We start from the raw sequence: 72,089 nt of genomic DNA on the forward strand, positions 1-72,089 counted from the left end.
TTGGCAGCCTCCTGGTGTTGTAAGTGCAGTACTCTTAAAATTAGATAGATCTGGACATCATTAAAAAGTGAAACCTGCAAGCAGGAGGTTGATGGGATCTTGTCTTGCTCCTTGGCCTTGACAGTGACTTTTGCTACTGATCTCCTTTTGAGATGACCCACAGCCTTCAACACTCAGTATCTGGCTCTTTAAAGGGTCAGCCTTTTAGATATATTGGATTGCTTTTATTGGTCTTAAAATTAGAATAATTTACCACAGGAAGCTGACCAGATGTACTCATTTAATCAGAACAGATCCCTGTTTTTTTTTGTTTTGTTTTGTTTTTCTGTGTAACATCCAGCTGTCCTATCACCTTTCAGAGCAGACTCAATTATCTCCCTTGACCTGTATCTGAGATCCTGGAAAGCTGTCAAGAATTGCTCACTCATAATTGCATCTCTGATCCTTCCATTAGGAGTAAAACACAACTCAAAACTCAAGGAAATATTGGTTAGAGATCAGAACTTCTTTAATAAGGAAAGGAGTTGATACTCTTATCGCAAGGGAATTCTTCAGTCCAGTCACCAGTGTAAAAGATTTTTAAGAGTTCATTATGAAAGTATTTTTGGGTCATCTTTGATTGAGCTTGTGCACTGTTTTCTCAGACTGTAGGAATGCAGTCAGACACAAAGTGTATGGGAGAATAAATACAGATTTTTACATACTGGAGTGCTGGAAGGCTGGTTTGACTTCAGCTTGGCAGTACAAGAAAGAAAGATTTCCTTAAGAATGATAGCCACTGTTGAAAATGAGGCTGATCCACAGACCCTGAGTAGCATGGAAACTAAACCCTTATCTCTGCTAACAACATAAACAACACAATTCAGTTGGAAGGATGCTTGAAGATATTTTTATTCCAGTCATAACACCCTTGTGCATTGTATAATATTTTTATATTAAGTATTTTTTTTTAATATTTGATTTATCTGTTTTCACCAGAATGGAATAAATGACTTTAGGATAAGCAGTGCTTTTGCTTTTGGTGCAGTTTTAATCCAAACAGGGTATTTAATTTATAGAAATTCTTGGTGCACATAAGAGCTCAGGCTGAAAAGGGGAAGAATAGGGTACATAATCATGGGCAGCTCCCAATGAGGTCGCTCCCTATTCCACAGAAATCTGCCACCCTGCTCAGATATTTATTGTCCACCATAATTATGGCAAATCTTTAAATCCTTTTCAGTTGTTACTAATGCCCTGAGGGCTCATGTCCCAGGGTGTCTAATTTCCATTTGGCCAGATAGTCCCAGTGGGCAGAATATGGATTAGGTTTAAGGCTTTGGGTGACTTCCCATAGCAGCACCTTATTTACACTGGAATAGAAAAGTGCGTTCTTCTATACTAGAAGAGATTTTTGGATAAAGTTTGTTGTCTGTGTTGTTTGCAGTACAAAACAAATTCCCAGAAGAGTTAATGAAAAGAAAACAGGCCCTCATTTGTTAGGAGTGCAAGTGACCTGCTGGGTTTGATCCAGCCCAGAAATCCAAGGAGATTCCTGTCAGTGACAGCAATCTGAGCAAGGCAGCAATTTTTTTTTAGACATTGTGGTTTGCAGAGTGCATTGCAGCTGCTGTACACTGTGATTAAGGTTGGACTTGATCATCTTGGAGGTCTTTTCCAGCCTTGAAGATTCCGTGTTTCTGTGATAGTCTGACACTCCGAAATGTGGCCAGAGGATGGGGTAAAGGCTCAGCTGCTCAGCCACACAAGGGAGGGCTCTCTGAAGGGACACTGAAGCCTTTTTCCTCAGAGAAGGGGAAGAAATGTTGTTCCAGAAAACCTCTCTAAACAAAGTATTTAGTATGTGGTGGGAAAAACAAGAGTTTTCTGGAAAAAAAAACTTTAAAAGAACCTTTGATTGTCAAAGAGCAGCAAAGGCAAGGGAGGAGCCTTGTCCCATGGATGAGGAGTCAGTCGTGGTGTATTTTAAGCAGCCAGCAATAGATCCTTTCATGCCTAAAAATAAAGATCTGTGGATCTTCTCCAAAATCCGTGAAAACAAATGGGATTATTTTCATTGACCTTTTCAGTTGGAAGCCATAAATAGATGGCTTTTCTGGTTTTCCCCCTTCTGCTGGAGAAGAACAGGACGTTTTGGGTTTTATAGCTCTTTTCTAGCTGACAGACTGTGGCTGCTGAGAGTTATGCACAGATAGATCCCTCTCCACTTACAATCTCAGGAAAAACAGTACTGCTGTAGCTAGGATGAGCTGAGAACAGGTGAATCATGCAAATGGCAGCCTCCAACATGGCTGAGGAAAAGAAAATGAAAATATTTTTATACAGAAAGGTGGGCAGTTGGGATAACTGTGGTGTCATCATGAGGGGTCAGATCCAGTTTTATGAACTTTTTTGTTTGTGTGCTTTTTATTTTTCTTCAGAGTGATCTTTTAAAATCCTTTTGATTAGCAGGAGTTAAGAGCACTGTACCCAAGAAAACATTCTTCTTTGATCCAGGGAGCATCAGGAAGGGGTGAATGCCCAGGGTCTTGCACCAGAGCAGCTTTGGCTGAGTGATGAGGGTTGGACATCAGGGAATTGAATTTGGTGCATGTCATACTCTCCCAATGAGTTAGCAGGACTTGTTTGTCCAAAAGCATTTTTGAAAATCAAAGGTTATATTAGTCTAGATAAAGTCTTGGGCATTAGAGTTGAGTGGAAGATGTCTTTTTTAGTCTCTGGTTATGGCTTCATACTCTGAAAGTTTTTGTGACTCCAGGGACAAGAGTTACATATATATTCCTGGAATCCACCACTGGTTGCTTTTGCTGGAGGTGAATTCAATGTCCTTTCTAGTCTCTCACTTTTTAAAGTTTCCTACAGTCCGAGAATGAAAAGAATATTTGAAGGTTTATTTAGTTATTTCTCCTGAGAAAGAGTTGCTTTGAATTTTCAGCCAGCTCTTGTCTCAAGCATTTCTTTTAAGTTGTGGAGGTCTCCTATGGCAAGTTACTGCTTTTTCAGGAGAAGCTGAATTTGTGACATGGCATTTTTATATTAGTGCCCAGTATTTTAGGAGAAACACACTGTGCTGAGAAGCTTATTCTAAAAGTGTTAGTAATGCAAGAATTTGCTATTAAGAAGGAATGGGGATCCAGGCCTTGGGAAGGGTATTCTAGCACTTTTAGGATGGATTATGGAGAGCTAGCCTTACATATTGACTTACTTGTTCCCTTGTCTTATCAGATACCATGCCACCTGTTTGCTGTTGAGCTGTCCCCAGGAACTTGTTTTGCCTCTCATTTAGGTAATGTTTTAATCACTCTACTTTTCAAATAGGGGCTGTGATTTGCTGTGGTCCTGATGCTGCCGGGACCACTTTCCTGGTTCAGTTGATTTACTTCAACTAGTTTGTGAAGGCTCCCCAGTGACAGCATTCAGGTAACAGGAAAGAAAGAGCAACTCTCCTTGCTGTACAACAGCGAGGGAACTCTGAGTTAGTAGTTAAAGAGTCACTCTGTGAACCTGTAGGGTCCAGCACTGATTTGTAGCACCACCTTCAGCAAGCAGCTTTTGCTTTTGTCTGTCAAGCTTCACAAGGCGATCGTGGATGCAGAGCTCTTGTGACCTTGGTAGGTACTAGGGGAGGTCACCTCTTCAGGATTAAAGGAGTGGATGGGAATCATGGAATTCTAATGAACACTTGTGAGACAACACTTGGAGGCTTTTTGTGATGCTTTTTGAACTCCAGCCAGCCCTGCTGGTCATGCTCCTGACATGCCTCCGAGCTGATTCCATGGAGATTTCCTTGCATTTGGTATAGAATGCCTGCTCTCAGATGGTGTTTCACATTCTCATGACTTCAGTCTCCCTGTTCTGAAATGCCAGCATGCCTGCTGCTTGCTCCTGTGCACTCCAGTGGGTCAGCAATGCTGCTCCCTGCCTGGCGTGGGATTCCCCTCTGGTTCTCAGGGGTGCGGTGTCAGCTTAGTTGTCCCGAGTCTCTGTGTCCTGAAAGCCTCTTTCCCCATCACTTGTCAAGCCACACCTGCCTTTTCTCCTCCTCCTCTTACCCCAGACTTTTTCTCTCTTTTTTTATGATGTTGTTACACTAAATCTTCACTAGGACTCGATGCTGAAGCAAAGGTGGTCAAAGGAGGGAGGGAAAGGATATATTCATTCAATTATAGGGGCTCCCTAAACAAACAAACAAACAAACAAAAAGGAATATTTATCACTGTAGTTCTCCTGCAATTTTGGCAAAGGTGGTTCTCTTCTCTCAGTCAGAGACAGATTTTTCAGAGCTTTAACATCAAATTTAATATGTCATTTAGGATATGTGATTGCACAAAATGTGCTGGTGTTTTTCTGCTGGAAAGACTGTGCTCTTTGCAACAGTTTTTGCTCTGACTCAAGTTCACAGGAAGCTCTAACGGTGGAAGGAAGGCAAATTTCCACATGAAGGAAAAGGAAATAAGCATAACAGAGAACTGAGAGAACCCAGCTCTTCCTTCAGGACAGTGCTTAAGTACTTCGATGTGGTAGCAGAATTTCTTCTTGATGAGGGAGGACATATCAGCCAAGTCCCTTAGTAACTCACCAAGTGTCCTTCCTTATCAAGTTTTCCACCACACATATATTTATTTACCAAGTATCCTTTGTATTCAGGTTTTCCACCACACATATTTATTTACTGTACCTCTCTTTTACAACCCCTGTTCTGTGAGCAAGATATTCTGTTGCAGAACTTTCTATTTAGTGCTGGACTGCCCCAGTTCATGAGTGGACCTTCTCTCCTTACCTCTGAAATGCCTCTGTTGTGTTTGTTGCACATTTTCTTGTCCCACTGATTTCTTTGGACGGTCAAGCTGAGGCACCAAGGGGAATATGTGACTTAAGACCCTGCAAGGAGACAGTGGCAGGTGAAGAAGTGAAGATTACACAGGTCTTGTCTCCAACACTAAATCAATGAGAATATACACTGTGTCTCATGCCACAAAAAAGTAATGGTGAGAGACATGAGCTGCTACCATAAAAAGAACAATTTAGGGGGGTGTATATATATATATATATATATGCCCTGACATTTGGAATTTTCTCCTTCCATATGTAAGAGATGTAAGTGGGATTCTAGTTCGTATATCCAGGCTGTGATGTGTCAATGTAAGAGGAAATTGCAAAGGTCTGATGCTGAAATGACAATGAATGTGTGGGAAAATTGTGGGAACTCAGACCTCACTGCTGAGATCCCATTTACTCAGTGTACATACCATGCCCTTCATTATACCCATTTTTATATAAATTTTATCTCTTTTTTTTTTTCAGCCTGTGATGCAGGTTGTTGACCTTCAGCATTTGTACAGGCTGATAACAAAGGACAAGTAAAGTACAGATACAGATAATTAATCAGTACCACCTATGCCCATTGCCCAATTGTTAATTTTGCAAAACATCTTATTCTCTAACATGACAGGTGTGGTTTGTTTTGCTTTGAAAGTAAAGTGCTTTAGTGTTCAGTGCTCTGCAGCTTTAAATTCTCATTTTAATGCTCGTTTTGTCTCCTGAAGGCCACAGTCTTTACCCCTTGAGGCAGAGACTTTGTTCTCTTTCAACAGCTGCTTAATTTTTTCTCTTTTCTTTTGATCCTTTTAGCTGGAACTTTCAATTTTCAGTCTATGGAAGAACAAAATTCTAGCATTAAACATGAAGTCATATTCCACTTTCATTTCTGAGTAGTGCTTATTTGATTCAAATAGATAAATTTATCTGAAACAAAGAATAGAAACAATATGATACTTCAGATAAATATTACTGGGATCAGTGGAACAAAATAAAATAAACCTGTATTTGTGACACACCCTGAATTCTACTTTTTAAAAAAATTCACTAAAACAGTTTCTTATTTGTAATCTCAGGCCAATCATCTCATTTCTGCTGTGATAGGACAGGATGCCTTTCTTTCTCCTGGTATCTTCTTCTATTCTTACGATGATTTTGGACAAAAATAGGCAGAGATAAATTAGAGAGAAGTTAGAGATAAAGGGAAAGGATGATGTCATCTGTTGTGCTGTAACTTTGTTAGCTTAATTGACTTAGGAAATCCAGTGTAAAGATTATTCTGGCTCATCCTGGACACACAAGTAACTCCTTGCAGAAGTGTAAAAGTTCAATCTACCCTACTAGTGTTAGAAAGTTAGAACATACTGCATTCTCAGTAAACCCTTGGATGAAAATTTTAAATGGAATTTAGGTAATTTGTTATCCAAAGTCCTGGTGAAAAATATTTAACCACTCCCAGCCTTAATTTCCCTAAAATATTCACAGGATTTAGAAAGCCTAGCCTGTGAAAGAGGTTCTGTGGTGCACCTGAAGAGGTACCTGGGTATCTTCAAGAAACTGGGACCACATCTCTCTTTGGTAAATAATTCCTGAACATGTGGCCTGTGACTCTTCCCCTCATCAGGGACGCAACTTCTGGGTGCAACAGGTCCTGGATGCTCTCCCACAAAACTGGGAAATGGTAATGGAAAACTGTGTAATGGAAATTACCCAAAACTGGCTAATGGGAAAGTAATTAGCCTTAAAGACACTGCAACAATAAATACGACACTCTGAGGCAAATCAGTCCCTATTTACAGTGTGCCATGTTTGTTGTAATTCACTATGAAATGTAAATATTATCACACAGAATATTAATGGCATATCAAGCCTTGCTTCCCGGTGTTGTCTTGTTGATTCACATCTCATTAGTTCCTTGCCTTCTCTTCCTTGTCTTCCTCCTCTGGTGGAAAGTTTGGATTTCTGCTTCCCAAATGGGCTGGGTGCATTGGAGCCTGACTCTGGCTGTGCAGGGTACTCTGCTATGCAGAGTCATCCAGCCAGCTTTCCCAAACTCTGCATTCCTTCTCTTCTGGTTTCCCACTGCCCTTCTCCCTCCTTCTGCCAGATGCTGCCTCATTCTGGGCCTGACTTGAGGATATTCTGTCTGATTTGCATCCCACAGCTGTTATTTGATCTCAGTTCTGCTCTTTTCTCCCTCCTCCCCCTCCTAGTTTTGATCTAGTTTCAGAGTTTCATTATCTAATTCATTTGTTCTGGTAGACCTTTAATTTCTTCGTCTTTTATTAGGCCTAATGGGAATTGTTTTCTCGCTTTGGAGCTTAGTGATGGCTTCTTTTCCCATTTAATATGTCCAGGCTGCCAGGCACTTGTACCAGACTGCACCTCAGCCTCCAGCAGGCCATGGTTGTTATCTGGCTTTTCCCAGCAGTTGTTTGGCTCAGAACCAAGAACGCAGGAGTGCACGAAATGCCTGTGTGATGTCTGCCCCTGAAAATGGGACACAATTACCAGCTCACTTCAGAGATTGTCACCCTCAAAACGCTGCCTTTCTCTACATATGGCTGGACAGGGTTCATTTGTGAGGTTTGCTTGGGAGACAGGAATGAGATGTTACACCTCCTGCAGCAACAAAAACCCCCTCAGCTGCCTTTTTGCCAGGTTCCAATCTCAGGAATCCAAAGAGCCATCCTGGATGTGACTTAAAGATGGCAAACCCTGAGAGCAGCATGCTGAGGGGTTTCAGTTTTCTGTACCGGCACAGGGGCTCGGTTTCCAACCCTCTTGTGTCCCAGTTAAATGCTTGTGTGTTTTTTCTTTTAATAAGCCTCACCGAGGGCTCCTAGGTACTGCATAACACAGGTGTAATATACAAGGAGTTGTAATGAGCAACTTCAGCTTGAATGAAAAGGATGGTGACTGCACACTTGAAGAAGTTGCATTTTGAGTTGCATCTTACCCAAAGGAGATGTAATTATTTAGGTGTCTTGGAGTTCTTCAGAAATACTGTGATCTACTAAGAATAGTAGCCCAATACTAATTAAGAGTAAGTATTGCTTGGACACACAACAGGAGAAAGCAGGAGTGAGACAAGGCAAGAAGAAGGACACACTGATCACATGAATGATGTGATTTTTATTTTTCCCCCATATAAATGCTATGGATTTCTCTAAGGGTTGATTATGAATGTTTAGAGCTTTTGGAAAAAACAGGACCTTTGTGGCTTTTTTTTTTTTTTTTTTTTTTTTTCTCTCCTGGAGAAATGTAGGGAATATGCAGATTTCCAAGCTTCTTTACAAATCAGTCTTGCATTGATGTCTTGCAGGTGTTGAGTGCTGCCCACACTTGGGTAGCAAGGCCACTGTGTGGAGACCTCAGAGCAGCCTTCTGGTATCTGAAGGGGCCTCCAAGGAAGCTGGAGAGGGACTTTTCATCAGGAACTATAATGACAGGACTAGGAGGAATGGCTTCACACTGGCAGAGAGCAGGTTTAGGTTAGATATTGGGAACAAATTGTTCCCTGTGAGGGTGCTGATGCCCTGGCAGAGGTCTCCCAGAGGAGCTGTGGCTGCCCCATCCCTGGAAGGGTTCCAAGCCAGGTTGGATGAGGCTCTGAGCAACCTGGTCTGGTGGAAGAATTTCTTCCTCATGTCCAATCTAACTCTTTTCTCTGTCAGTGTGAAGCCATTCTCCCTTGTCTTGTCACCCCAGGCCCTTGTCCAGAGTCTCTCTCCATCTTTCCTGTGGGCTCCCTTCAGGCACTGCAAGGCCACAGTGAGGTCACCCCAAAGCCTTCTCTTCTCCAGGCTGAATAATCCCAATTCTTTCAGCCTTTCCTCACAGGAGAGGTGTGTCATCCCTCCAGTAAACTTTGTTTTATTCTGTGATTTTGGAAAGCAACACTGCTGATTTTAGCTAGGGTAGCATGAATCGTATTCCCAGTGGCTGGAGTGGGGCTGTGGTTTGGATTTGTGCTGAACACAGGGGTGATAATACAGAAATGTTTTTGTTATTGCTGAGCAGGGATTGCATATTGCCTTTTCTGCTTTTCTTACTGTCAGGCTGGTGAAGGAATTGGGTGATGCTTGGGGAGTTGGTAGGAGGCACAGCCAGGACAGGTGACTCCAGTTGACCAAAGGGACATTTCAGACCATCTGACATCATGCTCAGTATATAAAAGAGAGGGAAGAAGGAGGAAGGTGGAAATGTGTTTTGTCTTCCCAAATATGTGTGATGGAGCCCTGCCCTCCTGGAGGTGGCTGAATATCTGCCTGCCCATGGGGAGTGGTGAAAGAATTCCTTGTTTTACTTTATTTGTGCACACAGCTTTTGCTTTTCCTGTCAAACTGTCTTTGTCTCAACCTATGAATTTTCTCACTTCTACCGTTCTGATCCTCTCCCTGATTCCTGTGGTGAGGGGGTGAGTGAGCAGCTTCTGAGTGGGGTTAAACCAGGATGGGAAAAAGAACAAGGGACCTCAACACACCAAAGGCAGATCTGAAATCAGTCTTTGGATTAAGTGGAAAGAAACAACTTTTCCTCATTCAAGCAGTTGCATTCTGTTACTGGTTTGTTGGAGTGGTTAAACAAAACCCATAATTTTTGTGTTTGGAAATCTTTGTTGTTCCCTCATTTTTTATTTTAAGGGGAGGAAGAAGGACTTCAGTCCCCAGGTTGTGGCTGTGTAGAGGAGCAGGTTGTGGGGACACTCAGTTCAGCCAGGTATCCTCATTCTTATATAAGGATATAGGCACATGGAACAACTAAGATATCCATCAGGCCCCACAAGTCCTGCGTGTTGTCAGTAACAGTATTTTAAACCAGAACATTTTGCATTCTTAGCAAAGAAAAAGTTCTTTAAATCAGAGTTCCAGTGAAAACCTTTCCCCGTGTTATCACAATTTAGTTGTGTTTACTTGGTGCAACCTAACCTTTCCAAGGAAAATGTATGTGCCTGGAGCAAAACAATTCATTCTCACAGAGCATTGATACAAGGAAATCAATTAATTTTGAACAATCAGTAGCAGTGAGTTCTCTGGGCAGAACCTGTGCAGTGCTAATCCTTACTCACAGGATTAATTGTTTTGTTACAGTGAAGTGTCAATGTTGTGGAATGAGAGGAGCTGTCTGTGCTTGGTTTGGTAACTGTGGGGTTTCCTATTGTTTTTCTCAGTGTGATTTGAAATATCAGACTTCTAGCTCCTCAAACTGATCTCCCTCCCTAGAGATCTCTTGGCATCAGCACCCTATGGAGAATTGTCACTTTTAGGAGGTGTCTGTCTCTAGCCATTAAATTAATTTAGACCCTCAGGATATCCCCAGCTTTTCTTCATGCCTTCCCAAGCGCTCTTCCATTCTTTGGCTCCAGTCTTGCAGGTCCTCCTGAGTATTTCCCAGTTTCATATTCAGCTTCAGTACTTGGCTTCAAATTTGGTAGTGGATTGGCACACAAAACTGAGAAAGGTGGCTCAGCTTTATCTGGTACAAAAAGGGTTATTAGTTTGTAGCTTTGTTACATCTGGAATGATTTAAAAGGATAATTAATTCAGCCAAAGGTCTCAAACACAGTTACAGCCACATTTGCATTAAACAAAGAAACCCCCTTTACAAATAATGAATTTTTTGTGTTTTGTAGTCCTATTTATTTCTCAAATGAACTTTCCCCTTCCCATAATCTTATTAAGAGGGTGAAATAAGCCTACTTAATATATTCTAAACTTCACTTGTTCTGGCAAAACAAGCAGGATTTGTGCTGAAGTTCCCTGGAAGTTTTCAGAAAAGCTGCTTTGAGCTCTGATGGTGACAAGGCTCAGCAAGGCTGATGGGTGATGGTAGCTCAGAACAGCTCTGCAGGTACTTGAGGCTGTTCTTGGGAGGTGAAAAAGCTTTGGACCCAGCCTCTCTTGTTCTGCTGATCTTTCCCTGGAAGCTTAAGACAATTGAAAATGGTGAAAAACATCTCTGAAAGTAACTATTATTTTTTAAATTATGTCCTAATTGATAAAATCATTGAAAATCAGACAAATGTATCACAAAGTTTAGATATTCTAATCATTAATTTGAGCAAGTAACAGTCACAATTGCAATTGCCTGAAAATCAATGAATTAAGTGGGAAATTGGGGAGATCTGTCCCTTAGCTAAGACATCAAATGAATTTAATCAGTCAATAATCATGTAATGAAAGCAACAGAGAATGAAGACAGCTCTGTCAAACACTAATCTCTAGGGAAGACACTTTTCCATTTAATGCTAAGCCTTTGACAGGAACATTTTCAGCAAAATGATTGATTGAATTAATTAAACATTCTTAACATCAAACCCAAACTTGTTTACCCAAAATTGAAGCAAATTTAGACTCCTCGATCTCTATGCATCGAATATGATACAGTTGATGTGACCTCTCTCAATTTACTTGCTTTTTGATCCTGTAGTATTTAGGTGATTCCACTTCCTCCTGTAGAGTACAGCGTGGCCTTTGCCAGATCTTTTCCCTGCCAGATGCCTGGCAATTTTGAAGGCAGGAATTGCACAGTTTATAAGTTCAGGAAATGGTGACAGATGTCTTTTTTGTAAGAGCTCATTTGTGTGTGTGTCACTGTTGAGGCAGGACGGGAACAGAAGAACTCTAAGAGTAGAAGGTGAGAAGAAAACTCTATTTTATTTCAAATGCACTGCTCTATTTATAGGGAACATTGTGTAGATTAATTTCATGGGCCTTAAAGTAAAAACATCTCACACCATTGGTGCGCTCTAAATGACGCACAGTGGCAGAACGTATCTGTAAACAATGTGAACAACAAGAGAGAAAGAGAATTATTTACATTCCTTTCCAACTGTCTCCTGGAAAAAAGAAAAAAAAGAAACCTCTCTCTTTCTCTCTGACTGAACTGAGAATACCCATATGTGTGCTCAGACAGATGCTTAGAACTTAAAAAATGTCAGAGATAATAACAAGGGGATAGTCCAACCTGTAGGAAAACAGGAAAAAAAGATACAAATTATTCCTTAAAATCAGAGGAAAGATTTAATTCCTCGATTTGCAGTCTTTGGATGTTTTGGGGGCAGGCAGTGTCAGACATCACCTGTTCATGACTCACCTTGATGGCATTATCTGGAGTGCCCAGGCTGATTGAGTCACTGCTTCATCTTCTCTTCCCAAGCTCAAAAAGCAGCAAACACTCTTTGCTGCTGGCACAGTGTCCTGGAAATAAAGAGCACCATCTTCTGCCTTCAGCTGAGCCTTCAAGGCAGTGATTGCAGCCCCTCAGCCCAAGGTGTGCCCAGTGAACCAGGAGGTGCAGATCCCTACAGCTCTCCCCTTTGCCCTTGTTATCCAGCTTATCCTCCTCATGGGTCAGCAGGGAAAACCTCACTGAGCCTGGCAGCTCCTTTTTAACATCCCCTCTCACAGCCACAAGCCAAGCAGGCTCCGAAAATAAACAAGGAGTGGGATAAACAGGAGGTGAATTTACGGAAGCCGCCTCAGCCCCCAGCTCTGGGCACCACTTGACACCAGCACGGTCATTTTCCTTCACCCACATTCTCAGTTTTAAGGGTCTTGACACGTTCTGGATTGTGGCTGATGGTCCAGTCAATGGTTGCTGCTCCTTATCCATGCTTCTGCATCTCCATACATTTTTCATATATGCACTTGTTACTCCAGAAATAGACACAGATGTGTTTTGGGAACTGTCACAACCCCTGTTTTACCAGGCAGTGAATCAGAGAATTAATCACTTGCTGCTTTCGGCAGTACAGGGATGTAGAGTCACTCCTATCAATTTACTAACCAAGAAACAAAGTGCTAATTTAGGTTGCTAGCCACATAAAGTTCACACAAGGTAAAGGAGAGTAAAACATAAATGAGCATGTAGTCTGACTCCTCTGCAAATTGTGAGTTTGATGGTATGTTAAGTAAATGCACCTCAGTTATTGAATTTTTTTTTGCATAAGTAGAGTACAAATTCTAAAACATTATTTAAACATTATTTAAATAATGTTTTGGAATTATTTAAATAATAATTATTATAATTATTTAATAATTTAATAATAATTATTTAAATAATAATTATTATTTAAATAATGTTTAAATGTTACTTAAAACATTACTGTGTTCCGAATAGAGTCTGACTGTAACAAACCTGTGTGTTAAATGAAATGCTTCAAGGATGAATCAGTACAAGAAAGCAAAAATTTTCTGTGGATTTTTTGATGCAGGACATACAGGACTCACCTTTTGAAACTTTATGGCTTTTTAGATTGGCTGAGATTTCCTTTTCTGAACTGCTAGTCAATCCAGAAGGGTGTTCCCTAATATTTATCATTTCAGTCCCCACATTTTTAGCCCTATTTAGAATGTAAATTAGTTCTCACTACAGCATTACCAGCATTACATTTGTTAACAGCTGAATGCAAAATGCTTTTAAGTTCTTGAGCTTTTCTCACATTAATAATAAGTCATCAATTTGCTTCATCTGGTACAAAATAATTCCTTCCATCTGTAGCAATGTCACGTTTCAGTGCTGCTGGTATCATCTATCACAGGAAGAAAGGAGCATTTCCGTTAGAGACATCTCCAATCACTTTTCACTCTTTATCCCCTGATGCTAAAAAGCACAATGCCAAGGTCCCACTGGTGTGGTTGTTTCAAACTTTTTTTCTGAAATTATTAAGCTGGTTTCATGTGAGTAATATCACCTAATCAGTCAGAACAGTAGCTTTTACATTATGTTGATGTTTCCAGCTAAGGGCTCAGTTAAAGGGCATTTCACTTGCTGATCCAGCAGCCTGGAGAGAAATGTGATTAAGGTGTGAAAGAGGAACTGCAAAGAGGGAGATGCTGAAGGAAGGGCTTCAGCCATCCTGTTTAATGCACTATTGAAGGCCATGAAATCCCAGCAGTCTGCAGGTGGATGGAGTTGGCCTCTGCCACTCTGCACCTTCAAGGTGAAGGCAGGATGGGCTCTGTATTGAATTTGAAATCTTGAATTATCCCCTGTGGCTGGCAGGGGTGGCTGAGCCATAGAGGGCACACTCTACTCCCTTTTCCCAAGGATACAAGATGTGCTTCTTTCCCTCCCCCTCCAGCCTTTGACTGGCTCCTCTTCAGAGCTGATTTAGCAGCTGCTGCCCTGGGTGTGCCCCAGTGGGATTGGGCCATCCCTGCTCTCATCCATTTCCTTCCTAAGGTGGAGATGGGGTGCTGAGCTCCATGAAAGGTAAAGGCCTGGCTGGGATGTGCTGCTGGCCTGGAGGGCACGGCTGCCAGCCCTGCGTGTCCTTTCCCTGGTGCCCCCGTCACCACCTCCGCACGGCTTTTCACGGCTGCTGAAGGCATCTCCATTACTCATGTGAAGTCTGGGAAAGAAGGCAGTAAACAAAATTTGATCAGGAGGTATGGGATGAACACCTACTTTCCCAAATGCATTGTTACAGTACACAGGAGGTGGTGGGAAAAAATAGATGGGACAGAAATGCTGGTGAAAATTGTTTCCTTTTTCGGTCTGCTCCAAGGAGATGTAAATACCCTGGTGTGCTACTTGATCACAGAGTTTAGCACAATCTTTTCAAGCTCTGTCTCATAACAACCTGGGGTTTTTTTTAATATCAAAGATATAACCTTTTGACAGTCTGCCCATTATCCTGAGCATGAGAGTGCAGGTACATTTGTAGCCCTGGTTGAAGACATTTTACCATTGAATGACCACAGACAGTTCCTGCTAATACCATATTTTTACTCTTAACATTTTACAACAGTATGGACACAAATTGAATCCCAGGTGCTCACGGCCCATCTGCAAAGTTAGGACTATACAAATCAAGTTTTCCTACAGAGAGTGCAAGGACTGCTGAGCCAGAGCTCCCATGGGACACTTGTCTTCTGAGCTCAACAGAAAGGTGTTCAAGCCTACCTAAAGATGCTTGAGATGTGGGATTTAATGCAAAAGATGAGCACATCCCTTCTCTGGCTTGCCTCTCAAAGGCAGAAGGAGTCACATGCCATATATTACACTTTGTCTCATTTCTCTCTTTCTCCATTTCCAGGAGTTGTTACTTAGCTGAGAAAACAATTTCTAGCCTGGCACAATTTCCTGATTCTCCCCCTTTGAGCTGTACCCATCCTCTGTTTCTTCTTTGAGCCCCAGCAGGTCAGGCCCTCGTGTGTGGACATGGGGTGTAGCACAGTGGTGCTCTGCTCTGTGTCACTTGGCACTTTCATCCAGCTCTCAGAGGTGCTGAAAGTGCTGTAAGCACACAAGCTATCCAAGTGACCTCAATTATGCTTGTTTCCTGTTTCAAGATTGCTTTTTATTGCCAAGTAGTGCCAAAAAAAAAAAAACCACCAAAAAAAACCCCAAAAAACCACATTAGAATAACTGAGATGCAGGTCATAGATTTATGGATACAATACCACAGCTAATAAAATTAATATTCCACAGCTAAATAAATTAATCTAAAAATACCCTTTCAGTTCTCCTAGTGGAGGATTATGTGCAGACGAGGCCCAACAATATGCTCTTTATAACAAATGGGCACTTCTTTTTCTACCTGAAAATTTACAGCACATTGGACCTTGTCTGTGTGATACTGATTTAGACTGGACTGGTGAAACAAGCTCAGTATCTATGTGATTAAATGAATTCTAATCTCACGCTGTCCGAGTTTAATGGCATTTGTTTTATTTTATCTCAAGTTAACAATGATTTATCTGAAGTCACACCTTCAGAGAGCTGAAGTAAAGCTTTGTTTGTTTCTTTGTTTTTGTTGGTTTGGGTTTTTTGGATTTTTTTGAGGTTTCTCTGTGAACATTTCACAATCAGCTGCAGTGTTTTATGATGCTGTTGCCCCTTCTGTGAAGGATTTCCCCACCACATGCATTGGTCAGAATGCACTTGCTCTTCTCGGGCACTCCAGGGAAATTCTGCCTCTTTGTGTGCATATTGTAGGGAAGTGGAAGCCCTGGAAGTTACCCTGAAGCATGTGAGAACTGCTCCCACATGCCATTCCCCAGACACTACTGTGAAAGCAGGGACTTGGCCAGACACTGCTAACAAATAACAAAGGTCAGTGACATCTTGACACAGTGCAGCTGCTTCCTACTCAAATGTGAGTCCAAGATTTTGCTGTATCAGTTTTTAAACTGATTGAATTGGTATCTGCAGTTTCCTGGCTAGACAATGCCTCAGTCATAAATCCAAACAAATCTGGCAAAAGTGGGGGGTGACAGACTCACTGATAAACTCAGTGCTTTTTTTCAGATGTTGTGTGTTTGAATTACAGTACAAGAAATGTTAGCTATATAAAGGGGGGGGGGGGGGGGAAAGAAGAGCACAATCTCCCCCCTGCCCCAAACTCCAAAAAAAAGAAATCTTCTTCCAGTATATATTTCAGAAAGTAAGCCCTGAAATGCTTTCTGGATGGTTTAGGTGAAATTGTGTCCTCAGGAACACTCACTCCTCTGGTGAGGCAGTTCACTGATGCCAAGATTCACTTTGTGCTTTGGAAAGTCTGTCTGAAAACTGATTGTGTTTTCCCTGTGTTCTAAAATTACTTTTAGTACCCCCATGAGAAATAACACTAAGAAATACTTTTCCAGTGCTCCAGGATAAAGGGCCATCAAAGTGACTGTCAGACTGTTCATAGTTGGTATTTTTTGTTTCCCATCCTTTCAATTCACGGTGTAATTCTTTACGTAGAGGCATCTCTAAAGACTTGTAACATACTGAGTCTTAACACAGGGTGCTCAAGTCCAACAAAATGCTAGAGGTAGGGAAGGGACACAGATTTTTCTTTAACCCAGGTGCTGATCATTCCTTTAAATGCCTCATGTGACCATGGCTGTGTTTTATAAGTGGAGCTTCTTATGAAGGGTGAGGTGAAAGGTGGAGGCCCAGCAATGCTGTTGCTGGATGTAGAAAGCTCAGTGCTTTGCAAGGACAAGGGGTTAAATCACTCTCCTTTCTTCTCTGGAGCTGGAGGGGTAGAAGGATCTTCCCACAAGACCCCAGAGGAAAAGCTCTTAGAGGGGCTCAGGTCTGTGTAGCCCCAAGGACCATGGAAGTCCCAGTGATGACACAATTTAAAGAAGCCTAAATGTGGACACAGTGAATTATACTCACTTCTGTGAGTGCCAGTTAAGATATAGACATAATTAATAAATTGGAATTTACTTGTCAGGGAAAGCATATTTGAATCCTTATTGCAATCACAGACATATCTAAAGTGTCTTCTCCTTCTGCTTAGTTGTGTCACTAAAATTCCATGTTGCACCTTAAAGGAAAAACATCGGGTTTGGTCATTCTTCTTTTTTCTCAAGCAGATATTTGCCATTTATTTGTCTGTAGTCTCTTAGCTATTTCTAGAACAGGCTGTATGCTATAATTTTATGTGAAAAGCAGGGTTGAAGGTCCAGAGGGGGCCAGAGAAACTCCTCTTGGGGCTGAGAACAGCCAAGGACACATCTAAATAAGCTCTCAGAGGTCACCTTGCAGTCCGAGGGTGAAAAGGAACACGATCCTTGGCCTGCCTGCCCTTGCCACTCTAGCCTTGCACTGAGGGGGTGGAAGTGGATGGGGCAGGCATGGTGCCTGGGTTCAAATCCAGGCGAGGCAAGGGAAGAGCACGCCAGCTTTTCTCCAGGATACACAAGTTCACAAATATTAGGGCCGGCGGAGTCACAAGGCTGGCTCTGTTGATTTAATACTATTCAGCTGTTCCCTGTTTCCATGTAACCCTACACCTTTCCTAGCAAAACTATTTATTATACTATATTAATAATAGCAGTGTTTTTTCAAAGTCACCTACCACGACCTGCCCTTGCATCCAGGTCTCAGACTCTCTCGTGGAATTCTGGAGAGGAATTGTCTTATCCTGCCCAAAGATTTCAAGGTTTATGAGGTAGCATAAAACTCCACCTGTGTGATGTTTCTGCCCCTAAACCAGAGCTCCCATTTGGCTGTAAAAGCCTCTCAGCACAGAATGTTATTTGTCATTGACTCAGTGACTGTCAATTGAAGTTGCTTGTTCTCATTACAGCCAGGGAGTAGCATCTCTTACCAGCAAATAAACCACACTGAGCTTGGACAGTCCAAGCTAGGCAGAAAATGTGGGTTCCTTTGTAATGGCTATGACAGGACACTGAATTATATGTATCTGTTATCTCATTAGTTCCCAGTTCACTTTTTTTAAAAAAATATCATTTTTTGGGGGATTTACTGTAAGACTCTAAAGCTTTGTTTTTTTTTTTTTGTCTGTATGTATGTGCTGATTTTCTTCAGACTAAGGACTCCTTGGGCTAAAACACAGCAGTCAGATTATCCTTTATAGGTTCACTTCAAGTAAATTATTTCCTATTCTTTGAATTGGACAGCAATTTGATTTAAGTACAGTTTTGGTTATGTAAAATATCTGTTATGATTAAAGTTATGGATTTAGAGATTTTCCTCTTTGGCTTGTTTAGCTAGGCATTTCTTACTTGAAACTCGAGTTTGACATCTCTAGCTAGGAGCATTTTCTAATTAAAGAAAATATTCTTTTGAGGTCAGGCATGCATTAGTAGCCTTCAAAATAAAATTAAAACAACAAACAAACAACCAAACAAAACAAACAACAAATCCCAAACATGTAAGTCTAACCGTATATTAAGAGGATGTTTTTTATTTAGGAAAACATGCCTTAAGTGCTTCAGGAAAGAAAATGTTTATTTCTGTTTTTGAACTGGATATATTATTCAGATCTGATATGCACATTTATATACCATGATTTAGCATTCTGGTGAAGCTGTATTCTCAGGAAAACAGGTTAGAAGCATAATCCAGGTTCAGAAAAAACTATTAGCTAATTTATCTTGTGTAATGTGAAATCTGTTTGAGAAAACCCTTTTTGACTTCTTAAAGATCAATTTCTTTGTCATGAGAAATTTCTAAGAAGAAATGATCTCTCCTGATAGAAAGCAAGGTAGCTCCACATCATTACAACAGACAAAAAACCCACCATAAACGAAGCAAAAAAAAAGAAAAAACAGACCCAAAGCAACTGAGTTTTTACTCATGATCCCAGTAAAACCATTGCTGAACTGAGGTGCTGTAAGATATCAAATCATCTTGAGTCTAATCTGAGCTCCACCAAAAATCACTCGTGTGACCTTGTGGGTTTTCTATCACTTCCAAAACCGGCCATCTAAAATGGCAGGCACCTAAATCTGGAACCTCGGTTCTGTGCCTTTGGGAAGGTTAGAAGGAGGGGGGTGCGTTTGTGGCTTGGAAGGATGTCTAATGCCCAGTATCAACAAATATATTTTCATCTATTTTAAGGGTCATCACTCTTGAAACAAACCAAGCAGCTGAAACCACACAGTTCATTGGTTGCTTCAACTGCCTGAGCATAAACAACATTGTTCTGTGCAGTTTCACATGACCTAACACTATTTTTATCATCATTTCACTAATAGGTGACAAAGGCACTTAGTACTTCTCTCATTAAAGCTCCTCTTGCTGCCATTGCCATGGGGCTGTGTGCTCTGAACCTGCCCACAGTCCTTCACCTCTCAGCCCTTAGGGCCACAAACAGGGGAAGAGGTTCCACCTCATCCTGGAGGTCCTTTGTCACCTGCCTCCCACATCGATGGCTCTTTTTGCAAGGTCAGTCTGACAGGGTATATCCAATATCTGCAATAGCCCTGGAATTCAGATTTTGGTTTTGCAGCTGAGAGCACACAGCCAGCACAATGCATTTCTTTTCTGCACTCCGTGAAAAGTGGAATGTCACTTTTTTTGGGCTGTCTGCTCATGCAGATTTCCAAGGCTGATGACTTTGAGATGTGCGAGGGTGTTTTTGTACAAATCATAGAATCACAGAATGGTTTGGATGGGAAGGGACCTTAAAAACCATCCACTTCCAATCCCCTGCCATGGGCAGAGACACCTTCCACTATCCCAGGTTGCTCAGAGCCCCATCCAACCTGGCCCCATCCAACCACAGCTTCTCTGGGCACCCTGTGCCAGGGCATCACCACTCTCACAGGGAAAATTTTCTTTCCCGAATTCCAATCTAAGCCTCCTCTCTGCCAGTGTGAACTCATTCCCCCTTGTCCTGTCACTCCAGGCCCTTGCCAAGAGTCTCTTTCCATTTTTCCTATGAGGTTCCTTCAAGCACTACAAGGCCACAATGAGGTCACCCCAAAGCCTGAACAATCCCAATTCTCACAGCATTTTTATGTGGCTATTTATGCACACATATGCATTGTGCTATTGTACAGGAAACTGGGCATACTCCTTAAATCCCTCCTTTTCAATCTCCAGCTGGAGGCACACAGACTGCTGCTGATTATTGTTTCAAGGACCAAAGCTGAGTGTTTGCTCTCATCTCTGAAACGTGGGCTGCTGCTTTGTAGTTAAATCCTCTGCCCCTGGTCCATTTACATGCAATTACTTTGAGAAAACCCAGATGTGGATACCTGATACAAGGTCTACTTTTCATAGATTCATTGTGAAAATTGTTGGAAGTTTGCAATATTGCTGTGAGGTGGGGGGAAATGGTGCTGAACCCAGAGTGTCCAGCCTCTAAAAGTCTCTGCAACTGGTGCTGACTCATTGGATTACTCAATATTAGCATGTGGAAACTTAGTGGTGCACTCACTTGTGCAGGTTCCACCAATTAATATTTACATGGGAACTATCCAAGGCATTAAAAATACCCCTTGACAAGTCTGTCCTTATTGTGGACAGAGAGCTGTTCTTCAGAGGAGTGACCTCAGGAGGAATTTTCAGCAACTGCTACATCAAAAGGGGATTTTCTTTCTACTTATCATTCTCAGAGGCTCAAAGCCATGGTGCATCAATAATAACTCATGTTTGTGTAATGTGATGCCACAAACCATAAAAACTTCAAGTAACTTGTTCAAGTAACCAAGGAAACCAAAAGCAGTGGAAAAAAAGTGCTTTTCCACCTCATGAAAAAAAGACACAAATGGTCTGATCAGTGTTCAGTACAAATCTATGTCTTTAAGGGAAAGGTGAATTTCAACTTCCCATTGCACTCCCTGTAAAAACTAATTGCAAACTTAATAATGGGGACCTTCTGGTTGTTCCACCTCTGAAAATTCAGTTTTTATGGCTCCTGTGATGAGAGGGAAATTCCATGCCTGCAATTTCATGTTTGCTTCTTGTTTATTCCTGTTAGCACAATAAAGAGTTGGCAGGCAGGATATGTGGGAAGCCAGATGGAATAAGGGAGCAAAGTGGGTGGCCACAACTTTAATAAGATGTGTCCTCTTTGCAGATTATTCCTGTCATGTTATCCCTGGCCAGACAACCACTTGCTGGTAAGAGCAGCCAGAGTGACAAAAGAGCTGCTCCTGAAAAGCTCTTTTTTTTTTTCCTGCTGAGCACTTTCAAATACTTTTTTCCTGCTAAGAAAGGAAATATGGCATGTTAGCTCTGGAAGTAGAGACTAGAGTTGGACACAAGTTTTCCAACCCCTGGTACTTCAAAGGGCCTAATAAATCATGGGACTGCATAATTACAGAAGTGTCAAAGGAAAGGCAGAAGATGTTGCATGGTGATGTCCAGGGACTACTGTGTTGTCAAGTAATAATTAAATAAAGAAATAATTTTCCATACCTAACTGAGAGAGGCCATAAATGCTATTTAGTTGCTAGATTTTTGCAAGGCTCTTGCTGTTTTCTTGACATGTCAAAGTCTTCTATTTTCAAAAGCAGTGGAGTACTCATTACCTTTAAATGATATTTAATGTTGTTAACCAGCTTTCAAGACTCTGAAGGTTTCACATTTAAAGTCTTCACACTTGGAAAATATGGAAATTGAGATCTGAACAGATTTTTTTACCAGGACTGGCACACTTCATAAAGGCCATGTTAAAAAATAGAATAAAATCTAACCAGTAATTTACATAAATATGGTTTAGATTATTGAATTAAGTCACTGATTTAAAGGGTCTTGATTTAAATAAACCTGATTCCAGTATTGTTATTTTAAAAAATGTTGTGCAGCAGCATGCAGTGACAGCCCCTACATTGCAACTGTGTTGAGATATTGTATGAATCAAGCATTTTACGTATGTCAATATATATATTATCCATATATTAGTACATAGAGACCATGACTGAAAAGGTAACATAGCTGGAAAGGTTAGTTATACTATCTCAATTGGTTTGCCTTGTTAAAATGAACACTAAGTTCCAGGCTGATCCAAGTTATACACCTGAATATTATTCATCTTCTTCCAGCTATGAATGTTGATATAATTAAACATTTTATGAGTACCTGATAAAGGTTCTATCACCTAAAGCCTCTTTATTTTAACACTTTGCAGTAGATGTCGTAATAAATATCTTCCCTATTTTTATTTGCTTTAAATGGAAAGCCAAACAAGTCCAAGTCTGGGTTCATCATCGTGCAGAATGATCCTTTGTTCTCAGGGCTGTAGTAAATGGGAATACATGGGCCTACTGCGGGCAATTCCTCAACAAAAGTGGAAAAGAAAAGCATGTTTTTGGGAAACAGACACACTGGTTTGCCCAGCTCACTTGATACCCTGCTGCATAGAATGAATACAAATTTGTTGTTGTAAGAAGAGATTTTCTGCCTTTGTTTGGGGCTGATTCCAAGTGCACCTTTTGTGCTTCTCCAGTGGTTTGGTTAGGATTGAGGAGATCTAATATTTCTTCTCGCTGACACAACACCCAGTGCTTTCCACACAGCCTTTGAAGTACGATGGGGATTTCACTGATGCCTATCACTAAAAAAACTGATTCACCATCTGGAAATGCCCACTGCATTCATTTTCTATGCCTCATTGTACCTAGCAGTAAGAATTAGCTGGGACCTTTTAGGAAGCTTTTCCCAGTTAAAACAAAAGTTATATTTAGATTTCTTTTGTTCAAAATGTAGTTTAAAATATAGAATAAATAGAACAGAATTAACGGACAAGGCTTTTGCAATCTCAGAATCCAAGACAAGATTTTCTTAATAAAGGAAGACAATAGCAGCTAATATATGTGTGTACAATAGAAAACTTTTCTAACAAGGTTCCCATTGTTAAGAGCTCCTCTTCAGACCATAGCCCTGCTTATCTTTCCTGCAGCAGCCTATTACACTGCCATTTCACAAGCTGAGCCAGGTAAATCTATATGGGGCTGGGTTCCATATTTCATTGGCCTTTAATCTAAACTCGCTCGTATTCAGAGCCCTTTAGTCCATTCTGGCTTTTATCTTGCTGGTTGCCTTTGTTAATGGGTTATTTCCATTTTCTCTTTCAACTTAATGATTTTGACTAGGAATAAAGAAGTGTTTCCAGCCCAGACTTCAGAACTGCAGGACCAGCTGTTCGCCTTGTTGCATTTGGCGTGAACTGGGGTGCACTTAAAAAAAAATGAGTCAGTTTATATCCACTTTATTTGAGAAAGGCTTAAAAGCTTTTCAAGTTGCAGTTTTATGCTGGTTGCTTTTAACACCAGCCAAAGAAACTTGTGCTGTAACTGGCTTTTGTTTCCACGCCCATGACACTGGGTATTAGGTTTGAAGAGTTAGCACAGCCATCTCATCAGTGTTGTGCAACTGGACACTCGTATCTCTCATAGAAAATTGATTTCCTCGTTGTGTTTTGGTGGATCAGCTTCAGGAATGACCTTGGCCTGAAAATGTGGAGAGTTTTTAGAAAACAATAATATTTTCACTGCCTGAAATTAGCCTTAAGTAAAATATAGAGTGTATATCTCTATATATAGATGCCTCTTAATACAGTAAAAAAGAAAAAATAAAGCAGTTTCCAGATGCTGTGCTATTTTCTAAAAGAGGTTTTGCCCTTCATCTATTAAAAAACTATGCAAGTGTCCAGCCTTCTTAGAAAATGAACTGGAAATTAAAGAGGTTTTGACCCAAGAGATACCTGTAAAAGGGTATGCAGAGCAAGGGAACATTGAAAGTGTTCCCACATTTGCTGGCATGATACTTGGAGTTATTTTAAACTGCCACATTAGAATAAAAGAGATATAGTTCTCCTGAACTCAAATAGTAAATACTTTACTTAATTTGGAGACCACAAAAAAAAGAAAAGTAACTTCATTTCAAATATGTACAGAATTTACTGCAGAAAAATCTATATTATAAAAGGTGTTTGACTCAATTCTATCAAGCTTTTTCAAAACCCTGGCTGTTTTCTAAATGAGTCAGAGCTGTTTCAAAAATAATTTCTTTTAATATAGATTTTTGAGTAAGATTTTATTTTTAATGGGTATTTTTGAAAAGATACTGTTCTTGCCTTCATCAGGACTTGCACACAAAAACATAAATTTACAAAAGTCCAGGTGTTAGGGGAAAGAGCAGGAGATGGGACTGTCTTAAATCCTTTTTTGAGAATTATGGAGCACAAATCATAACCACAGCCCAGAGACAAATGCTTAATTCTTCCTCATGGATATCCATTTATCCCCCTTCTCCTTCTTTTTGATTTTAAGAAAGGTTAGGGGAACCTGAAGGGAGCCAACAAGGAAGATGGAGAGGGATTTTTTTACAGGGGCCTAGAGTGACAGGACAAGGGTTTCACACTGACAGAGAGGAGGTTTAGGTGGGATATTAAGGGAAAATTCTTCCCTGTGAGGGTGGCGAGGCCCTGGCACAGGCTGCCCATCCCTGGCAGTGTTCCAGGCCAGGCTGGATGGGGCTCTGAGCAACCTGGGATAGTGGAAAGTGTCCCTGCCCATGGCAGGAGTTAAAATGAAATTGTTTTTAAGGTTCCTTCCAACCCAAACACTTCAGTGATTCTGTAATTCTGTGATTTATGTACATGGTGGATGCCAATGGGCCCCAGGTATTGTTTGGGAGCCTGTGTAGGTGATGTAGGAGCTATTTCTCATTATCTGATTAGGCTGATGGCAGTTCTTAATACTACTTAATCCAAACCAGAGTGAAGAAAATCCTTTGGGGTCAGTCTGGAGGAAACCTGTTCCCTGAAAGCTTGCTGTTATGCTCATCCCTTTCAGTGCTCAGCCCTGCTCTTTTCCTTGGAAGCCCTACAGTTCCTGCTCAGACAAGGCTTGTGCAGGCCCTTGGAAAACCCCAGAATCTCCAGGTAGGGGCTACCCAGTGCTTTGGTGGTGAATTCAGCAGTGTGAGCCCCAGGGCACACTCAGGCAATGGGATGGTGCTCTGAGCCAGCCCAGAAAAAAATTACTGCTCTGTTGCTGGCTGGTGGGAGAGGACAACTGAGAAGGCATCTGAGCAGGCTGTGCCTGAAAGCTTTCTAAATCAGGGCTGAGCAGAGGGGTGGTGACCACACGGTGTGGAATCTGCCATCCCACACATGTTGCAGAGTAAGGTAATGAATGCACCCACTGACAGGGCAGTGTGGTTTGATGTAAGCAGCAGGGATGGGGCTGGAGCGTCCCAGCTGCCCTGTGGAGCAGCTCAGGAGAGCCCAGCTGCAGAAGAAAGAGGGAGGAAGTTACTCACACCCTCCAAATCAGAAGGCTGGGATCAGAAACCGTGGACCACTCCTGTGCTTTTCAGGGGGTTGAGCCACCCTTGCACACCGGGGCATGGCAGCCCCCAGAAATGCTGTGTATGGCTGGCACGGGGCAGCTTATGGGCACCAGGGAGTGGCTGTAAATTAAACATGGGAATTCCCACTGAGACCTGGTGGCTGATTATCACCATGAGAACCCAGCTCTTTGTCACAGCCACTTTAAAAAAAAAAAAAAACAAACCAAAAAAAAAAAACAACTAAGAAGACTCCAGGAAGGCTAAAATGTTTTCAGAAAATTCTTTTAAAAGCAGGACCTTTTTCTTTAGTTAAGGGTGATAAAAATTCAAACACAACAGAGCTGCTGAGTCTCAGACTGGAGCAAAGTCCAGAAATCTGATCAAGTCCCTGCTAAAGCCCTGTGAGGGCATGTCCAGCTCTTGCAAACCCCTCAACTGCCTGAAGAGAGATGTGTAAACACACATTTGCAGACAGTTGTGAAATAACCACCTCCATTCACTCAGGACTTGGGTCACATTCAAGCTGAAACCCTCTTTGCCCAGTCTTACCCTCCTGGCAGTGAAACTCTTGTGCCTATTTTTAAATTTTTTCATGTTGCCAAATTTAGAGTTTGTGTAAAGGTGGGTCAAGCCTGGATCAGTTTAAATAGATAGAATTCTAGAGATTTTGTCTGTCTTTTGTGGGAAGCACAGCGTTATCCCAACCACTTCTACAGGCTTCCCACGGTGGCCTTTCCTTTGCAAATAAGGTTCCTTGCAGCATTTCTTTTCCAGGTGTTAAAGCACAAATAAAAGATACAAATAAAGCCTATTCACACATACACGAACTCTTTCCTACTGCATATTGGAAAGTTAAGGCTTTTTCATTTTGTGTGTTGTCACTATGTCAAACATTTGCATGCTGTTAGATAATTAACTACTAATCAACAGGAAAATCCAGGTTCTTTGTTGTTGTTTTGGATTAAAAATTTCTCTGGTGTGATTTGACAGTGGAAAGCAATTGCCTTGGTGGAAAACACAGCTAGCTAAATGCTAGGAAGGAATTGATCAACGTGGAGTGACATGGCTTTTGAGGCAATGAATTATTTATTTTTCTTTCAAAGTGATTCACTGGGTGAAATGAAGAACCATAAAATCAGAGTGGTGTGGATGGCAAGGGACCTTAAAGACCATCCAGTTCCAAGCCCCTGCCATGGGCTTCCACTATCCCAGCTTGCTCAGAGCCCCATCCAGCCTGGCCTTGGACACTGCCAGGGATGGGGCAGCCACAGCTTCCCTGGCAACCTTTGCCAGGGCTTCACCACCCTCACAGGGAAGAATTTCTTCTCTAATTTTTCCTCTACTTCTTTGACTTTCCCTGGTGAACTGCTTCTTAAATGATGGGTTAAATTTTAAAACCTCTTCATGCTTAGAAGGGAATTAAACTGAATTCCTTACTTCCTGGAAGAAAGCCGTATGCTACATCAGAGGTGACACTGGCAAAGCTGATGGATGAGCTATACAAATTCTTACTGTCAAGAACATCAGCTTTGCATCCACACTATCAATTCTCTTGTGCATGAGCCCCATCCACCTGCCAGATGATTTTCTAGCTCTCATGGCAGTTTTGTGTGCAGTTCCACTTGTAGCCAACGAGTCACACAAGTGCCATCTTTCTACCAAGAAGAAGGAGAAAGGTGTTCAGGACTTCAGCTTCTCAGGTTTCCAAACCACTTCAGACAATTAACTCTGAGGACTTCTGAAAAAAGAAAGAAAAAAACCAACCAAAACCAAAAATAACACCAAAAAAAAAAAACAAAAAAAACAAAAAAAAAACCACCAAAAAAACCCAGCAACAAATCAAATTCTCTCTTTGTGATAAATGTTGGATTATTTTTGTATGCATTCTTGGCAAATATGACAATGTGCAGCCCTGGGAGACCATGCTACTGGGTAGATTTTTGAAAGCAGCAGCTCTCTCAGCAGAGTCTCTGCCAAAGTAATAACAACAAACAATGAGCTGCTTGTTGTCAGAACCCTGAGGAGGCAGAAGGAAAAGTGTCTTGGAAGCAGATGAACTTCACTTTTAGTTCTGCTTTGAGTAGACAAAGAGGGTGCTGAAAGATTGTCAGTAGATATAGAGATAGACTGGAGAAAACAACAAATTTTGGAAGCCCAGCGGAGATTTGGGTCATTATAAGGTTAGGCAAAGTATGTGTTGGGAATGCAATTAAATGTGTGCTTGTTTGTGTGTGTGTGAGAATAAGACACTTTTGGGCAGCTGGCTTCCAGGTCTGACTGCAGGTAAATGTGGAGTGACACCCCAGTGTGCCTGGAGGGCAGGGCTTGAGTTGTGGAAACTGAATCCTGAACAAGATTCCATCACTTTGCTCAATACAAGAGGTAGTAAAATAGCTTTTGGAACCAAGGTGCCCCATAAACAGCCATCACTGCTGTCAAAAGAGCCACTCCTTTCCCTGGAAACAACATTGGTTTAAGTTTTGTGTGTGCCCAAGGGGAGAAACAGGGTTAGTTGTTTCCTTTTGGAAAAGGATTTTGGGGTTTATCTGGAAGGAAAACTTGGCTGAAGCCTGAGTCAAACCACAAAACAGAGGAAAAGATTTCCAGTGCTCCATTTTTAACCTTCTGGGTAGGTGTTGATTTGCTGATGTCTTTGGTCAATGCGCTGGTTGTTCTGGGAACTATTCTGAGGTCAGACATCAACCAGTGGTTCTGGCATTTAATGGCTTCAGGATGGGAACAGCAGGGAAATAAAGAAAAAAAAATTGGACAACTGCAGTGGCTGGCTCCTTATTTCAATCCATCCTGAAGTACTAAACCGGTGCTGGATCACCACTGGATCTTGGTCTCCTTCTGGTGTCACTCCTTTGGTTTCAGTGAACTCCTTTGCTTTAAGTAGATGTGTGTAAGTACAGGATCAGGTCTGAGCTACCAGATACCTGCAATTTATTTTTCCAATGTCAAAATTTTCTTATAGATAACTCTTGGAATAGGCACATAAGCCTGAATCTGGAAGCTGGTGTGATTTGAAGGCTTTCATTATCTTACTTATTATGTCCTGGGTCTGCCCCAATACTTGATACTGGCACAGTGTATCCCAAGTTGCAACAAGCAGTAGCTCTGTATCAAAGCCATTTTGCCCAAATGAGTAGAATCTACTGGGAATGTGTACACAGCGTAGAAAAGTAGTATTTACTCAACATGTGAGAGGGCATAATGGATATCAATCTCAAACATTGAAAACAGTCCAGAAGACAGAAGGCACAGTTTGATAAATTCTTAGAGTCTGGCATTTAAAAGCTCCTAATTTACAGGTTTTTGCATTTGGTAACTTAAAAGTAGAGACCACAGGGAAAATCCTGTCTCTCTATAGCTGATAGAAATTCCAGAGGGGGTAAAATGTTGTCTCTTTGTGCATAAGGCTGGTCTTGTCTATGAATGTGAATGGAACTGATAAATTGCATTATTTGCCCCCTCAATGCCTGTGCAGTAATTGCTCACATTGGTTACCTGAGTTCTGGGTGGTTTCTAAGAAAGTTGCTGGCTTTTAATGGAGGATTTTTCCTACAAAACACAGAAACAACTTCTAATACATGGTTCAGAACATGAATTCACTATTTTCCTCAGGAATCTGTGGATTAGGAATTGGGAGAGGTAGGTGTAAAGTTGGTGAGCGGTGAGTAGATGTGTGACGAAGAGTGAGGATATAGCAGGAGAAACAGAGCAGGCATGACAAGGAAAAGACTGCAGGCAGGTGATGAAGTTGGAAGTAGCTGGGAAAGAAGAAAGAGACCTAGAGGCAACAAGTGGGCTGGGTTTACTGCAGGAATTAAAGCCAACAAAATACTCCCTGCTGGAGCTGGAAGGGAACCTAAGAGCCACGCCTGCACAGAGCTCTGCGGTTTGCTGGCAAAACGCGATTGTCCACACTAGAAATGCTAAACTATTGCAGCTGTCCTCCACTCCCTGAGCTCCAGGAACTGAGATTAGGCTGAGGTGACTCACACAAGTGTCAGGAAAATGCCCTTTGATGAAGTGTCCCTTTTATTGCCTTGGTAATTTTAGAGCAGACGTCGTGTGCGATACATGGCAGGACACACACAGGGGCTTGGCTGCCTTCTGCCAAATATGAGACTTGGGATGGGCTCCCAGTGGCTGTTGTCAATGCAGTGGATGGCTCTGAGGAGCTTTACAACAGCACCATCTTTCAGGGCACAGCCTGGAAACTGATCCAGCACTAGGTGCTGCTGCAGGTTGCTTTGCATCCCGGCTTTGGATCTGTGGGAGCTCTGGGTCCTTGTGGCTGCAAGCCTATACAGAGCATGCAAATGTTCCTAAGGATTCTGAATAACTGGAGACTTCAGACTCAATTGTCACATGAGCAATAGGTCTTGTTTTAACATCTTCTTCTTGTCCCCATCAGTAAAGGACATTTTTGGGGATAAATGCTCCTGCTCATGAAGCCTTCAGACACAGTGCTGAAGTACAAGGAGTACAAGATGCTCAGTCAAGCATGTGTTTCCCTTCCCTCACTGTGGCACTGAAGGACTCAGGGAGGTGATTTATGCTTGCTGCTTGTAGGAAATCCCATGGGGAAATGAAGCCTTCTTTCTTCAGAACAGGATTTTGATAAGTGTGTCCTGAGGCCACACATAGCATGAGAAGTGAGTGAAGAAAATGGCAGTGAATGAATACAGAGCAGCCAGAACACTTGGAGCACACAGAGAGAGAAGTGCTTTAAGAAGAAAAGATAAAAAAGGACTCAGTTCCAGAATTTATCACATTACAATCTCACAGAAGAGATGAACTACAGCTCTCCAGGATGTACTTAATTTCTGACATTTTCTCTCTTTTAAGTGCTTGACCTGACATCTTTTATGGTGTTTAATACATTTCTGAGGGTGGGAATTCATGCACATACCCACTCACAAGCCAGATGTGTGCACTATAGTTACTTAACATATACATTAGATACGTATTTGAATCCAAAAGCATTTCTAGAAAACAGTTTTTAGTTACTGTCACTCTTATAACTGATATTCCTCACTTAGGAAAGGTGTTAGATTTTATTTGTGGTGTCTGATCTTTATAAAACCTCTGAAAAGGAATGGGTTATGGTTAAAGATTGTTTCTTTAGTTCTTTAAACCAACTTGCAGTCTGTGTTAATAACCAATGTGCATGGAGATTTTTTCCAGCATCCTAAAAAGATTGCCCCCAGATTTTGCTTCTCTCTTGTAGCCAAACTGCATCTGGTGCCCAGCTGATTTATGTGTCAGGATACCTATAGCAGGCTGGAGTGTATGTACAGAGATTCACAAATGTGTGATGCATTCAGGCTGGAGGTCTCCATCATCCTGCATTCCCCATATGGGGGAAACAGGATAAGAAATCGTTGTTTCCTTTCAACAAGCCCAGAAGAAAAGCAGAAACCTGCTGAGATGTAGCCTGAGAAATGTCTGATCACACAAGCACAGACTGGTTGAGGCTGGAAGGGACCATAAGGTCACCAGTCCCACCTCCCTGCTCCAGCAGGGCCCCCAGCACAGGGCACAGGACTGTGTCCAGCTGGTTCTGGAATATCTTCAGTAAGGAGACTCCACACCCTCTCTGGACAATCTGTTCAGTGCCTGGTCACTGCCCAGGGAAGAAGTTCTGCCTCCTGCCCAGGTGGAACCTCCTGGGATCAGTCCCTGCCCGTTCCTCTGGTGCCATTGCTGGGCCCCCGGAGCAGAGCCTGGGCCCTGCTCGGAGCCCTCCCTGCACACAGGGACACCCAGGCCTGAGGGCCCCTCTCAGCTGGGGCTCCTCTCGAGGCTGGACAGCCCCAGCTCCCTCAGTCTTTCCCTGCCAGAGATGCTCCAGGCCCTAAATCATCTCTGCAGCCTCCGCTGGCCCCGCTCCAGGAGCTCCATGGCCCTGCTGTGCTGAGGAGCCCAGAGCTGGACACAGCTCTGCAGGGGAGGCCTTACGAGGGCTGATTGTTAATAGTGTTAAACCCTGTAAGAATTCCAAACTGTTTTTTACAAGTCAGTCTGAGTGCTACTTTTATAAATCCAGATCTTGATTAGCTGTTCCTACCTTTATTTTAGTGAGAAATAAGGGTATGAAATTTGCCAAGTGATCGATAACTGTAAGAGGCCTCAAACATGCCCTTGCCGATGTCAGGAGTCTGCATTTCGTGAAAGCAAGGTGCTTTCTGCACAAGGAGATATAAGAAAGCCCAAGTAGCAGTTCTGCTTCTCCCCCTCTCTTGACAAGCAGAAATGTGTGTCACATTGACCCCTTTTCAGTCAAAAGTAACTTCTGGTTGCCACGAGCTGTTGAAGATGATAAGACAATGTCTCACAGTGACACTGATGGTTCCCTTGGCACCGTCACAGCCGTACCAACTATTCCCATAAACAATTGACTTAAGTGCTCCCTAACTCTGTCTTCTTCTCCAGTCATGAGGAAATAATAACAGTGTGATTCTTTGGGTGTCCTGTGCAGGGCCAGGAGTTCGACAGGCAGGAGCTGATCCTGATGATCCACAGCAAGTCTCAGAGCCCGTGACTTCGAGACTTGTTCTACCAGCTGAAGAGGGTTTAATCTGCTTCCTCTTCCCAAGCAGGTCTGTAGCAGATTCCTGCCCCAAATATTAGCTTTTATTCTGATCATTCCTGACAAAATCTTGATTCAGTTCCAAGGTTATTTGGACACCTGAGCTATCTTGGGCATTTCTGCTCAGGTCCTCCCCAGTTTCCATTTTTGGTGTCAGAGCATTTGGAGTCACCTCAAATTTATCTACATGTCCTGGTGTAAAATCTCCTGCAGCAAGAAGAGTTTTGGTCCAGCTGTTGAAAGCAAAATTGAAAATGAAATTTAAAAAAAAAAGTAATAAAAAAGTGTAGTTTTGAGCATCTATACTCTTGTGGTATACTGGTGTATTTGAGAAGACTATTGAGAGAAAATGGAGGCTGGAGGGAAGAAGAAAAAGGCAGCAAAAGGAAAGAAACAAACCAAAAAAGGAGGAAAAAAATGATACAAAAGGAGGAATTTTGTAGCTGGCAGTGTATAAAGTGTTAGGAACACTTTCTTCCTTCTTTTTATCTCCTAACAAGGTTATAATTTCATCTTATTCCAGGAAAAGTTCATCTTCTGTGACCACAAGTCTTCTGTTTACTCAAATTAGTGTCACAGCTGTGTGAGATATTTTCACTGTTGAAGAAATGAAGCTGGCAGTTGGCAACAGGCACCAGGCACATCCCTGAGAGCTGGACAAGGCACTTTGAACTGGACTTGATGCCTGGGACGTTGGTGGAAGGAGCAGTAAATGAGGATAATGAATGTATATGGGAGAGGGAAGGAGAACAGGTAAGTTAGGATATTAATCTATTGAAATTTTAAGGTAGGGGTACACATGCATGTGACATCGTGTAGGAAATTATTTAAGCAGATTAACTTGGGAATTCACTGTCAAGCTCACTTTAAAATTAGAACATCAGCTCAAGACTGGAATAACATGCAATACAGGGAATGTGCCATGTGGGTAGGCTTTCGTACATCCTTTCCCCAGCAGAGAGCAGCAACTCACCAAGGGATTCTTTAGCATGTTCCTCCTTAGAGAAACTGTAAAAATGAGTCTTGGTTTGCTTCATATTTGAGTTCATTCATCACAGGTTCAGTTCAACTTAAAGCACTGTAAGTCTTGTTATGGTATTAAAAGAAGTTTTAAAAGAAAAGATAGAGAAGTCTGGCATCTCCTAGCACATCCATCTTGCTGGAGAATGGACGAGCAGACAAACCGTATCCTAGTCTTGGTTTCGTAGTTTTTACTTCCTTTCTACAAGCAGAATTTGCAGCATCCACGTGTTAGACTTAAACTCCCTTTGGCTACTGATTAAACTGAAATTCTCTTTGGCTACTGATATCTCAGAATCATCTTATTCCATCTCACACCCACTGGGAAGATGCTTTTAGAAGAGCCTCTGTGATCTTTGCAACATTCTCAGATTTCAGGAGTGGTCTCTTCTAATAAGCACCAAGTCAGGAAGAAGAAACAAAGTGCCCATCTTCCCATCTGGAGAGCAGTCCACAAGTTGTTCAGTCGTGATAATCTAAGAAGCAGAAAACATCTCCTTGTCCTTTTCATGGATCCTCATGCCTCAGCATCCTGGGCCAGCTCAGGGAGTGCAACCACTGCCAGCCTGTTTCTCTCAGTTTTATGCAGGCAGGAAGGTGACAGGAAGGGATGTGACACGGGCAAGGTGTCAGTGTATCCACACACAACTGTTAACGCATCAAAGCTGCCATAATGGAGGAAGGGAACTTACTTTAGCAAAGGCATGAGTTCCACAGATCCATCAAGGCTGGAAAAGACCTCCAAGGTCATCGAGTCGAAACATCACCTGGTCAGCTACACCAGAGCACTGAGTGCCACATCCAGTCATTTCTTGAAAAACCTCCAGAGGTGGTGACTTAACCATCTCCCATGGCAGCCCATTCCAATGTTTCACAACTCCTTCAGTGAAGAAATTCTTCTTGAACCTCCTCTGGTGCAGCTTGAGGACATTTCCACTTGCCCTGTCCCTGTTCCCTGGGAGCAGAGCCCAACCCCTGCCTGGCTGTCCCCTCCTGTCAGGAGCTGTGCAGAACCACAAGGTCCCCCCTGAGCCTCCTTTTCTCCAGGCTGAGCCTCCTCAGCTCCCTCAGCTGTTCCTCATAAGTGACTCTCCAAAAACTCAAGAAGAGATGGGAGACATAGAATGCAGCAGTTAAAAAAGGATCTGTTTTCTGTTTGAGGTCCCGTTTTACCTCTGAATGAGACAGGAAGATGGAGTTGAAAAGTTTGCAGAGTAACAGAGAATCTGCCTTTTCCTACAGCAGCATCAGATGGATGGAAGATGACCATGAGCTATCAGACAAGTACTGGGAAGAAACTTTTTTCCAGAGGCTGTGAGGTCAAGGCTGAGAAAAGTGTCAGTGGCAGTGCTGCCCTGCTCCTTGTGAGGGAGGAGTGTGGATGGACACGGCCCTTCCAGATCCCAGGTGGGGCTGCAGCTGCAGTGACACTTGCAGGGGAAGGAGGAGAACCATCCCATTTCCTGCTGGGAGCTGAGCTGAGCACACGAGCTGTGTGTGTGGCAGCTCATCCCCAGCTGCCCCGTGCAGCCTGGCAGGGATGTTAAGCATGGCAGCTTTGAAGCAGGAGCTGTAACAAAAAAAGGAGGCCCTGCAATGAGTTTGTACCGTGTGTTTATGTAAATGTGCTCTCCCTCCACTACTTCTTGGGCCATACCCTGAATGTCTTCGACCCCAACTACATCTCCCCTTAAGATTTCTGCTCTGTTGAGCCATCCTTTTTGTAGTGTTAGAGCCTTAAAGTCTCTGCATGCCGGAACATTTCCCTCTAATCTGGGTCTCTAACAAACTGCTGTCATCACAGATGTATCACAAGCAGCACTTGCCCCAGGACACTGCATGTTTCTGAAGAACTATTCTCCTAACATTCCAGTCAAATGCAGGAATCTTCTCTTGTAGTCTCACAATACCTCCTCTTTATCCATTTTTCTTTTAAAGTGGTCAAACTGTGTATTGCTATCTCCATGTGTTATTAAGTCTCTATTTCATTCGGTTTTCCCCAGAAAGATAAAATATTCATTATGTTATTTGATTAAGTAAAAATGGTTATTCAGATGCAGAAAAAACACAATATTTTGGTGTCTTTAGCACAAATCTGATTTTATAATAGTGTTAAACCCCATAAGAATTCCAAACCAGCTTTTACAATTCAGTCTGAGTGCTGTTTTTATAAATCCAGCTGTTGGATTGATTTGCTGTTCCTACCTTTATTTTAGTGAGAGATAAGGGTATGAAATTTTCCAAATGATTGATACACCCTCACAGCCTTTTCTTCAAGAACACCCTGAGATTCTATCAGTAATACCGAGGGATAGTAAAAGTTTTGTCTTTGTTCTGAAAAGTGATCCTTGAGGATTCAGTCCTTTCCCTTAGTTCAGCACTGCTGTATCATGTGTGCAACCAGAGATATGTCCTTTCTTTGGGAACAAAAGTAAGCCTTTATTCCTTTCAACATTCCCAAAAGAGAGTGGGATCTCCTTCCCATACTGAGAAATATGAGTACAAGCTCCCCTCTGCAGCACGTTAAGCAACTGCTCCATGAAATTGCTCTTCTGCAAAGCCTCTGTGGGTACCAATGTGGCACTTATGTCCCTGAAGATTCATGTTAAAGGCAGCCATTTACACAAGAGACTGTCCTTAAAAAAAAATTCATCTTCTTGGTTCTAAGTCAATGAGCTGGAATTACTTTCAGTTGTTTTTTTTGCGGGGCAAGGTTCTCATAAATACACATGTGCATCAAGATACTTGAAAAATCAAACCTTAAAAGCTCTCTTTAGAGTGCAGGTTTGGGGTGTTACTCAGCTGTTGAAATATCAGCATGTAACATATTCTGAGCTGTTCTGTGATATCCTTTTTTGTCTGGATCTACTGCTTCAGAAGGTTTTCCATGAACCCTGTGTCATTTCTGTCCAGCTCAGGTGAATATCTTTGGAATCCTCAAGTGTCTCAAGTTGCACCAGATACTCCCATACACACAATTGAATTGCAGCTTTTGAAACCAAAATAAAAAAGTATTGGTAGTGTTCACACAGTTCTCAGAGATATTTACATTTGCTCATCTTTAAAACATCTGCTTTAAATAAATCTGAAGGGTTTGAGCTTTACATGTCAGGTTTTGGGAGGGAACTGTCTGTAAATCATCTAATGGCCAGAAGCTAATTACAGCCCTTGTCTAGACTGTTTGGGATGAAGTAGACTTTATTGGAGGGTTATTTTCCTGACGAAAAAAACTCTGTCTTTGAACAACTGTATGATGCTGTATGGGAAAATGACTACTTTGGTGGAACATTGTTTTCTCTTTGGAAAATTCAAACAGTATCTCCCCAGAAGACTACCTTGAAGATGCTGGTCTATTTCTCTCATTTCCATTAAAGAAAAGCATGCCTGCAACTAACTTCAATGCCTCTAACTTCAATGCTTCCTGTAAAGGAGCAGAGCACGAGTGTGAAGGTAGAAAAAAGGGGATGATCAAGAAGGCAAAGTTTCTGGATTCAGAATGGAACATGAAAGGGTGCTTTTTGCTTTTTCTTTTTTAATTTAAGTTATTGCAGCTTTTTTCCTGCATTGAGAAAGCAGAAATGCTTGAAAGCTGTCAAGCTGGGCAGCAAGCAAGCTATCAAACTCCCCAAATGGAATATTTTAGAATTCCTGTCTCATGAGCAACGCCTGGGTTTTCTGTTTTGTTTTATTTATTGCAAATCAATATGAACTTGTTTTCCAGTCTCTTAACATTTTCCAAGGAATCTTGATTCTATTTCTCTGGGCCAGAGTTATTATTAAGATTTTGGGCAAGAATTCCCAATGGCAAATAAATATGAAAAATAAATTAACGGCTATAAAATCAGTGTGATCTCTGCTAGTTCTGTACTCAGCTGGAGTTAGGGATGACCTCTCTGAGATGTGGATCTCAGGGATCTGGATGTGTCTAATGGCCTATGTTTCCCCACCTTTGGAAAGCAGCCTTGGTTACCCACATCCCTTTCTTTGTGTGTTGTCAGCACTGCACGGCCATAAAACACGATGGAGCCCTGCACCTGGGGACTTATTTTTATTCCAGAAAACCCATTTTGAAAATGCCAAATGAGGTCCATGACCTTGCTATAGATCTGTTAGACTAGGAAGAAGGCTGGGGAGGGATTGTTGGACTCAGTCTTGGAGGACTTTTCCATCCTAAATGGTTCTGTGAGTAAAAGGTCTTGAGGAGCTCTGCATTAGGGCTGCAGACCCTGCAGACAGCAGGGATATTCCTTCTAAGCACCATTCCTCACAAACCTCCAGACTGTAGATTCAAATGCAACCCAGCAGAGCACCCTTGAGCAGCCTGTCTCAGCTGAGAGTCACAGCTCATGGGGGAGAGCCAAGCCATGGTTCCATTGAGCCATCTGGGAGACTGGCAGTGTGTCTATGCCTCTTGCTCTCTCTCCTGCCAGGATCTGTGCCTGGAGGTTTATGTGCATATGTTTCATAATGATCACCTATTCCCAGCTGAAGTGTTGCACTTGCTGGCCTCAAGTGAGGAGTAGAGGGCTCTGTTACCAATGTTTTATTCTCCTACTTACTGTAACCATCTTGGATTTCAGCCAGCCCACATAAACAACATGCTTGGGCCTTTCCAATTCTGCACCACCATTTTAGCACTCTGGACATCAGCCAGTGCCCATAAAGTGTGTGGCATTGATTTAATTTCAGCTGGCTCCCCAGACTTTTGATAAATGGATCCAAGGTGGACATGTCTGTCTAAAATAGGAATTTAATTCTGTATTGGGGGTGAGCAATATTTGGTTAAATTCTGTCGCTGACTCAATTACCAGCATTGCTTTTGACTTTTGTCTAACATAATGCCAGATGAAAGGTGCTTCAAAGAAGAGGATGGCAATGAAATGATGTCATTCCAATAGGGCTGTAAGTGTGACGTTTTATGTTTTATGTCCATGTGGATATTCAGGCTGTGATGGAAATGACTTGCTGAGATTTACCTCATTCCCATAAGGCACTTGAACATTACAATATTACACATGAATTCTTCTTGTGCAGTCAAAGAGACTTTCACAAGTTCAAAGTGCCAGTTCTCATTGATTAGAAGCAGAAACAGTCACAGAAATATCCCAATGGAATGGTTTAAGTAGTGGTGTGATTCCAAATTATCTTCTGAAACCTCTTTCTTTCATGGACAATGTGGAAGGAAAAAATCAGAAAATGCCACACCAGCTAAGGATCCAATTGCTTATGCTATTCAAATGCATAATATTATGACATTGTGACATTTCAACGAGCTCCTAAAATCATATCCTTATCTACCTTTTGTAGCTACTTGTAAGATTATTGTACTTATCACATTAACACCGCATCTCGAGCAGTATTATCTTGGGGTGCATTTCTATCTAGTATACATGGAGAGACAAAAATTTAAGCTTTGCAATGTAATTAAAAGCCCTCAAGCAGATAAAGGATTGAAAGGGTACCAGGAAATCAGAGATTGTAATTTTGACTGGTGTAGGGGGAGCAGAAAGTAGAGCAGAGTGGAAATCACTCAAAGGTCAAAGGGGATGTGGTTTTGTCTGGGCAGAAAGCCTAAATATTAACTCACAGATTCAAATACTCTCTACATTTTATTTAGTATTCAAACCTTATAAAAAATTGTTGGGGTACCCTGTGCAACGCCAGGAATTGGACTTGATGACTCATGTGGGTCCTTTCCAACTCAGAACATTCTGTGATTCTGTGAATATCTCCTCTCTTTGGCTCTAGTCAATGCAAATTTTACTTTAAAGATGGTGACAGCGTGACAAGAATGAGACCTATAAATAAATAACCCATTGTGCTGTGACAGACCCAAATCCTGATGACAAACCCATCAGCTGTTCACAGTTTTGCTAAGAGGAACTGCCTGTTTTCTTCCTTGGAGGTTACCAATAAATGTCCAACAGAATTCATAAGAATAAATGCCTTCAGGAATTGCATCCCTGACACTACTGACTGTCAACGTGCTGTCTAACCAAACATGATACAAATACAATCCTGGAATGCAAGGGAAAATCTTTATGAAAATGAGGATTAATTTTGTGATCTGAAGTCGAAAATATAGTTTATTTTAATGTTATCTTGTAATTGTCACTTTTCTGTAAAAAGACAATTAGCATAATGACGTATAAGAAAGATTGGAGATAATGGATAATTGGAGCTGGCATTCCAACTTATTGTAAATTATTCAGAAAGTTTCTAAGAGAGGCCAATACACCATATATCATTCATTTTATCAACAAATATTCTGTATTTGCTTGAATATTTACCAGAAATAAGGCTTAGAAATGCTGTAGAGTTTTAAAAGCATCCACAGATATTAATGATTTTTTACATTACAATTGTTCCTTCTAGTTGCATCTCTAACCCTATAAAACCTAGGTTTATAAACTTCCTTTAGTTTTATGAAGTCAGCTCTTTGGAGTTCAGTAAGGGCCAAAAAGAAAAAAAAAAAAACAATAATTAGAGACCTGAACATGTTTCAGTTTTAAGAATAAACTCCTTGGGTATGCCCAGGACTGGAAAGAGATGACACATGTCATTTTCCCTTCTGATTTATCAAATCATTGAACCAAAGAATGGTTTGAGCTGGGAGGGACCTTAAAGATCAACTTGGTCCAACCCCCTGCCATGGTAGGGACACCTTCCACTAGACCAGGCTGTGCCAAGCTTCATTCAGCTTGGCCTTAAACACCTTACAGGGATGGGATGTTCTTAAAATTTTATTTATTTTGAGCTCTGTCAGACAGATTTTTTTTTTTTTTTGTGAATGAACACTGCTGTATTTTGAGGGAATTTTCACTGAAAGGCAGAAGGAGAAAACATTTTAGCAGTCCTTTATTGTCTTTAATTTTTTTTTTTCTTTGTCCATAAGGCAGAAAACTCCTCAGAGATCTGGCAGGCTCCAAGCAGCCTGAGGGAAATGGATTAGTGAGCACAGGACAGGTGAGTTCATCAGAGATGCATGAGAAATTGCAGAACTATGTGACAAACACTTCTTTATCACAGGTTTATCTAGGAAGCCCTCACTCCTTTTCCTGTCTCATGAGAGAGAACAGCTCCACCAAAAGCATGCTAGAGGGTTTGCTAAGCTGGGAGTGAGAGGAGGAAACATCTGGCAATCAATATCTGACACTGCCTGATGTTGGAAATGCACTGGGGAAGGGCATGGTCTTCCCAGGTGAAGTGTGTGTGACTGGAGTGTCACTGTGATCCTTCCTTCCTTCCTTCCTTCCTTCCTTCCTTCCTTCCTTCCTTCCTTCCTTCCTTCCTTCCTTCCTTCCTTCCTTCCTTCCTTCCTTCCTTCCTTCCTTCCTTCCTTCCTTCCTTCCTTCCTTCCTTCCTTCCTTCCTTCCTTCCTTCCTTCCTTCCTTCCTTCCTTCCTTCCTTCCTTCCTTCCTTCCTTCCTTCCTTCCTTCCTTCCTTCCTTCCTTCCTTCCTTCCTTCCTTCCTTCCTTCCTTCCTTCCTTCCTTCCTTCCTCCCTTCCTCCCTTCCTCCCTTCCTCCCTCCCTCCCTCCCTCCCTCCCTCCCTCCCTCCCTCCCTCCCTCCCTCCCTCCCTTCCTCCCTTCCTCCCTTCCTCCCTTCCTCCCTTCCTCCCTTCCTCCCTTCCTCCCTTCCTCCCTCCCTCCCTCCCTCCCTCCCTCCCTCCCTCCCTCCCTTCCTCCCTTCCTCCCTTCCTCCCTTCCTCCCTTCCTCCCTTCCTCCCTTCCTCCCTTCCTCCCTTCCTCCCTTCCTCCCTTCCTTCCTTCCTTCCTTCCTTCCTTCCTTCCTTCCTTCCTTCCTTCCTTCCTTCCTTCCTTCCTTCCTTCCTTCCTTCCTTCCTTCCTTCCTTCCTTCCTTCCTTCCTTCCTTCCTTCCTTCCTTCCTTCCTTCCTTCCTTCCTTCCTTCCTTCCCTCCCTCCCTCCCTCCCTCCTCTGTATCTCCAGGCCCAGATTCCCATTTGGAAAAATTAAAATTAAGGAACTCACCAGGCATATGGGAAACTAATTTTCCAAGCCCTTCTGGGACAGTCTCCCATACCCTGGTTCATGTCATAATTACCACTTACTCTGGCATGGGTTTCATTGCTGAAGCTGCCCTTTTGACAGTCTTCCTAAATGTTCTTCAGAAGAGGGGGGTAAGATGTAAACATGACCTCATATGTTAGTGATAAGGAGACCCAGAAGAGGAAGGCTCTGGATTTCTACTCCTCTTTCATTGAAAATAATTTTTAAGAACTGGAAGCCAAGGGTAGTTAGGAGTTTGAGTAGAGTCATCATCTCTTTGGCAGGAGAGAGATGATGACATCTCGTGGAGAAGAGAGAAGAGAAAAAGCCATCTTTAGTTCTATGAGTAAAGGAGAAATAATGCTCTGGATAACAGAATTTCAAGGCTTATCTGTTTGTTTTCTGCTCCATGGAGAGCCTCCTTTCAGCACAGGTGTTTTATTTCAAGCACAGGCTATATCTCATGGAGTTAAATCTGTTTTATTCTCCAGTTGGCTGATTATAGTTTGGCTCTGTGATATATATTCTCTCCCAGGGGCCCACACACTGCATGGGGTTTGCATGGCCAGGTTTTGGTAGTAGGGGGGCCCCAGGGGTGGCTTCTGTGAGGAGCTGCTGGAAGCTTCCTCCATGTCCAAGATAACCAATTCCAGGCAGCTCCAAGACAGATGTGCCATTGGCCAAGGCTGAGCAGATCAGGAACGGTGGGAGCACCTCTGCCAAAACATTTTTTAAGAAGTTAGTAAAGGTGTTGTGCAGAGGTAATTGTGGCCAGAGAAGAGAAGAGTGAGAAGATGTGAGATGAACACCCCTGCAGACACCCAGGGCAGTGAGGAGGGAGCAGAGGCACCAGAGCTGGGATTTATCTGCAGCTCATGGTGCAGCCCACGGGGGTGCAGAGATCCACCTGCAGCCCCTGGAGCAGCCCTTGCTGGAGCAGGGCGATACCCAAAGGATGCTGTGACCCTGAGGGAAGCCCACACTGGAGCAGACTCCTGTGGAAAGAGGATTCCAGGCTGGAGCAGGTTTGCTGGCAGCACTTGTGACGCTGTGGGAGAAACCCAGGCTGGAGCAGTCTGTTCCTGAAGGACTGACCCCCATGGAAGGGACCCACGCTGGAGCAGTTAGTGAGAAACTGCAGACCACAGGAAGGACTCATGCTGGAGAAGTTAATGTCCTCCAAGACAGAGACCCCCCTCTGGAGCAGGGGAAGGACTCCCCTTCTTGAGGAGGAAGCAGCAACAGAAACAATGTGGTCAACTGACCATAACTCCCACTTCCCATCTCCTTACTCCACTGAGGGGCAGGATGTAGAGTCCGGGAAGGAGGGAGAGGCAGGGGGAAATTGTTTTCAGGACTTGCTTTATTTCTCATTATGCTACTCTGATTTGACTGGTACATAATTGAACTGATTTCCCCAAGCTGAGTCTGTTTGGCCCCAGAACAGTAAGTGGTCCCTGATCTCTCCCTGTCTTTAGCTCAACCCATGAGCCTTTTGCTATATTTTCTCTCCACTGTCCAGTTGAGCTGCACTGAAAGTGCAGCTTTGATGGGCACCTGGTGTCCAGCCAGGGTCAGATGACCACCCACACACAGAGAAAATACCCATCCAGCTGCTCCTCATTCCTCCTGTGATCTGATTCATCTGCTCTCAGACAGGTACTCAAGCTGCAATTTAGGGCAGACTGTCTGAGGAAAATGCGCTCTGGTCTTACTGTACCCTCTGTTTGGGAATACCTATCATCCTCACATCCCCACATGGTTCTCACACTTAAAACATAGCAAGATTTTTTTATTATCAGCACATAAAAAAACCCAGCAAATCAGAGGTTTCTGTGGTGTGGCTGCTGGGCACAGATTATTTTCTCTGGTGTTTGTCTTCAGAGCCTGTGCTGCTACTCTGTCTTTTTGCCGAGGAGAAATTTCTGCTTCAGGAAACCTGGAGCTTCTATAAAAGAAGCTTGAAATAATCAAGATAAATCAGTGGCTATCCCTAGGACAGCACTCATAGGAACTGTTCATCAGGCACTAAAGAGGTTTTGGCATATGGTACTTTGAGCCATTTAATGTCTGATCTCTGATTTGGGTGTAAAGAGTTTCTTTTTGCTCTCCATTCCATGCCTTAGTGTCAGGACCAGCAGCACTGTGTCTGAGAGCTCAACAGACCTTGCCTGACCCTAATCCCTGAGAATACAGGGATTTGCTCTAATAAAGGGGGATTAGGGGAAATAGTGCTAAAACCTTATGTCCCTGTTCATACTATCTCACAGCTGTTCTGTAGAGCAGAGGTGACAAAAGCAGAGGGGAAGACACTGGCTGACAAAGATGATTGAACTGCTGAGATTAACACACCACTTCCATAAGGTCATAGATTCATGAATGATTTGGGTTGGAAAAAACTTCAAAGAAGTTCCACCCCTGCCATGGGCAGGGACACCTTCCACTAGCCCAGCTTGCTCAGAGCCCCATCCAGTCTGGCCTGGAACACTTCCATGGATGGGGCAGCCACAGCTGCTCTGGAAAACCTGTGCCAGGGCCTCCCCATCCTCACAGGGAAGAATTTCTTCCCAATATCCAACCTAAACCTGCTCTCTGCCAGTGTGAAGCCATTTCCCCTTGTCCTGTCACTCCAGGCCCTTGTCAAGGGTCTCCCTCCATCTTTCCTATAGGCTCCTTTCAGGTCCTGGAATGAGGTCACCCTGAATCCTTGTTTTCTCCAGGCTGAACAATTCCAGTTTTTTCAGCCTTTCCTTGCAACACTCAGAAGGACTGTTTTGTACATATCTGTGTTGTTTCTGTCTTTACTTAAAGAAGGCCTGAGAGTGACATGCATCAGTGTAGGTGAGAGAAATTCTCCATGAGCCATTAAAAGCAGCCTTTTTTTTTTCCCTTCGTGATGAATAACAGAATATGCCAAAGTGGGAAGAATTTCCATGCTTATGTGTTATGTTATGCCAAGTGTCTTGACAGATTATTTTCTGTGTTCTCATTGGATCCCGAATTCTGGGAATTTGGCTCTGGGAACTGATACCTCTTAGTTTAGGGAGAGGATAGGAGCTGTCTTCTGGAAACAGAGCAGGCTGAGCTCACTAAGCTCAGGATTTAGTCCTTAGACAGAAGGAACATACAGGTCTTTGCTATTAGAAGTTGTTCCGCTCCTTGCCATGTTTCTTCATTCATGTTTCAATGTGAGAGAAAGAAAAATGTTGTTAAACATTTATGCTGATTTAAAGCAGGATGGAGCCTACTGACTATGTGAGTGATAGTCCCTAAAAGACCACCTTTTGGGAACTTTTTGTCTGCCACACAAGTGTCAGATCGTGAACTATGTGTGCCAAAGACAAGGCTCCTGGGGTGTCAATCTCCTTTTAAACACATTACTGATGTGTGTTCTGATTAAGGAGACTTCAGCTCAGCTCAGAGGCTTAGTCTGGAGAGCCTAAGGCTCTGTTTGGAAATTTGTGTACAAAAATCAGAATATGTTTGGATAATTATGTACCAAACCAGAATAAGTTAGAACATGAAACTGTTGGAGCAAGTCCAGAGGAGGCCACAAAGGTGACAAGGGGACTGGAGCACCTTCCCTATGGAGACTGGGGAAAACTGGGGCTATTCAGCCTGCAGAAGGGAAGGATGCATGGAGGCCTCACAGCACCTCCTGATATCTGGAGGGGCTACAGGGAAGCTGGAGAGGGACATTTGCCCAGAGCAGCTGTGGCTGCCCATGCCTGGAAGTGTCCAAGGCCAGGCTGGATGGGGCTCTGAGCAAGCTGGGCTAGTGGAAGGTGTCCTTGCCCACGGCAGGGGATTGGAACTGGAAGATCTTTAAGGTCCATTCCAACCCAGGCCATTTTGTGGTTCTGTGGTTCTGTGATTCTGAGTTTCAGAGGTATGTGAGACATTAGGGACAAGAAATAACTGTATAAGGCCTTAACCTGAGTTCTCAGCCCTGCCCCAGATCCCAGATGGGACTTGGAAACCACAACTGGGCTGCCACCAACCTGGATCCCTCTCATCCTGGAGGAGGACCCGCTGTCCTCAGGGTAGAACGCTGCTGGCAGGAGCAGATGTCAGCCTGCAGTGTTTTACACAACAGACATTTGGTTGCATGTTTATTTGTTTTAGAAACTGAACACAATCCGTTCTCAGAGACATACTTTTGTGCTGACTTGATGGGAGCCACTGAGTGAAAAGCTGGCAGGTGGGAGATGTCATTTAGCCTCCTTGTTGATGTCCCTTCAACTCAGGTGGTGATTTTGTTGCCAGAGGAAAGATTTACCATAGTTTTTTTAATAATCTCTGGAGAAACCTTTCCCAGATCTCAGATCCAACACTTAATTCTTCATTAAGTTGCCACTCTTGTTACCAGTTCCCTCACCCAGGGGTGAATAACTGATTGCTATCAATCCTGTCAATCCCCCTTATCACGCTGAAATTCCTCATCACAGGAATAGCTTCTGCTTTGGAGGCAGATCAATACCAATTTCATAATGGAGGGAGTAGGTCTTGGGAATGGGAGTGGAACACACCTTAATCAAGAGGGAAAATGTAAAAGCACAACTCTTGGCTTTATTCCTCTGTTAGTCTCAAATCTGGAGCTCTTCCAAAATGAGACTTTTAACTTTTAAGCTATTGTTCTAAATAAGTCTGAATAATTGCTCAGTTTTTCTCTGAAAAAACCTACTAAGATTTTTTTGGACCAGTGGGGATATTCCAGCTTTTTCTGCTAGATTCTACTGAAAATTCAAGAGCAGGGGGTTGTGGTACTTGCTTCTTTCCAGCTGGTAAAAACACCAAGCATTTGAAAGCAATTTAAAATCAAGATTTCTACCTAAAAGCATAATGGGAAGAAGAAAGTGTTCTCATTCCTTTTGGGGAGGAAGTATTTTTTGACTATTCTAATTTAAACTGTAGATCCTACAAAACCAAATTGTGGAGGTTATAATAAGGCTCACTAGACTGGAGCTGTATTGCCTGAGATACTTGTAAACATAAGCACATCTTTCATGCAAAGATATTGTTTCAGCTCTTTACTGATCATCTAACATTATGTATTTTATGATTTTATTTCTTTTCTGTTTAAAAATGTAGTTGGATCTGTCAGCACAATACATCAAGCTCTTGCTGCTTGGTTTGATATTTGAATATTGAATCCTCAGTTTCTAGATTTTTTTTCTAGAATTTACAGTCTAGCAATGACAGCAGAGTGGATGTCTCCATATCCAGGGATTGGGGCAAAGTTTGGGAATTAGTGGAAAAGTTTAAATATACATGTTTAGAAAATAAACTATAAAATTACAAGCTTTCAAAATAATTTTATATATATTTTTTGATTTGACTTGAAAAGTAAGACTGATAAATAGGTCAAGATTGAATTTTACCATTTCAGCTGCCTTTGAATAATGCCAGAAAAGTTAAATTAGAACGCTTAGTAAGTTAAGAGAAAACTTGATCTTACCATACAATGCTGGACCAAAAGTAATTTCCACAAACTTCCTGGAGCAAAATAAAACATGGATTCTAAATTTTGACAAACTGCTGTGGAAAAGCCTTTTTGTGATACATCAACAACAGGAAAAGAGAGTTTCAAAACAAGATAATAATAGTGCTTTTAAGAAGTAAATTGAAGTCCTATAAAAATGTTGATGGTTTGGGATTTTTTGTTCATGATAGCTATTTTAAAAACTCAGCAGTTGCATTTTAAATTGATTTTCTAACCTTAAGAGAAGTTTGCTAAGCTCTTAAAGTTGAGAGTCATCCTCTTGCTGATTTCAGGATCTCTGCCAAGCACTGTTTGCAGTGATGAAAGGAAAAGGTCTAAGTCCCTGGACTCCTGTGGGAGGGACAGAAGATGAGGTGACTAAGCCTGACCTCTCCTCTAGTTCAGATTCACCTCCTTGCCCTACATGTTCCTAAGGAAAATATTTTTAAATGCTTGGAGTTCTAAGCACCTTCTGTTAAGTTAGGACAGCTCTACCCACCAGCACAATAAAAGAAGTTTTAATCACCTGCTCATAAATACATTTTCCTTCTTGTTACTGGCTTTTTGTGTGGTTTTTTTTTTTTTTTTTTTTTTTTTTTTTTTTTTTTTTGTTTGTTTGTGGTTTTTTTTCTTTTTTTTTTTTTTTTTTTTTTTTTTTGGTTGGTTGGTTTCTGGTTTGTTTGGTTGGTTTTTTTTGTTTTGGTTTTTTTTAATGTATCTACAGAATCTTCCCCGGCATGAAAACTGTGAAGTTGGGAACCAAACCCAGAAAGGTTTGTCTGGGCAGAAAACCATTGCAATCTTCAAATCTCCCGAGGAGCTCTTTTTTCCAGCACTCCCCAGCCTTTCTAATCCTCTCAGAACTATCAAGGACTCTGTAGAATTGCTGTGGTTTGGAAACCAAGGGCAAATCTGTCTGTATTTACATGTGTGGAAAGTGCTGAGAGGAGGACCAGAAAAGGCAGTGAGTTCAACGTGCCTGTGTCACAGCTCATCCCAGGAAAGACTTGGTTTCTTCAATGGAGAAAATTGAGGTGGAATCCCACAGCAGCTGGTCCTGAGCTGCTGCTGGCTGATTCTTCCTCTCTGTTGTTTTGCTGAAGCCTGGTTTGGTACAAGCATTATGAGGATGGGTTTAGGAGCAGCCAATGTAGGGAGGAAAATCACCAAATTTGAGGATTCCTCCCTGATTTAAGTTGTTCTGAACAGTATTAATAGTGTTGAGACTTTTTCCCTGTCCAGAATGACTTATTAAGCCAGGACATCCAGAACAGCTAAACTGATGCCAAATAGTTAAGAAAAAACCTAAAAACTGTGCACATTAATACACTTTTTCCTGCTGCTGTTAATTAAATAGATTCTTACTGTTAGGCATAATTGAAAACTGAAATTTGGGGTTCTGTACACTAGAAGTGATTTGATTTATCTTTTTTTATTTTAATGAAGAGTGTCAAGGTTCAAATTAACAATGCCAAGGCTAGAACATAATATCTGTATCAAGCTGTAGTAAATGCAGGGTATAAGGAAAACAGTTTGCAGTGGTTTCACATACAACTGATTGTAGTATATAAACATTGATGCCAGCCAGACCACTGCAGGATTCCTGCTAAATCCCCAATCCCTGCAGCAGGGTAATCAGCTAATCTTGTAATCCTGCTCCCTTGGGGAAGGGGTTGAGATCAGCCAGCAACTCTTAGTGCAGGCTGTGCCCTCGGAGCCAAGGCTGGAGTGACTCCCACAGGGAAACAGCTCTGGCCCATGGATGTATTGCCAATGGCATCTGTCCTAAAATTGGGGCGTGGTAGGTGCTAAGGGGGCCATGGAGAGGAAACACAGTTAAACTAAGTCAAACGAGTCTCATTTAATATGGAAAATCAGCAGGGTCTTTCCAATGGTACATCTGGAAACTACAGAGGGATTTGTTTCCTTTTCCCAGTTTGTTAAGTCTTGTTAAAGCTAAAGAAAGCCTGATCAGATTAAAGGACCACAAGGGTGATCAAGCACTGGCACAGTTTCCCAGAGTAATTGTGAAGTCTCTGTCCTTGGAGCTGTTCAAAATTTGACTGGATAAAGCCCTGAGCAAGGGCTCAAAATCAATATTTACTCATGGTCTGCTCAGGGGCCACAAGTCTTTCCAACCTAAATTATTTTGTGATTCTATACCAGCTTCTGAAGGACTTTGTGCATTGAGCTACGTGCAGGTGTAATAAATGGGGAAAAGGCTTAGAAGAATTCCTCCTTCTCCCTTCTTGCACCTGTTAATATCCAGGGAAAGAGTGGAAAGGCAGAAATTTATATGTGATGGGCACTGTCAACAACCTGGAAGTATTTTTTGGGGGGTAGGAGGAGAAAGCCAGATCAAAGCCACAGCAGGAGCAATGTATGAGTGTTACATCCAGGAATAAGAGGAAACATCTCTTTCCACAAACCACTGGAGCTCTCCTTCGGTGTGGTGTGTTTGGAAGCCACCACAATTGCAAGGATGTGTGATCCCTCCTTTATACTGTGGCATGTATATAAAAGCCTCATGTATATAAAAGCTTTAACTGATCCTTAATTTGCTGTTTCCTACTGACTTTGAAAAGTGCATGAAATACAGTGGTTACTGGCAACCTCCAAGCTCTTGACTCAGTGAAAGTGAATCATTCTATTGATGTTACTACAAGGGAGTGGAGTCTGGCAGAGGACCTGTTTGCAATGATTTAATCAAGTAAATCCTTTAGAAGGGATTAGGTTTTTTTGGGTTTTCTTTTTCTTCAAGGGATTCTTCTTTTTTTTCTTTTTTTTTTTAAATTTTCTTTTAAGATGGAGGAGCTTTTGTTTTCCCTTAGTTTTTATCTCTTCCAGCCTCCTCTCCTCTCCTCTCCTCTCCTCTCCTCTCCTCTCCTCTCCTCTCCTCTCCTCTCCTCTCCTCTCCTCTCCTCTCCTCTCCTCTCCTCTCCTCTCCTCTCCTCTCCTCTCCTCTCCTCTCCTCTCCTCTCCTCTCCTCTCCTCTCCTCTCCTCTCCTCTCCTCTCCTCTCCTCTCCTCTCCTCTCCTCTCCTCTCCCTTGTTAAAATCTTGATCTGTTGTGTGACAAAATATTTGTTGTATTTTAAAATGGTTATGAATATTCATATGAATATTCAATTTTTTTCTGAATTTGATTAAATTTTTGGCTTCTCTGCCTCTTAGTTTCTCACTGTACTTTAGCCTTACATTATTTTTTAAGAGCTTTTGACACTTTGAAGCTTCCTGCATCTGAATTTCATTAGATACACATCATTATATTATTTTGTTATGGACTACCACAAACAACATAATCACGCAATTCCTTATTTTTCAAATGCTTGAAACATCTTATATTTGCCCTTCATCAGTTGAAGATTTCCAGGTGTTTCAATTTCTCTTTGGGCTTTTCTACCATGGGGCAGTTATCTTACACCTCACACGAGATAAGGCAAAAAAACTGTTTCCCTGAGACCTCTGCCAGATATTTTACTGCCTGCAGGAAAGAAAGATCCCTCAATAGCAGTGGGCAGAGCAGACCCTGCTACATCTCAGAGAGTGAAACACAATTTAATCCAGCTGTAAATGCAGGGAACTGGGCCTTAGATTGTTGTTATTTTAATGTGAGCTTTTTTCCCACCTGTTCCATATTAACTCCACTGATAGTCCCTAAATATGCTTCTGTCTGTCCAGTACTGTGTGACTACTTCTCAGCACTGTTAAAATGTGGAAAAATGCAGCAGGGAAGAAGCAGCTCTGGAAATGAGAAAGGAGGAGAAGAATGCAGGACACAAGGGATGGAACAAGAAGAACTAGGGAAAAAAAAAATTCCAAATGGAAAAAGTTGTCTAAGTTAATGAAAGATAGATGGATTCCCATGTTGCAAACAAATGTTGAGGGAAACTATTTTCTCTTTCTAATACTTTATATAGCCTCCTCTTATCCAGAATCAGATTGATGTCCTTGCTGGGTTTAGCTTTCTTTTGACTTGTTTTTAACACAGTCTTCCTGTCTTGAAGGTCGTGGTGTGGAACTGATTTCAATAAAACAGGAAATTAAGTTAATGATCCTGATCTCTTTCCATAAAGTGATAGAATCCTCTGTGGGAGGCCAGGGATTTTCCAGCTCCGTCCAGACTTTGGGAATGCCTTGTCAGGAGCCAATAAACTCAGTTTGATGCTCTTCTTTCCCTGGATCCCAGTGCCTAGGTTACACCCAGCAGAAATCAGCAGACTATTAAGCAAGGCTATCCTTTGTTCCAGCTTGGAACCTGCTGTCTCTTTTAGCTGTTCCTGGAAACTCTTCATCTCTCTGCTGAGGGGGCATTGGTGAAAATAAAATTATTGTGGCTAAGAAAGAGGGATATACTCAGAGTAGTGTGGCTCACATGTTCACTCCCTTCCTGACAACCTTCTTTTGAAGAGGCAGTCTAATGGGCCAGTTCAGCCTGGCAGAGAATATTTGATCTGATAAAAATTGTCTCTGCAGCAGCTCTTGAATTAAGGGAAAAAAAAAAAAAAAAAAAAGAGGGGAGGAGGAAAAAGACCCACCTCATATAAAAAGAAATCTGAGTACAGAGTAAAAGCACTACATAGAATTCAACAAGAAAAATATATGAATCTTGTATTTGTCACAGCATCATCAATGTTTGAAAAGACCTCCAAGATCATCAAGTCCAAGTTTTGACCAATCCTCACCTTGTCAGCTAAACCAGAGCACTGAGGGTCACATGCAATCATTTCTTCATGGATGGGGACTCCACCACCTCCCTGGACAGCCCATTCCTGCCTTTCAGTGAAAAACTCAATGTCTTTTTAGTAGTGACAGGTCCAGAACTGGACACAGGATTCGAGGTGTGGTCTCACCACTGCCCACTACAGAGGGACAATCACTGCCCTGCTCCTGCTGGCCACACCATTGCGGAGCCAGATTTTTATATTAATTTTTTTGTCAAAGCACCTTGATGAAGAAATTACATATTTTAGCAAAAATTTCTGAGGGAAAAAAATATCTAAGATGAGAAAACAGGTTATTTGAATATAGAGGGAGGGGTAGAATTGGTGCTGACACAAAAGTGTCTTAAAAATCTACCAATGATTTCTGGAATGCCATAGAGAATGTAGTGAAATACTCAGAGAAAATTAAAGAACATATTTTTCCCTAAGAGAAGAAAAATGGTTGGAAAAAGAGCATGAGTCCTCACCTTCATCAGTCCATAAGCTGTGGTACCAAGTAATTGAAATTATTTCACTCTGATTTTCTAATGGAACTTTTCATTAAGAGGCTTAGCTCATAGGATTTAGATAATCAGAATAGTGGCCCTCTCCATGGGCTGCAGGGAATTTCTGCTTGGGTGCCTGGAGCCCTGCCTCTCCCTCCTCCTGCTCTCACCTTGTGTCTGCTGGATGTTTCTCACACATTTTCCTCACTCCTTTCTGTCCATGAGGCATTTTTGCCCTTCTTTAAAGACGTTTTGCTTGGCATATGGTTTATTCTAGCAATATCCCAAGAAGTAGCATAAGGTGATAGCCAGGACACTGATTACTGGTAATTTTATTTGTTTTATAAGTGGTTTTTATGGCCAGCATAGCTATCTAGAGGAGCATCAGTGTTTTGTCTCATTCTGGACTAAGTCCCTCAATATCCATTGAATAACTGTTATTAACTAAAAAAGGGAGCAGGGCCTGCTTTAGTTTGCTATTTGAAAAAAGTGCAGGCCATGAGAAATGCCCACATTTCTTGGAAAAACAAGTACATCTCCAAAGGCCATTTTGAACTTGTAGCTTATTCAGGCTTTTTTTTCCCACCAGCTGCAAAAAGCCAGGGAAGTTTGGACCCTGGAATGCTGCTGACAGATTTTCTCTGAAGCAGGAAGAGTTCCAGTGCCACATCATCAGCCAAGCTCCAAAAGTAAAACCCAGGCCCTTTCTCTTGGTCTTGATACCTCGTCTTCCCATCCATATTCTGTTCTCACACCTCACCTGTCCCTTGTGTGTTTTCACATCCCTCAGCCCTGCTAGTGGATGTCCTCAATCCTTTTTCCTCTTCTCTAGGAATCTTCTTTCCCTGACGAGTTTTAGTTTCCTTAATGTCTCTTCTCTACTTCTTGCCCAAGTCTCTGAATTTTTCTTTCTCTTACATCACACCCACATGGCCAGACCTGCTCCTTGCTCTCAGTTTTGTTATTTTTCAGTCAGTGTATGATAACCTTTTAATGAGGATTTTGAACAATAACAAGGATTTTGAACTCTCCTTGTAAAGGAGGGTAAACAATGTTATCCTTAATAAGGATTTCCAAATATATTGTGAAATTAGCCATTTCACAAGCAGTAGGACTACTGAAGCATGATTCCTACTGGCTTTGTGCCATGAGGCTCAACTGGGCAGAATCTCTGATGCTTAATAAAACAAAAACTCATAGTTTTTTCCCCCAAAGGGCACCTTGAGGTATCTCTTGTCTTTCCCCAGATGCCATTTATTAGTGTCTGCATTATGTCCCAATGATTATTACCCCATATCATCTTAAGGGAGAGATTGGTCCCTGTTTGTGCAAGCCGGAACCTTTTCTGAGATTTAACCCTTGGCTCCCTGGTGGGGTGGCACAGGGGAGGCACACAAATGTATGTCCCCAGCCTGCCATGTGGGGCCAAAGCTTGCAGCTGGACCATTAGCACAGCTCTAGAAAAGAAATCTTTGAAAACTCCACATTTCTTGTGTTGATTAATCTGGCTCTTGACAAGGACACAAGATTATGGCTGAAGACGCCTGGACATTTCATGCTATTTTTGAGTGGTAAAAGAAAATTATTTTATTTAATTATCTTAGAATTACTGTTTTCTTCATTGGTCATTACTGTTTTCTTCATTATTGCACATGAGTGCCTGTGCAATAATTAGTGCAGAATGGTGTGCCTGTGGTGATGGGGTCCACTGAAGCATTCTAGCTTGTGGCAAGAGCAGAAAAAGCAACAAAACTGATCACCACCTTTGAGTCAATCCTCTTCAGAGGAGCTCTGTAATGAACAGAGCAGAAATTAGCCAGACGTGTCTAATTAATTACAAAATGCTGGCTTAACTAACTCAAAGTGAAATGAATAGACTGACATGTGACAACAACAAATCTGTGACTGTCAGCTCTATCAGCAGCGCTGAAATGCAATGACCTTGCTTTGAATGATGTGATGGGGAACCTGAAAATGAGATGGTGATTTGGATCAGCCCTGCAGTAAATAATGGGTGATTACACCAGTTTGCCACTGCCAAACCTTAGAAACAATATATGCTTCATCACAGAGCAGAACCCAGTTAAAGCCCTATTATCTTTTGCTATCATTTACTATTTCTTGAAGTTGGAGGGGTTTTCCTTTTTTTTTTTTAAACTCTGATTTTAGGCAAAAAAAAAAAAATTACAGCGTATTATGTGGAATTCAAGAAAGCACACGCCACAGGAATGTCATCCTGCCCTTAGGCAAATAGCTGAGTAAACCCCAAACACCAGATTTTCAAAAGCAAACTCGTAAGCAGCTTTCTGCAACCTCCTCTATATGAGCAGGCATGAATTAAGCATGCTTATCCCTCCCATGGCTTTGCTGAGGCGACTGTTGTTGTTAAAGAACAAAACTACCTAGAGGGGTATGAGCTCAAATGTCAGGTGATAAACCCTTCCTGCTCTTAGTCAGTTTTTAAGCTTATATTTTTAATAATGCCAAAACCTAGGATACTTTGCTTCCTGCAGACTGTTTTTTGTTTAACCCTGAAGGATATATTGCTCATGAGAACCAAGCATGGAAAGTGTCTATACTTAACTGCATTATTTCATACAATTAGTGGTAATTCTGGGTTAGCAGCTGAGATTATCTAAGAACTAAGCAAATTACAAAAAAGAAAAAAAAATAGAAAATAACAACAAAAAAGTGCCTTTGCTACAGTTATTCCTGGTTTATACTGTGCTGAACTAGCCAGCAATAAAGGGGACTCTTGATGATATTAAGGACACAAATTTGGCATTCAGTTTTCTGGGCAAATCTTTCTATTTGATTCTTGAGATGTCAATATATTATAAAGGATTGCTCCACAAGAGTTTAAGTGATGTTCACCACCTACTTGGCTGTCCCTTACGAGCCTCCGGAATTCTGGAATGCTTCTCCCAAGATGCTGGAGTGACAGATATTCCTGCCACTAGAGGGTATGATGTCTCCATCATTTATACCTGGCCAGCCCTCATTTATCGTGGATGCATGAACACCTGGCTTTTCAGGAGGTTCAAAACTGAGGCAAAGCTCCTCAGGGAAGCCCGAAAGAATTAAGGGTTCTTCGGGATAGGAGCACCTCACTTCTGTCACCTTCTTTGTCGGTCTCAGCCCAAGAACACTTTTCAGAAAGCTGCAAGTGTGAGTGAGAACTGACCAGTGGAGCTAAATGGAAAATGCAATTATCAGGATGTGTGGGAAAAGCTAATTTAAAAAGTCCATAACCAGAGCAGTTTAGCAACAGTGGGAAATCCCAGCCTGTCATCCCAGGCTGAACAGGGAAAGCTGACGTATAAACCCATTAATCATGTTCCCTTGTGCTTGGGTGGTAGGATCTCTCAGCAGCCAAAAGAAAGGTTCTGAAGGCTGAGAAGAAGCCCTGGATAAAAACACAACTGAAGAGATCCCTGACTGATAATTCTGAGGAGGGAAGAGCTTGTTCTCACTCCACTGAGGTAACAAGCTGTGCCAATGCAACAGCCCTCAAGCAGAACAGAGGGTACCACAGCACCAGCCAAAGATAAAGACTGGGCCATGACAGCCCTTCTTCTACAGCACTGGGGATCCTTCAGGAAAAAAACCAAACCTGTGTGTTCACCTCTAGGGATTCTTCTGCCAGGAGACAGATGCATTTTTTTTTTCTGCTTCCAGCTAGTGAGAAAATTGAGCTTTGAGAGAAAAGTTACTTGTGAGCTGTTAGAAGACTCCATGCAATTAATCATGCTAATCTCTAGCGCTTGGGAGCAAGATATATCTTGGATTGTCTGTCTTGCTGTACTGCAGGTTGAGGATCTGAATATCTGAATAATGAGCCCAGTGAAGAAGTTGCAGTCTAAAGTTGCTCCTTCTTAATCCTTTAGAAAAGTGGGAAAGACATTATCTTCTCAGTCCAGCCCCTCTCTGCTTTGTGATCTCTCACAGAGAGGTGAAACAAGAAAAAATGCTTAAATCCATAGATGTTGCAGATGAAAAAAAGTATTCCTTTAAAGAACAGAGGATACAAACCCTGTGTAAGAGAGTTTCATCTTGCCTTTGAAAGGGTCAAGATATGTGACCAAACACTGATTTTAGGTGACCAGAATGTCACTTCAGCTTCCTCCAAGTCCCCTTGGACCAGGGCAATTAGGTGGCACCTGAGTGAGAACGCAAAAACGCCAGCGCCGAGTTCCAGATTCGCCACAGCTCGGTCTTGCAGTGCAAAGCCACCAGGCAGACTCACAAGTATTTGCTCTGCTAATCTGGATTCCATTTAATGGCTATCAGATAACCCCACCACGGTGATTGCTACGCTGTTGTTGTCCCCAGCCAGTGGCAGTGCAGATGGCCAGGCAGCAGGGCTGCCTTTATGGAGAAGGCAGTGCCTGAGGAAAGCAGGAACACAGGAATTCTGTCTGAGAAAGGACTGTGAGTGGGTCAGGGCTGCAAGGCTTCTGTAACTCAGCTCTTCCCCTGCAGCCTGCATGTGCAGGGCCTGGGCTGGTAGAACCTGGTGAGAAGTGAGCTGATGGAGACTGTGTCAGTGTCTTGCTGTAAACCCTAAACTGTGAAAAGTCCCAGTACCTGAGCTCACTGGCAGTGCGGGGAAGGGGCTAATTAGGGTCAGGTGTAATGCAGTGTCGCTGCTGCTGCTCTTGTGCAAGATAAAACCCTTGTGAGCTTCACCAGAGCTAAATTTGTCCCTCTGGGTTCAAAACCATGCAGATGTGGCACTTGGGGACATGGGTCAGTGCTGCCTTGGTGGGCGGGCTCGCTGGTCTTAGAGGTCTTTTCCAGCCATAATTATTCTATGTTATATTGTAACATTTCCCTCAGGAACAGGGAATTTGGGGGTTATAAGTGAGAGACAGAGAAGCTGAATCTGCAGGACTAGAAATGCCAGACAAGAGAAATTTTGGCCCCTGGGAATAAGGGCCAGACTCAAAGCTAGAAAAGATATGATCCATGTTTATGCATTTAAAAAGGATCTATGCCAGACCCAGTTGTTCTTTACTAGCATAATTAAGTGCAGGGCCAGGAGTGGGACCCTTGTGGGTCCCTTCCAACTCAAGATATTCTATGAAATTAATTTACTATTAATTATTGAAATCATTATGTCACTTCATTTCCCCAAAACGTGTGTATGCAGGTGAAATAGGAGGACTCTCTGCAGCAATTACCCAGCACTGAGGCCTTTTCTGCTTCTCACCCCACCCCATCAGCGAGGAGGGTGCAGGAGTTGTGAAGGGACACAGCCAGGACAGGTGACCCCAAGTGGCCAAAGGGACATTGCAGACCTTCATAAAGCTGGGGGGAGAAGGAAGTGGGGTATGTTTGAAGTGATAGCACTTTTTTCCCCAGGTGTGTCTGAAGGAGCCCCGTTCTCCTGGGGATGGCTGAACACCTGCCTGCCTATGGGAAGTGGTGAATTAATTCCTTGCTTTGCTTTGCTGGCTTGCTTGGCTTTTGCTTTCCCTATTAAACTGTCCTTATCTCAACCCATGAGGTTTCTGGCTTTCACCCTGCCAATTCCAGCTTTTTTCCTTCCCAGTAGGTTAGGGGAGAGTGAGTGGCTGTGTGGGGTTAAACCACAACAAAGTCATTTGCAGTTCTCAGTCTTGAGGCTGCCTCCTGAAGCTCCACTTCACTCTGCCCTGTCACTGTTGAGTAAGAAATGACACAGACTCACCAGAAGGCTGATTTGCACAGCATAGCTGCTTTACTTGGGATTCTCTCTTTTTATACATTGTTCTGATACAGCTAGACCAGATTGGTCAATTTATCAATACATTTCACCTGGCTGGCTAATTAACAAAATTCCTTTCTTATAAACAATCTTTGAGAAAAACAGGAAAACAGAGAGTAGGAGAACAACACCTGCAGGTTGTTTATAATAATAAGCTAGCATTGTTTATCTTCAACTCCCTAAATTCTCACAAGCTGATTCTGGCAAAACTTATCTAGTTTTCTCGCTCTCTGACCAGACTGTCACATCCACACTGCCCCATCATGGCTTTTACCTCCTGTGGGTTACCACATCTTAGCTCTGCAGGCTGGATGGATTCCTGTGGAAGACACAGTTACATGATAGTTGGTTCATGGATTTAGATAAAGCAGCCACATAACAAATTTATCCCCTTTGTCCATTTGTAAATGTCCACTGAACCTGAAGAGGTCAACTGGGTGTAAATAAGGGCATATTTCCTTTGGCTTAAAACTAAACTCACTTAGGTGGATTGCTCCAAAAACACTAAACATAGTTCTCTCTAGAAATCAAGAGATTTGCAATTTTAGAGCAGTTTTGAAAAGAAGAACAAAATACTAAAATAAATCTTAATACCACATGCAAATTTATTTATGTTTTCCAAATGTATTGCTACTTTCCAGAGGTATGATACAATACTGCTTATTATGGGATTGTGTTGCTTCCTGCCAATTCCCTCTTAGCCTTGTAGGCCACAAGCATAACTCACATGTGCATGCTGAAACCTAGAAATATCTAACAGAAGACCCAGAGTCATTTTCATGGTCCAAAAATATAGAGTTCCTAACACTGCCTTTGTTTAGAGATGTGTCACCTGAGGAGGTGGCCAAGGGCAGGGACATCTTACAGCAGACCAGGTTGCTCAGAGCCACATCCAGCCTGGCCTTGGACACTGCCAGGGATGGAGCACCACAACTTCTCTGGGCACCCTGTGCCAGGGCCTCAGCACCCTCACACGGAAGAATTCCTTCCTGATATCCAATCTAACCCTGCTCTCTGTCAGTGTGAAGCCATTCCCCCTTGTCCTGTCACTCCAGGCCCTTGTCCAGAGTCTCTCTCCATTTTTCTGTGGGCTCCCTTCAGGCACTGCAAGGCCACAGTGAGGTCACCCCAAAGCCTTCTCCTCTCCAGGCTGAACAATCCCAGTTCCCTCAGCCTTTCCTCCCAGCAGAGCTGCTCCATCCCTCTGATCCTCTTGGTGTCCCTGCTCTGGCCTGGCTCCAGCAGCTCCCTGTCCTTCCTGTGCTGGGATCCCAGGGCTGGAGGCTGCCCTGCAGGGGGGGCTGAGCAGAGCAGGGCAGAGGGGCACAATCCCCCCTCCCCTGCTGCCCACGGGGCCTTGAATGCAGCCCAGAAATTTCTCTCCTCCTTGGGATGACTTTTGGAAGGTTGATTCCTTTCCCTTTGCTCCCTGAAGAAGAAAGAGTGGGCTGTCATTTCCTACCCTCTCCCCACTGATTGTTGTATCTGTTGTCCTTCAGTTTTCCAGTCAGTCTCACTGTCCCTTAGGCCACTGCGTGTGCTTTCATTTGCACATGAAATCACGTACATGCACTCCAGCTCTTGCCCTGCATATCACAAAGGCAAATAGGAGTATTTTCTCTCAAGATTTTGTGTAAACAAAAATGCTGGCAGCTCAAAACGAAATACATATTTGGTATGCACATACTTTTTCATTTGGAGAAATCATGCCCAGAATTACTGATTATTAATTATAAGCAAGTCTGGAGTAGACAAACTTAAATGAACTCTTATATAAGGACAGGAAAACCCCACCTGGTGCATCTCTGCATTAAAAAATAAGAATCTTACAAACTGTACTGTGCTGCTTATAGGAAATAATCATCTCCATTAATAAAGAAATTAAATTTCCTCAGTTTGCAACAACACAACTTGCTACTATTCTTACATTAACCAATGTTTCTAGATGTGAAGTCTTCCTTTTCATGGAAAGCATAAGGAAATAAAATGTTTCATCTTTTTATTCCTGCAGGAATATTCCTTTCTATTCCTGCAGGGAAAGCCTTTAACGCTGAATTTTTCCAGTTAATAGTTATAGTTCTAATGAGGTTCCTTTGAAACTTCTTAGAATTCTTTGTCAAAACAAGAAGAATTGTTCTTAATGTGTTTTCTTTGAGTATTCCTGTAAAGTATACGTTCCCAAGTTCCCAAGAAGGATTCTCTAACTGTAAAAGGAAACTAAGCTTAAAGGTATTGGTTTCCTTCCAGCCTTCATCTTGTTGAGTTTGTGGCTAATTCTAGATTTGTCCTGTGATTCTTAAAATTCCTTCAACTTTTTCTTTACCTTCTCTGTTACCTCTTGAGACCATAATCTAATATACCCAAAAATGCTCTGAAAAACTGCTTTGTAAAGAATACAGAATGATTACAATACTTTTCTTGCTCATTGTTTTGGCAAATACATTTGGCAATAAGGAAGATTTAAGAAAATTCATAAATACCTTAAAATAAACCAGGATTTTAGATAGAGGCAATGTGTGTGGTGTATATTTAAAAAAATTTAAAAAGGTAGGTGGCTGCTACCATGCTGTCCCTCTATGTTCATGTTAATGAAAAGGTGCAGTAGGACAGTAAAAAGATATTTCTCATCTTAAAAAGGAATAAGAGGACAAGCAAAGCATCCAGAGTGGGCTCTGCATGACACTTTAGTCAGTGTAGGAGGAGCATTCAGGAGAAGGTGCTGCAAACTAAGCAAGGACTCACTGTGGTGTCCTCCCCAAAGGGGAAGGGGGCTCCTAAGATCCACAGATGCTCCTGGTTGAAAGGAATGACAAAAGTCAGAGGGTCTTAGAAAGTTTATAAAGTTTATGGGTCACACACACACCTTCCATGCAAAACTGTGTGAGTTTGTCCCTGAGCTCCAAGTACACGCACACAGTGCTGGGTTTGGAACAAAAAGGTGGGGTGGAAGGGAAGATAGTGAGAGAGGGATCAAAGAGGTAAGTGTCCTCACTCTGCAGATAAGTTCCTTGTTTTCTATGCAAATTGCTTGGCAGAAAACAACAAAATCACTGAGGTTGGAAAAGACTTTGGAGATCATCAAACCCAATCTGTGACCAATCCCCACTGTGTCAACCAGCCCAGAGCACAGAGTGCCACATCCAATAGTTTCTTGAACACCACCAGGGATGGGGACTCCACCCTGGGCAGCCTGTTCCAATGTTTCACAACCCTTTCTAAGAAGAAACTGCTCCTTATGTCCAGCCTGAACCTCCTATTGTGCATCCTGAGGCCATTTCCTCTTGTCCTGTCACTACTTGCCTTGGAGAAGAGACCAGCTCCCACCTTGCTACAACCTCCTCTGGAAGTGCAAAGCCAAACCTTGTTTGGTTGTGGCATTGTCCCATGGTAGGAGCAGTTTGCAGAGTCTAATTTCTGTCCCCACAGTGTCACCTGAAAGGTTCACTAAGTGTGGCACAGGAGCAGTACCACACTGGGTCACCAGCCAGCCATCCCTGTATCCTTTCTCTTGCCGTGCCCTGCACTAGGCAGCTCATTTTCAGGAAGCTGCTAATTGAACCTTGATGACCAAAAGGGAATTGGTTCCTCTGTGCTTCATTTGGAGTGGGGATTATACTCTAAACCATCAGGCTTTGTTTTTCCTTCCAGTAACTCTTGGATGTATTTTTCTTTCCCCCACTTCTTCCTGATGTAACTGTAGGTGTTGATCTTTATATGATTCATCATGCAAGTGTCCAGTCCCTTTTTCACTCTTGACAAATGTTTAACCTCAAAGCCACTCTGTGGCTGATTAATCCCACACTAAATGGCACTGATATCCTGTGTGGGCCACAGGAATGGCTATGCAGGGAGTGCATTTGCATCCCTGCCAGGTGAGTTCTCCCTCCCCCATTAGCCTCAGGTAAACATTAGCACAGTACAGAGTTCCTGCATCTGTCAGCATGCTCTATTCACATTAAGTGACCAAAATCCTTGATGCTAAACCAGATCACAGGAATAAAGGATATTTTGAAATCTGGTATGTTTTCTAGTTCTGCTTCCCTCCTACAGAGTTGAGCAACACACACTCTGCAACAAATGGTGTTCACTTCTTGAGGTCTCATTTTGATATGCTTAGGTCTGTTTAGTTTTATAATATTCAAAATTTGCTCCAACAGAAAAAATTACAATTTATAACAAATAATAATAAAAAGATCATGCCCATTGTCTTTGGGAAAGCTCAGGAAAGCCACCAGGATAACAGGCACAGAAAACATTAAATCTGCCCAGGAAGCAAAGTTATTCTCTTTGCACTGAGCACAAAATGCTGAAAGATGTGAAGAGTGATGGGGGTACGTGATGCCAAACATGAATTCCAGGTGAATGCTTTCCTGCTTCTTTATGGAACCCAGCAGTGTTATTGCAGCCTCATTTACACTGTTGCAGTTCCATCTGGGTCAGTGTTTCCTTTGGAAATCCCTATTTTCAGGGCTTTAGAAACTGCCCATAAAAAGCTTTAATGGGCAGAAATCTTGGCAGCCCTGCTCCCAGTACAGGAGAAAGCCATTGAGTTTTAAAAGGGTTTATTTCCCTCTAAGTTGTAGCTCAAATTACTTCATGGGCTTTGCTTAGAGGAAAGTTTTCAGACTTTCTGTGTCCTCTTGTGGCCTGGACTAAGGAAGTCTTGTTGCTGAACATGAATAACACCTGTTGCCCAGTGAGGAAATCCAAGGATGAGTCTCTTGGGTCACTTTTGCCCAGACCTCCCAGATGCAATGTAGTCCTGGCAATTCTTATATGGAAAAGGGGAGAGCAGATAAAACTGAGGGATAATTCAGCACTCTTTCCCCATCCCCACCCCCACCCCAATATATTCCTGGTACCAAATATAGAAGATTCATATCCTGACCAATTTCTTTCCATTTGTGGAAGCCATAAACCAGGCACATATATTTTCTTTTCCCCAGTTCAGGCTTTAATTTCACACTTTGGGCCTTCTTATTTATCCCCCAGCCCTTTTAGGCAGTCTGAACACATAAAGGCATGATTGAGAATGCATAAAGCTTATTGACACTTGTTTTATGGGCTCTTTGAACTGTTCAAGTGATATAAAGGGAACACAAAGTAATAGGAAACAGAAGCAGCAGTGTGTTAGTAATAGAAAGAATAGGAAGAAAAGTCTCTTAGACTGGTGGGGATCTAGATGGTTTGCTTCATTCTTACTCCACCGACCCTGACTAAGTCTATTTGCAGATGCAATAGGTCAGATGCCCTATTCCTCCTCTCTGTGGTCTGTCAACTGAGGAAATCTCTCCACAAAAGCCTTGAAATGACTGCATGGATTCTATGCCATGCCATGCCATGGCAGCACAACCCCCCCAACAATGTGGCAGTTTGGTGGCTGGAATTGCAGTTGTGGGTGGTCTGAAGGGAAGCTTCACCTCCTTGTGCACCTCTTACGCAGGGTTGGAAGCCCCAGGAAGGATTTGTGTGTGTGGTGATGAGCAAACACAGCCCTCCAGGACATTTACATTTCTTACCAACACTGATTTGGATGTCCTGAGAAATAACATTAAACAAATAAAGGAGTGTGAGAACTTCAACAATCCCTTCTGTAGCCACACTCGATTGTGAAGAAAGTAAATCATCCCTCACACTTTTCTTTAATGTACAGATAACCTAATTCTGTGCACAAAAACAAAGGGGGGCTCAATCTTTATCCTTCTGTCAATGAAGGACCTCTGAACGCATTATTCAGTGAGATTTATCTTTTCTTGTTGTCACAGCTTCATGTCATTGATACTCTGTCACAAAGAGTTATCCTCATATTTTTTGGTATCACTTCTGCCTGGGAATTATCTCCTGCTTTAGATGCATTTGCTACTTCTTATTTGTGTCACTTTGTGCTTGGCTTTACTCAGAATGTTTTTGTTTACCTTGGATTGGTTTGCCAATTTTTCAAGATCTTTCAGATTCTGATCCAGTCCTCCAAAGCGCTTAGAATTTCCTTTCTCTCTACATGATATTCAAATCTTTGTGAAACCCATTAAGCACTTACCCTCAGTTAATACTTTGTGCAAATAATGAACTTCTCAGTTCCTGGTCCAAACAAGCAAAACACTTAGCCTTGAACGTAAGTGATTTCTTCTTTTTTTTCTCTTAGAGAAGAAAATCCCTTCTACTCAGCATATTCTGTGATTCTGTTAAAAAAAGTCATTATGAGTCAATGGAAATATTTTTGTTTTAATTGCTGACAATTCCAATAAAAGCAAAGAACTGAATGACAAATGAAAAGCTTCATTCGCTAACACTGAAAAATAACAAAGAAATGCCACTCTTTCTACCTAACCCAGTGCTTAAGCCACTTACTCAAAGTACCAGAGATTTAGATTCACTGCCTTCTCCCATGGAGAAATGTCAAATCCCCAGCTCCTAGAATGCCCTGGCCTCCAAACTCTGTCAGATCTGGACAGCTTTTCAGTCTCCCTTTTGAAGCATTTTCACAATAAGCTGAAGTGATCCCTGGCAGAGGGATAAGAACCAGGGCATTCCCTTTTTCAGGTGAGTATCCCAATGAGTACAGAGAGAGCACCAAGCTCCAGCTGCTCTTTCCCATGTCTTGGACAGCCCTGTTCTTGGGCAGTAATCCTTTTATGAACAGCAGCCAGCAGAGGAACCTTCTCCCACCAGTCTAAACCAGAATATCCTTAATGTGGATATGGATAATGCTTTAGATGTAGAATAGAACATGGGTAACCAATTCTTCATATCTAAAAGGCCCCTCACATCCAAAATGGTGTTCTCATAAAAAGGGATGAAGATCCTGTTCCACTTGAGCACCCAAACAGAAAATTAAAAAAAAAAAAATCTGAAAAGCTTTGTCAAAATCACTGCATCTTTTCAGGCCAGCCCCAAACTTGTTCTTCAGTGAGCAGAACATAGCAAGTATATTCTCTGAGTGACACTCACTTGTGACAACATGGGACAAGTGTCTGTGTGTACCCGAGAGGATCCAACACTGACTCCTTCCAAAACAAATAAGGAGGACCTCAAGCAGCTTCTACTGAAAGTATATGAAGACAAATGTTTGTGGCTTTGGGAAGCCCAACATGATGTTATGGTGCCACAAGCCTAACAATAAATAGGTTTGAACTGTTCCCGCTTTAGGTAATGTTACTCTGAGCATCCAGATGTGGCCAAGCAGAACAGTCTGTGCTGCTTTGTTCTCAGCTGCCAGGTTCCCCAGCCTAAACCACACCAAGATTGAGATAATTAGAGAACATAATCCAAAAACAGACGTGGTTGGGTTTGAAATTCATTAGTAACAAATGCTGTACAAGATCCTTGCTGCTAAACTACTCATCAAATAATAAAGCTTGAGGAAGCCAGTCCTGCATATTGGTGATGGACTGGGGTGGTAAAGGAAGTGCTGATCCCATAAGCCTGCTGAGCTCTATATTCTCAACAGAATAGGCAGCTTTGTGCACACTTAAATTGTGGTGAAAGAAACCCTAGACCTTTAGCAAAAATCAGTGTCTGGTAAGGCCCTTGCTCAGTGCTATGTTTGGGTGAGGATTACAAGGTTTATTTTCAATTCTTATGTTTGGAGCGTAACCACTGAAGAATATTTTGTTGGAGATGTTCCAATGCCTGGAGTGAGTTTCTTGTCAAATGACAGCACTCTAAGAATGGACTGCAGAAGATTCAGAAGTAGAGGGGCCCTCAGGCCTGGGTGTCCCTGTCTGCAGGGAGGGCTCCGAGCAGGGCCCAGGCTCTGCTCCGGGGGCCCAGCAATGGCACCAGAGGAACGGGCAGGGACTGATCCCAGGAGGTTCCACCTGGGCAGGAGGCAGAACTTCTTCCCTGGGCAGTGCCTGAGCACTGAACAGATTGTCCAGAGAGGGTGTGGAGTCTCCTCACTGGGGATATTCCAGAACCAGCTGAACACAATCCTGTGCCTTGAGAAATTCATGGCACACTGCTACAACAAACCAATGGCTTACCATGTGGCCTTGAAAATCAGGATTTCCCAACACTAGCAGGGTGAGAACACCCTAAGCAAATGGCCAAAGCATGCCTAAAATTTTCTATATGTGCCTTTTTTTTCTATGGAACACCTTGCACAGAGCAAAGCTTTAGCTATACCCATACTTATACCCACTAGACTTATATTTCAGGCTGCCTTTTCAGAGGTTCCAGAAAAGTTTCCCATAGCTAACTTCAGTGCTAAAGATTATATCTGTATCTACTAGTCAGGTATCTGTAAAGACTTTAATTAACATTCATCATTATTTGCTCTTGCTAAGCTACAGGAGCAGCCATGAAGGACAAAATTGCGACAAAAGGGAACAAAGCATTCCCAGCTGGCACTAATTTCTTATTCAGCATCCTCTGTAGGATTTTATATGTTTCTTTCTGTAGTTTTGGCACTGAACAGGAGTAGAAAAGAGAGCTGCTCTGGCTGGCCAAGTGATGCAGTTCAGAACTACAGGTTTCATGCAACTTTATTATGAAAATGTTTATGACACTGCTGAACTCATATACATAAATGTAACCTAAAAACCCTAGGAGATTTTCAAGCCTCCAAGAAAAGTTAACGTCTTTAGGAATACCATGGACACAAACCCAGGACTTGAGTTTAAAAGCATATCTGAAGAAGAATGTTGTGGAGACTATTTATATTGAATATTTCAACCAAAATTTTTTTGTTCTTACATTCTTAAATGTTCATGGATTTGGGCTATGAAATATGACACTTTTGCAGTTGTGATGGAAATAATACAGCTTTGGATGCTGCAAAGCTGCCAGCATTCTTGGGGAGACATATCTAAGAAATGCTTTCTGGAGTTTTTAACAGTAATAACTCTCATTTCAGTCCCTCACTCTGCTCTGTGAAGCAGAGCTATGGCAGTTTTATTCCTGGGAGCTGCTAAGATGCTCTGCTGCTTGCTAGGTTTTGCTCTGCACTGCTCACAGCAGGTTTGAGAGGCACAAATGTGAGGTCTCACCATACTATGGCATCTGATCTCAGTAGCTGCAACTCATTCAGGAAGCAGAAGTGGAGATGGATCACCATGGAGTTCCACAACGAGTTCCAGTGTGCACAAACATGTCAGGTTATCTCCATTAGCAGAGAGGTGGAGATGATCTGAGGGAACAGAGAGATGTGGCATCCAGCAGCAGCCTGATTTCTTTCTCTGCTCAGCATTGTTTGTATGTGCAGTCTTAGACTGAGCACTCTGTACCAGAAGAGAAATGTCCCAGGGTCCAGATTCCACTTTTTTCTTAGAACTGATGCTTTTGGAAACAACTTTGGGAACGTTCTGGGCAGAATTTTATCCTCGTTCCACACACAGAAGCAGATTCTGTGCAGACTTTTGTCCCTGTCATGCACACAAAAGCAGATTTTTCTTTCCCATTTATTTTTCATTTCCATATCTTCTCTTCTGTATCCTCCCTCTGTTTTTTCTCTCTGCCTCAAACAATAGGTGTCTAAAAAGTAAGGATGTACTTTTTGGATGTACCATTTGAATGGATTTTAAATATATGGATCTGGATACACCTCTTTTCCTCAGCATCTTGAGTGTCTAATCATCTTGAGCACTGCTTCCAGTTAGGAGTAAATTCTGAGTCAACAGATTTTAAATTGGACAGGGAAAAAGGCTTCTTCTTCTCTTCTCCCCATTGATCACAGCGTCTTCAAAATGATTATTTGTTTCTCTCTTTAATAAAAGCAGTTAAACAGGGCATCTCACAGCCATAATGAATGGGGGAAAGTATATTTAATTGTGTGCTGCTCTGGATAACCATGGCCACAGCTCAGCAAAAGACTATCCAGTTTTTTAAAAAAACTCACAGTCTAATTAGAGTGACCAAACCTAGTTTTTCTTAAAAATAAAAGATGTACAAGCTTCAATGAGCATAAATTTTAGCAGACCGGCATGAACAAGGAAAGTCTTGAGTAATATATATGAACAGATGTACAGAAATTTGAAGTTTACATCTGTATTTTAACAGATTTCAGTGGAACCACACTAGGCTCAGGGAAAAGAAATTGGAAGGACACTATCCTAAAAGCCACAAGTGTGTAATTTTCACTGTAATGGGGCATTTTTATGCTCAGAACAAGGGTTCTGTCCTTTGCTTTTATGGCATGATAATGCCATGGTGGGAGACACACAGATATAAAGGATGGGCAACATAAGTGCTTTTTTCTCTCCTTTTGGGACATTTGCTTTGTGGCTTAATTGTAGGAAAAAAAGTCCAGTAGATACAAGTGTAAATTTAGTCTACCCTGGGGAAACCACACCAATTCAATATTTGTTGGCAATATTTCAATATTACAAGTGGCAAATTCTTTGGAGATGGTTTTGTAGCCACTGAAATCAAAGTCAAATATCCCAGTGACTTTTTGGTAGTAAAGTAAAGGTGCTTTACTTTTGCAGAGAGCCTTGTCCTACTTTAGGCCCTCTAAATACTTCAGAAATCCTTTTGGCTGCTAAAAATAAAAGGGGTTGTGACATTTGTTTACAAATCTGCACCCTTAAGGAAGATCTAGATTGACTTCTTGACTCAATGGGGGCAGCAGAATTCCACTAAATGGAAATGTTTTAGTCAGACTTTTAATTTAAAATGCTAACACTTTTGTTTTACATCTTAGTGCTGCACTAACACTGAATTAAAATGGAATCCCAATGGTAATATGCAATATCTGAATCAATACCACACAATTAGTGTCATGAAAATGAATATTAAATGATATAATAGCAGTGGGACTCACCAAAAAGAGGGGATTTTTAAGGGAATAAAGCCCTTGGTGTCCATTAACTCATGCCTGACTAATGCTAAATTATGATCAAATATCTGGAAAATACTTGTGAGAGCTTCACTAATGTCCACAAAATGTATCCTAATTAATGCTACTGTGATAAATTCTGAAAGAATTCATTATGGCTCAGTACTTTTAATAGATTGTTACCCATAAATTTCATCTCAACAAACTCTGGCATTACCACAGCCCCAGTGATTAGTCCCACAAAGATGCTTTGGTGGACTGTGTCCAAACGCTTTAAATAAAGACTGCCAATGATTGCTTTTCCTGTTTGACATATTTCAACTTTGGAGCTTTCTGCCATGACTGGGAATCAACATCCTGCCTCATTTTGTGGCTTCATGGTCAGTGCAAAGCCTCTGTCCACGTGGTCTCCACAATGGACAGGTGGATGTGCATGTGACAACAGGAGGAGCACACGGATGGATGTGACTTTGGTCTGTCCAATTTCATGTTATATAACTATTAAATTCATTTGCTGGACAAGAAAACTGCTTGGATTCAGATTCTATCAGGCACCAGCTATATGGGTTTTTTGAGGTTGTTCCCTGCTCTCATGGAGTCTCCCAGATCTATCCCACTGTAGGTCATGGCAGGGCCTGGTCCCAATGCCTTCAATACATCAGGAATCTGGTTTGTATTCTCTGAATGTAAAATAACACGTTTTCTATCAAACTGTCTCCCTGCAAAATTAACCTCCCAAATAAGCAAAGTGTTCTTTAATATCTGAAACATGAAAGCCATTTACAATTTATCCCAGCAAATTATTACAGACATACTCAAGCACGGGCCAGTTTACAAGGCATGGGAACAATATAAATTTAAATTAAACTCCTGTAACTTCATGAAAATTGCAGATATCTCTTTCAAGTTCTCCTCTTCCTTTTGGTTGGATATGTTCTCTGAACTAAACTTATTGTAAATGTTACTGATTTCACCCAAAACACATGTCCAGACACGACAAGGTTTTTAGAGCATATGCTTTGCTGGATTTATGCCTGGATTAAACCCAGTGTGTTCTTCTAAGCAGGACTGCATCCATACATCTTATATGATTTCCTAAATCAAGGCCCTTTTTTTGTTTGCACTGCTCAAAAACTTGCTTTCCAATTAGCCTACATACTTATTGATTTTAAAAGGATTTGCCAAAGTAACAAGTATAAACCAGGAGTCGGGGCAGTGTTATTTTCTATGTAGCCAGTAGACAAATGTACAACAGAAAGTCCATTTACCTGTTTTTAATAGTTTGTGGTCACCCTTTGTCTATGCATTGCTTATATCACTTATAAAATCAGTAAAACTAAAAAATACTGATTTACTTGGTTTTCCCTGAACTACATAGAAATTGGATGCTACATTTTGATTTTCACGGGGAAAAAAAACTGCAGTGGGTCAGAGTCATCCCTATTGTGTGCCAGAGATTAATTTGGCCTTGTGATAGATTTAGACATAATAAAATATGCTTCTACTCTGAACACATGCTAGATTAAATGGCAGCTTATACCAATCAGTCCCACATTCTGAGCAGAGTCAAAATTGCTGACTTCAATGATAAAGTGGTTTTTTTACTGCTTTTTTCCCCAAAGTACATGCTTGAGATTGTAACTGAAGAATGTGCTTCTGCATCTGGTTGAATTCAAAATATTTAGATGGCAGTGCAAACTCGCCTTGAGCATGTGCTAAAGTGCAGCCCCTGAAAAAAGAGACTTGCCTAAGAATAGGTACAGAATAGGGTGTGGTAGCCAACTTCTGCTCCATCCAATAATTTAGCAGGTCAGGAAGTAGATCTTTTTTTCTGAAGGAAAATAAAAAGAATCTTCATGCAAGGCACTACCACCATCACCACCACTGTTTATTTGGGTTGGTTTTGGGTTTTATTTGTTATTTTATAACTGACACCCTTAATCAGCTCTTCACTCTCCTTCTCTGATGTTGCAGTGCTTCTTTCTCATTATGTTAACACTGTTGTTAGAATTCTCTACACCTAAATTTTCCTCAAATCTTTCAGGGAACCATAAGTAATGAATCTGTCGTCCAAGCTAGGAGTCATGCTTTTCTTTCAAGCAAAGACATCAGAAGGTCCTGATTTCTACAAAGGAAAACCATTTCTGTGTATTTACTTCAATGCTTGCTTGATCTTTCTTGTGCATCCACAGGTACACGTGTGTTCAAGCACTCACACGAAAATCAGGCCCTGATTTTGCTCTCTTGAAGCACCACTTTGGGTTGCTCATTCTCCTGTGAGTGCTTGGACTACAGATTCCTCCTACCCCACATAATGGACCTTTAACTACAAACTCAAGGTGCCTTTTGTCCACTCAGCTCTTCACAGTTACTTCAGCACGAGGTCAAGTAAAGCAAGAAATTGAATAATCCTGTGTTGAAATCCATGTTGCACAAAGTACTCTGGTCACAGGTGGCAGGTGAGCGATGTTTCAATCAGCCAAGACAGGTCTGCAGGAACTCCAGACATCCCTTAGGTTCTCCCCCTCATGGAATTGGAGGTGCAGGTTGCAAGGAATGCTGTATTCCTGCCAGGCTTTATTTTCACAGGATCAAAACCATTTAGTCTGTCAAAACATTAACAACTCCAAGGTATTACCTTTATCTCAGGTAATCCTCAAGCTGGTTGTTAGAGACTGGAAGAGTATCCTGGGGGAGTGTCTCTTGATTCTCATCTGTTTTCTGTGGAATGTGATATTGATGTTTCCATGGGCCAGGATGCTGAGTGGACTTTCACTCTGAACTTTTGGTGTTCTTGCATCCAAGTTGAACCTACAACCAAGCCATCCTTATTCAAGACATGGAGTTACAAATAAACAGCACAATAATTCATGTAAATGGCTATTTATTTCTTTGCTATTATTAAATAAGCAAACCACTCAAAATCTGCCTGGGCTGGGAACTGAAGCTCTATGGGGCTGACTGTCCTTCAGAGCTGTCAATTCCAGCTGGAGGAGCAGAGGCAGGAACTGGGGCAGGATTAGTCCTATTGAGTATCAGCTCTCTGAAAATTGGATGTCTGGCTCAAGCTGCTCACATGGGGCTCTGGCTCAAGCACCTCGAGGGAGTGATTCATCTCTCTCATCTGAGAGATTAAACTAAGTGAGGACAGCTAAATGTGGGGGAAATCAATCTTGTTCTCAGTTTCACCCTCTCTTGTCTTTCCATCCCCTTAAGTTTTTTCACCCCACTGATTATATTCTAAACAACTGGATAATGATGTATAGCAAGCTTAATAAAGCTTATCAAATTAAAAAAAAAAAAAAAAAGATTCTTAAAGCCATCTGAGGCTGCCAGGAAATAACAAAAAGATGTTTCATGTATTTTCTTCCCAGAGTTTGAACGACACAGAGTCAATGGAGACATTTTTGTTCCCATAAAAAAAGAAAAAACCCAACCAATAATATTAATTTCAAGGGGTTTGCTTTGCTTTATTATGTCCAGGTTAAGCCCAATCTTTTCCACTTCCTGGAAAGAAAAGTTTCCATTTTCTGTTGCAAACTTATTTCTACAAATATATATAAAAAAAAAAAAAAAGCATGGGTTAAGAATATGAATCACCAAGAGTTTTCAGGAGGAAAATGATCTGAAATGCCATTTCCTTCTGGTATTCAGAATTTTCTGTGTGCTTTCTCTTCAGTCTAGAAAGAAAAAATATTTTGAATAGTGAAAAAAACAGTGTTCTTTCACAAGAGTCCTTTCTTCCAGAGGACTCTGCTTCCTTGTGAGTGAGTAAGAACCGTTTCCAGAGCTGCCATGAGTAAAGTCTACTCATTTCCTTGAGCCAAAAACAGGCTGTTGTGTCTGGGCAATGACTTCTGGATCAGATTTAGTTATTTCAGAAAAAATGTCCCCTGATGCTGCCAGCAGCACCTGTAAGAGAGGATGCA

At 42.0% G+C, this 72,089-nt stretch overlaps 2 long non-coding RNA genes across 4 annotated transcripts; one reads left to right on the top strand and one right to left on the bottom strand.

Moving 5' to 3' along the window:
- Positions 1-23,214: 23,214 nt before the first annotated feature.
- Positions 23,215-27,052, bottom strand: LOC128808216 (uncharacterized). The gene is made up of 2 exons (XR_008437406.1): positions 26,830-27,052; positions 23,215-23,471 (listed from the first exon to the last, which is right to left on the bottom strand). It is a non-coding gene; the product is annotated as an uncharacterized LOC128808216 (long non-coding RNA).
- A 4,168-nt stretch (positions 27,053-31,220) lies between these two features.
- LOC128807563 (uncharacterized) lies at positions 31,221-50,332 on the top strand. Of its 3 annotated transcripts, none has more exons than XR_008437196.1 (5): positions 31,221-31,317; positions 31,808-31,928; positions 32,442-32,671; positions 39,834-39,904; positions 50,110-50,332. It is a non-coding gene; the product is annotated as an uncharacterized LOC128807563 (long non-coding RNA). The 3 variants fall into 3 exon arrangements; XR_008437197.1 differs by lacking the exon at positions 50,110-50,332 and adding an exon at positions 41,232-41,289; XR_008437198.1 differs by lacking the exon at positions 31,221-31,317 and adding an exon at positions 31,357-31,507.
- Positions 50,333-72,089: the final 21,757 nt, after the last annotated feature.

The sequence above is a fragment of the Vidua macroura genome, chromosome 5 (genome assembly GCF_024509145.1).
Source record: "Vidua macroura isolate BioBank_ID:100142 chromosome 5, ASM2450914v1, whole genome shotgun sequence".
Lineage (NCBI taxonomy): Eukaryota > Metazoa > Chordata > Aves > Passeriformes > Viduidae > Vidua > Vidua macroura.